This window comes from Callionymus lyra, chromosome 16 (genome assembly GCF_982586985.1).
Source record: "Callionymus lyra chromosome 16, fCalLyr1.hap1.1, whole genome shotgun sequence".
NCBI lineage: Eukaryota > Metazoa > Chordata > Actinopteri > Syngnathiformes > Callionymidae > Callionymus > Callionymus lyra.
In genome coordinates, this window is record NC_141833.1 from 1,835,202 (window position 1) to 1,907,290 (window position 72,089).

At 42.3% G+C, this 72,089-nt stretch overlaps 1 protein-coding gene and 2 long non-coding RNA genes across 3 annotated transcripts; 1 reads left to right on the forward strand and 2 right to left on the reverse strand.

Annotated features, from left to right (window-relative positions):
* Nucleotides 1-35,730: 35,730 nt before the first annotated feature.
* Nucleotides 35,731-37,064, forward strand: LOC148063175 (uncharacterized). Its single transcript, XM_087811857.1, has 8 exons — nucleotides 35,731-35,768; nucleotides 36,047-36,082; nucleotides 36,186-36,219; nucleotides 36,309-36,345; nucleotides 36,419-36,564; nucleotides 36,660-36,696; nucleotides 36,778-36,851; nucleotides 36,995-37,064. The coding sequence occupies exons 1-8, from the start codon at nucleotides 35,741-35,743 to the stop codon at nucleotides 37,044-37,046; spliced, it is 444 nt and encodes a 147-aa protein (XP_087667983.1). The 5' UTR covers nucleotides 35,731-35,740; the 3' UTR covers nucleotides 37,047-37,064.
* Nucleotides 37,065-67,345: 30,281 nt separating this feature from the next.
* Nucleotides 67,346-67,693, reverse strand: LOC148063176 (uncharacterized). The gene is made up of 3 exons (XR_015713520.1): nucleotides 67,602-67,693; nucleotides 67,473-67,509; nucleotides 67,346-67,392 (listed from the first exon to the last, which is right to left on the reverse strand). It is a non-coding gene; the product is annotated as an uncharacterized LOC148063176 (long non-coding RNA).
* Nucleotides 67,694-67,820: 127 nt separating this feature from the next.
* On the reverse strand, nucleotides 67,821-68,127 carry LOC148063177 (uncharacterized). The gene is made up of 3 exons (XR_015713521.1): nucleotides 68,086-68,127; nucleotides 67,947-67,980; nucleotides 67,821-67,857 (listed from the first exon to the last, which is right to left on the reverse strand). It is a non-coding gene; the product is annotated as an uncharacterized LOC148063177 (long non-coding RNA).
* Between the last annotated feature and the right edge of the window lie 3,962 nt (nucleotides 68,128-72,089).

Consider the following 72,089-nt stretch of genomic DNA (forward strand, 5'->3'; position numbering starts at 1 on the left):
AAAATGTAACTATTTTGAGGTATAAAAGATGTAACATGACAGAATGTGACAAGACCTGACTGTCAAAAACTGTGCCAAAAGCCCACCTCTCCCCAGTGCTCTGATAATCAACTTAAATCATACCAAGCTCCGCCTACTGGGAGCTACTCAACCGCTACCACTAAAAAATTTGGAAACCTTTTGACTTTATAATTAAACATCATTCAATATAATGTTTACTTTCTGTGTTTGCCTTCATGCTATGTTTAAACAAACTGTAAGTAAAACGTTAATTAGTAAATTCAAACTTCACTTATTTACTACTCACCCTCATGTTGATTTATGTAAGATTTTTTTAATCTTTTCCTATTTAGAGATATAGTCAAACATGTATGTTAAATTTAACATAGCGAAAAGGACTCGGATGTCTTAATTTTCGTCCAAAATGACACGCTTAAAAATATCTAATATGAGGAATTGTTCCTAAAAAACCTAAACAAGTCTATATTTTAGGCTTGTTTTTAGTGAATGACACTAGCCTATCAGCCTAAATCTCTAATGACGATGCTTCAACACAAGATGGACGTTACAGACGAGCACCATGAAGGTATATGGATGATTTGAAGTGTCTTTTCTGGATGAAGATGAAGCTCCAGTCGCGTCGTTTTTCCCTATAACTCTAAAAAGACAAACTCATCTGAAAATAACCCAACCCTGAGTCAACATGAGGGTGAGTAGAAAATGAGTCAAATTAGAATTTTGGGTGAACCATCCCTTTGAGCATTGATAATTATCATAACAATGTGTTGTATTGTATATTTACTGCAGTTTGTCCTGTTTAACTGCTCATGAATGTTATTAACTCTTTTCTTATGTAAAGCACTATGTGACTCTGAAGGGTTATTTATATATACATTAATATACAACATAATTATTGAATTATTATTTTTATTATTACTATCATTTCAAAAATGCCTCGTTGCTGTGGCTGATGCAAACACTCTCAGTGTCGCCAAAGTCCGTCCGCTATCCAGCAAAAGTTGCAGGAAAGACAGGACAGCAGAGACCAAACAGGAGCTGGGTTCCAAGGACCTGTCTGCACACCAGCGGGAAAAAATCCCCCACTTCGAGGCATAAAGCCTGCATGTCGACGGGGCCCGGGCGTTCTCCAGCGTATGGAGAACGCCCGGGTCCAAAGTCCCGCTCAGCTTGTCCCGTGCAGGAGGCACACTTTGAGGCAACGGGGGCCCAAGGGATGGCAAGGAGAGATACCTTGAAAGACAAGATATCCAGTGGGAGCTGGTCAAGAGGCTTGAAGGTCGGGCCTGTGAGAGAGTCCAGTACAAACTGGAGATCCCACTGAGGGCTGGAAGGCCTTGCAGGAGGTCGAAGCCTGCAGGCACCCCGTAAGAAAAACGCGCCACCAGAGGGTGGGCGCGAGCCTAAGCACCCTCAACCCGACATGCCTCGTTGCTATGGCTGATGCGAACACTCTCAGTGTTGCCAAAGTCCGTCCGCTATCCAGCAAAAGTTGCAGGAAAGACAGGACAGCAGAGACCAAACAGGAGCTGGGGTCCAAGGACCTGTCTGCACACCAGCGTGTGGAGAATGCCCGGGTCCAAAGCCTGACCGTCATGCGCACCAGGGAGTCTGGTGCTACCAGTATTAACCTCAGCCCCTCCCGCCTCGTCCTCCGAACTAAGGGGAGGAGGAGCCGCGGAGGAGGGAAGGCGAACAGTAGTCCGGCCGGCCAACTCAAGTGGGCTAAAGCGTCCACGCCTAGTGGGGGCAATCCGATGCCCTGAGGGAGAACCAGAGAGGACATCTGAAGTTCTCCTTGCTGGCAAAGAGGTCTGCCACCGGGTGACCGAACCGAGACCATATCTCGGCTCTCCACTGCCTCGGACAGACCCAATTCGTTGTGGACGGCCCCCACCCGACAGTCTGTCCGCTACTGCGTTCAGCTCGCCAGGTACATGCTGAGCTCTGAGAGAAAGCAAGTGACGGTCTGTCCACAGCCAAAACTTCTTTGCCACACTCAGAAGGGCTGGGGATCTGGCTCCACCTTGGCGATTAATGTACGCCACGGCGGTGGAGCTGTCGGATAGCACTAGGACTTTGGACCGTGACAGTTGGGGGAGAGGTGAAGCAGGACGTTGTAAATTGCCTTTAGCTCTAGCCAGATTATGCGACTGTACACTGGTCTACCCCACTGGCGTAGGCCTGACCCGAGGTGCCTCCCCAACCTGTCAGAGAAGCGTCTGTGAACACCTGAGTGTAAAGAAGGACGCAACCCAATGGAACTCTCTGTCTGTGGTTGACTAGAGAGTCCCAAAAACTGGATGTCCTGCAAAACCCGAGCGGGAAGGCGCACTTTTCGACCATGTTCCCGCTTGAGGTCTAGCTTGAAATGACCAAACCATCTCTGAAGCTCCCTCATATGCAGCAAGCACAGGAGGGACATAACAGTGCCTGCTGTCGTCACATGACGCCGAGCTTCCAGCAACTGTGTTGTCAGTCGGAGTATGGGCTGGATATGCACGTCCGGGAGGCGCGCGTATCCCTCCTCCGTGTTCAACAGTACCCCCTGGTAAACTAACTGTTGAAATGGAGTCAGAGCGCTCTTGCTGAGGTTCACCGTGAACACTAGGGTGGCAATATGGCTCAACACCTTCTGTGTGTGAGTGTAACTTTCTGCCTCTGACCGGGCAAGGATCAACCAGTCGTCCAGATAGGTCAAGATCCTCATCCCACTCACTCTTAATGGCTCCAGTGCCGCCTCCACACACTTGGTGAAGGTCCTGGGTGCCAGAGCGTAGTCGAACGGGAGCCGAGTGTATTGAAACACACGATTCTCGAGGGCAAAAAGCCAGTACTTTCGATGTGAAAGTACACGTCGGTCAGGTCGATATCCTGTGAGCAGTTTCTTGACCGTCAACATGCGAAACGGGCGGGTAGCTATGAATTTGTTCAAATAGCTGAGGTCCAGTATGGGTCTCCAACCCCCGGACTTCATTGGCACAAGGAAGTACCGGGAGTAAGACCCTGTCATCATCTCTGCTGAAGGAAGCAGCTCTACTGCAGCAGAGTTCTTAGACAGGAAAATGTTTTCCTGCTCCGCCACGCGTGTCCAGAGAATCCCTGAAAAACGTGGGGGTTGACGGGCAAATTGGAGCGCATAGCCCCGCCTGATTACTTCCCTCTGAGATCTGAAATGAAGTAAAACCAGGCGACTCCAAGCCGAATAATGTTCTGTCAGAACCACAGCCCTGACGAACTTTGGGTTGTCCTCCGGCCCGCCCCCGCGAACGTGCCAGAGCTGGCCGTAGACGAAAGGGCATCACACAAGCCGCTTCTCTATCTCTTGAATCAACAGAGCATGTACTCGAGCTATATTCACTAGAACCCCCAGCTTCATACATAAAATCCGGCTCTGTGGGAGAAACGCGCAAGTGCGCGTGAGAAACCTCAGATGCGTCTTGCAAGACCCTTTCCCCCCCGGAAGTCTCCCCAGCTCCCCGAGCACTCCTTAGTGTCACAGGAGCTGACAAAACCCGAGATGTGGAGGAATGTGCTGGAGAATTTAACCGGAGCTGATGTGAGTTCAGAACAGGTCGCGCGCGCGTCGTCACCGCATCATTCACCGCGTCCAGTACATTCTCAAGCTACGCTGGCGGTCCTGACCTGCTCATCACTCGTGAGATCCGACCGCCCCGCACCTCTCCAGATGATCGACCAGAAGGGGCGAAAGCTCCTTGCCCTCGCCTGGTCTCAGAACGGCGAGAAAACTCGCGCGTAAAAGGGCCGTGTTGCGTCAGTTCCATTGCATTGCATTGCATTGCATTTTCTCTTTTCCACCGCCTTACGTGACGTCCTCCACGGTGCCAGTGCTTGTTGACAGCGCTGTGGGGGAAGAAACAACCTCCAGTCAACATAGACATGTCCGGACTAGTTCTACTCACCTCAGCTGTCAAGCTCTGTCGGGCACGACCGCTGGTCGACGCGGAAGTAAACACCGCTGAAGCCGGTCTTGCGGACCTCTGCTCGCCTGTAAATAAAACACATGTGGTTGAGTCTGCCCCTCATTCGTGTGGACAGACTCCGTTATTCCAGTCTCGGCATGACCCGGACGAAGGGGTTTAACACCTCCTTCGAACTGTCTTCTGAGAGGAAACTACTAACAGAACGAACCACAGAAATGTCATACGTTCTCTTGTTTTATTTCCTATACATGCCCGTGAATGAATAGGGGGGAGGAGGGCTCCGCCGAAAAGGTGCCTGGCCGCCCCTGCGTCGTCGCCGCTGCGGCTGCTGGCTCCCCGGCTCACGCTGCGGATCTTGGCGACGCTCACTCGTCGCCCGCCGCTGTTGCCGATGTTGTTGGTGCTGCTGGGGTGGCTGGCTCTGGTGACGCTTCCCCCAGCAACAGATGATGAGGTCGACGAACAGGATCTCCGTCTCCAAGCGGCGTATCCCTGTCGCGCCTCGTCATCACGCCCGTGCAGGTGATGGCGGAGCTGCGCTGACTCCTGCTGCGCCGCCTCCTGCCGGGCCATTCCTCTCCATAGTGCGTCTGTTCCATGGCGTTTCTCTGCCGCCAAACGTGACGCCATCCATGGCGCAGAGATTTTTTGACAACGCTCATCAGCGCTCAAACCCCGTCAGCGCATGTCAACACGGAAGTGAAGTAAACACAGCTGATTAAGCCGGTCTCGTGGACATTTGCTTATCTGGAAACAAACACACATGGTTGAGTCTGCCCTTCATTCGTGTGGACAGACTCCGTTATTACAGTCTCGGCATGACCCGGACGAAGGGGTTTAAAACCTCCTCCGAACTGTGTTCTGAGAGGAAACTCTCGCCGTCTATGAACGGCGGAGCATGTTAGCTTAGCATTAGCGGCGAAAGTTTCTAATGACGCCTGTGAATATGTCACACTCACAGGCGGAAACATGTGCACACTACCAACATCTCTCTCAGGTGAACCCGTCGAGTGCGCTGCAGGAGGGCCATGTGGCCTGTAAGAGATACTTACCTGGATCGCTCTCGCATACCTCATGGCCGACTCCATGCAGCGAGCCAGTCGTCCTCCTCGTCGCGGTCTGTTCACGGTAGAGGGACGACTCAGCTCGACTCATCAGGGTCCAACAACCTTCTTCTTCTCATCACGTTGGAACGTGAGCTTGTCAAGTGCACCGCACAGGACTGCCATGTTGTTTGTTTTTCTTAAACAACACTGCATTAACCTGTCTTGATCATAATAATGATCGCTGAGGCGGCGTGGGTCGACAAGCCTCGAACGCTTCCCGTCACTGTCAAAAGCCGTGGGAAGCGCTCGGCAGGCCACATAATCATCATGTGTGATTTGGGCCTAGGCAAACGAAGCAGACATGTGTGTCTCCCCTCTTCAGGGAGGCTTCATGCACACACATTGTTCACTTCAATATTCATTCGCCATCATTACATTCCACTGTCAGGAGCTTTCTCACTGAGTTGTAAGGGGGGAAGTGCAGCGGGTGTTTCCCGCCTTTATAGGAAGTGGACTGCCCCCTGCTGGGTGGCGAGTTCATTAAGCTTTCTCAGAGACAAGGCGGTGCCTCGGGGTAAACCAATACCGAAGCCGTTAGAGGGCGGAGCACCAATATGAAGTAGAACTCACACAGACACAGAAGGAAGCAGGTTTCAAAATAAAAAACAGGAAACACCGGTGCTGTGTCTCAAATCGCATACTAGCGTACTCAAAGTTAGTATTTTTAGTGCGTTAGTGCGTCTCAATTCTTAGTATGCGAAATTTAGTGTGCCATGCACACTAAATTGCCGTACTAATACGCCCACAAAACTGAGCATGGTTCAATGGACACTAACCACCCTAAACAGCCGCCATCTTAGTAACGTTTTAAACGGAAGTTACGTCATATATAAATGCATATATATGAATATACTTACAGGTGTATTTTCCGCAGCAGTAGGAGGATGACACGTCTTCGGTGCGGATACCAGCCTAAATATCTCGCGAATATTTCGATTCTCATATTTTTTCTTTATTTCTTTTTCCAAAGTTGCAAAACATGCTGCCAGCAGGTGTCGGCGATAGCGTTCAAACAGCTGGTTGCAACATCGTTAAATAGAAGTAGAAGAAGAAGCTCTCATGTGATTTCCGGTTAGTGTGTAGCAGCAGTGTTTGATTTGAGACATACTATCTGTGGAGAATTTATGTCATTATTACATATCAGATGTGTAGTTCTTTTTGCCTACAACACAAACGCTTTCCTATATCGCTCACTCCATTCATGTCAGGTACTGACCACAATTCTAAAATTCTATCGTAAAGCTTGTATTTTGTTTGACTTGAATCGGCGAATAAACGACCCGTGACACACTCTGATTGTTCATCTCTCTCCACGAAGTATAAGACCCGGAACGGAAAGGACTCCGTGTTTTGATCGTTTTAGTTACCATACCCAAAACTTGATAATTAACAAAGAAAGCGATTTTTAAAGAAATAATTCCATCCGTGCTGTTTGGGTTCAGGCGATCTCTAAAGTGGAGAAATAGTAAGTCATGGTCTTATACTTCGCTCCCAGGAGAAAGATCAACAATCCAGAATGTGTAACGGGTTGTTTAGTCGCCGCTCAAGTCAAAGAAAATACAAGCTTTCAATAACGATTGACCGGACCCAAATCTCCTGGCGACTTTACAGATTGATGGCTCCGGGCAGAAAGGTGTTTTGCTCTAGAAACATCGCTCTATTTAAGTCAAATTTCCCATCTGGGAGGTCGTCTTTTTCCGGCCAAATTGTTCTTTCAAGTTGCCTGTGGCACCAATCACCCGCTGAGAGACATCCTAATTTGTCTTCCTGTAATCAAATTATTCAAATGTTTTCGGGCGGGGGTCCCTTTCTCTTCCGTCTTTCGCTCCCCCTTTCCTGGGTGTATTTTGCTTCATTCTTTGTTATACAATTTAAGGTGTGATTTGCAGATAAACAGATGTTTGAATTTTCCGGTGTGGTAACTCTAATTCTGTTCCAAGCTTGTCTTGAAACAGTGTGAGTCTGAATCAATCTGGAGTGGAATGTTGATTTTGTAAACTTTCCCGTTCTTAGATCAAGCGAGTAATTTATACTTCATATTTTGATTATCTTTTAGCATTAATTTAAGTATGGCGTATACATATATAATAATTTTAATCTAACAATATACAAATTAAGGTGTGATTGATACATGAAACTTTGTTTATAAATACTTCAAAACCTGCTTAACATACAAATAAATATCAGCTATTTGTCAACTATTATGGTTTATCTTTTGTAATAAAATACATTGTGCACAAATAGCTTTTTAAGCAAAAAGAACATCACAAGTCAGTACTTAAATTATTTCAACAACCGTGAATTAATTATTTTGCAAGAAAATAAAAGAATAAATGGGAAATAACAGATCAGCAGAAATGTTTTCTCTTGTCTCATCGCGCAAGTGTCGCTTCAAACGTAGAACAGAAGTGTCTCTGGAATCTATTGAGAGAATCGACCATATTTTTAGTGATTAGTTATAAAAGCTTTCAGTGCTCATGTTGCTCACGTTCCAGCTATGAAACACCGTCTTAATCAGAAAGAACAGACGAAATTGCCTGTTGGTTCAAGCTACTAGTGTCGGCCATGTTGATGATGAAGTGAAGCACTGACGATGGGGTGAAGATAGCAGGTACCAATCAGCGCCTTTGTCCAGATTTTGGACGAATATTCGAATTCCAAATGAAAGCTGGTGAAGCGATCCCAGATCCTTTTCTCAGGGTAGCGAGAGCAACTGGTTGAAATAGGATGGCACCCAGGCTACACTTGAGCGCCATGGTAAGATAACTCTCTGCAGTAGCATAGCATGCACCGATTGACCTGGCAATCATAGCAAGACATTTTTACCCATTTCCAAAATTTCCAAACTTTTTTTTTTTGACAGTCTAGGCAGCTAGTTTCCTGCAGGTCATTTTTTAACACCCATTTCACTTTTGAAATATTTTCTTTTTCTAAAGCAATGAATTATGAAACAAAGCTTAGACCAGGCTCTGTTTAGAAAGAACTGCAGCCATGAGAACAATTATTAAGGTCACAGAACCCTGGTGCTAGTATCACTATCTAACATCAGCTAATAAACTGCTGGATATAATGGTGTTCTACTGGAGCCACACACCACTTAGAGAATGTTAAAGGAAAATACAGTTTTCTGATTCAACTTAAGGTGAGTTCTAACAGCGTTAGCTCTGGTTCCTAACAAGAACAGAACATAAAATAGCACTAGCATTAAGGTTCATTGCTATCACATAAATCAAAGTATCACCAATCAGTCATATTGAACTAACTGAATAAATAAACTATTGTAGAACTAAAATCATCACAATAACACAATGCAGATTTACTAACCTTAATGTTGGTTCATGAAACACATGACATCCGGCTGGAGCCAAGGACAAGAGAATGAAGATCGACAGCGGCTGCCATTTTAAAGAGGTTCCCCAGGAAGTGGGTGTAGTCCCTGGATGCTGATGCTGCAGATCAATTAGTGCAGTGTTTCCTTCTGGACAGAAGGGTTAGTGCAGAGCTAGTGAAGCAACCATTTATTCTGTTTAAACCTGGATCCAAAAAACAATTTAGATGTTATAAAGAGAAAAAAAAACATTTGCAATTGCAAGCTACAATAGTTTGATAAAATGTGCATTAAATGTAAGTGATTTATCAATTATATTTTTTTTATCAGGAAACTGAAGCCTTTCCATTTACAATAAAATTAAATAAAGTGATTTTACTGATCTCAATGTTACGTACATATAAAGTCTATTTACTTGAAAATATTAGCACGGAAGAAAAGGATTATTATTGATTTGGTTTTGATGTAAAATGTAAAGTTCAGACAAATTATTTTATTTAATGACTCGTAACTAAAACCTGTAAATGTGATTTTTTTTTTTGTTCTTTTATCAACCATAAGAGTAACTCAAATGATGCAAATATGTCTTTAAATGAGCAGCTTTCTATAACTAACACAGTGGCGGGCCGTCAGGACCAGCAAGGCCTTCTCTGCTGGCATAAACATAATCAGAAAATAAATTACATTTTGTAATTAAATTGTAATATTGTATAAATACATAACTAAATTAATAAATACATTTCAAAATAATATAACTTTATAATCTATATATATATATATATATATATATATATGTATATATATACAGACCAAAAGTTTGGACACACCTTCTCTCTCTTTCCTTTCTTTTCATGACTATTGACATTGTAGAATCACATTGAAGGCATCAAAACTATGAATTAGAATATGTGGAAGTATATACTTAACAAAAAAGTGTAAATCAACTGAAAATACGTCTTATATTCTAGTTTCTTCAAAGTAGCCACCCTTTGCTCTGATTCCTGCTTTGCACAGACTCTGCATTATCTTGGTTCCAACTACCGTGTCTTTGTGCGACACAGAAAAGGTGAACGGATAGACTCTACATGCCTGGTTCTCACCGTGAAGCATGGAGGAGGAGGTGTGATGGTGTGGGGGTGCTTTGCTGGTGACACTGATTTTTTTCAAAATTGAAGTCATACTGAACCAGCATGGCTACCACAGCATCTTGCAGCGGCATGCTATTCCACCTGGTTTGGGTTTATTTGGACCATCATTTATTTTTCAACAGGACAATGACCCCAAACACACCTCCAGGCTGTTTAAGGGCTTTTTGACAAAGAAGAAGAGTGACCTGGCCTCCACAGTCACTGGACCTGAACCCAATCGAGATGGTTTGGGGTGAGCTGGACCACAGAGTGAAGGAAAAAGGACCAACAAGTGCTAAGCATCTCTGGGAACTCCTTCAAGACTGTTGGAAGACCATTTCAGGTGACTACCTCTTGAAGCTCATCAAAAGAATGCCAAGAGTGTACGCTTCTGGTTTAACGTGAAAATGTTGGTCAATTGAACATTCAATAGTTCACTCTTTTACTATAAGGTTAGTAGTACAATGTTTTAGGGCACTGTTCACATGAAAAATACATCCATCAAAGTACATAGTTCTCATAATATTTGTCCACTGCTAATAGAATTGCAGTTAATAGTTTGTTGCACATAGTTAATCATTCAACTGTGATGATCTTTTGTCAGGGGTCACTCCACAACTTTCCTCAAACTGATCCAAGTGAGTTCTGTTTCTCTGCCCATCAGCAAACCTCTGGTGAATGTTGCAACACAGAATGTCGCCGTTGTGAGCGAGTAGACAGGTGTTGAATGGACAGATGACGAGAGACTCACATCATCAACCAAAAGTACCACAGCTTTTATTTACAGAAACTCACCTGATCTCTAATGCTTCTGCTCCGGCATAATCTTACAGTATTTTATCATTTATGAATTCTTCCCTGTATTTGTGAGGAGTAGAAGTTATTTCCACTATTTATACCTGTAGGAATAACATGTGCAAATTGTGTCAATGGATAAAAAGTAATGCAAGAGAAACACAATCCATCCTCACTAGAATTAAAGGCACTCTATAAACATCACACAACGTGATATAATGCGAGTTCTAATGTTAAATTAGATGAATATAAGAACATGTACAATAACAAAACTATGAATATGAAATACAATGTACAATAGACTCCAACACGTCCTCACACTCAGCCTCTTGAAGTTAGAGAATGAACTATTTAATGTAGCACAGGCCACTATAAACAAAGAAATCATTTCATGAACCAGGTTAGTCGTTTGGTATTTGTTGTTGTTGGTATGTGTAGTTTTCTGATAGCTGTCCTGAGTCACATATCAATAACATAAATATGTATATTTTAAATTTCAAAGATGTACTGTGGGTCTCACAAAGCCTTTAGACGTGCTGTCTTTTAATTCATAGTTTGAGTCTAATTTACAAAATGGCTCTTCAGTTGCTATTTTAAACACTGATGATGGTTCGGTTTTAAAAAAACAAAACATGTTCATCAATCATAGATTACTGATTATTAAACCAATATTACTGACTGCTTGCCCATATCACGGGGGGAATGGCGCCTTAAATAATGAAAGTTATAAGACTATTTTGTTATTTGTGTGTGTATAAGTGTGGTTATTTCAAGAAAGCATCTCTACTTACAGTATATCTTAACTATATCCACCGTGTTTTGCTGAATGTTTGTTTATGTTTGTATTTTGTTGATGGTTAATAATTGAGTAGTGGAGAAGGGGTAGGTTTAAACGAGCTTATGCTTCATCCTACTTACTTTTTGGACATGTTGGATAAATATAGTTTTGACTATCATAATTGTTTGTCTTGTCATTGGTTTTGTTAGTTTGTCTTAAGTTTTATTTCTTATGTAACATGTTCGAAATAAAGCATTCATTCATGGTTCATTAACATATGGTGTCTGCTTTACCTGAATATTGTTCATGTTGAACTCTATGTGGATCTCAAACTAGGGTAAACGGAGACCTTCTATATAGCCAATAGTCATTTTCACAACACATTGCTTTGTGACCCTGGTCTAGAAAGGCGCTATATAAATAGAGATTATTATTATTATTATTATTACCTGCACTGAGGATGAATACTATGGGACCATTATTCAAAATGGCATACATCAAATTGTGCTTTATTTTATATCAAACAATTGTTCAAACATCATCACAAATGTCACTCTCCGACTAACCATCAAAGTCAATCTGCACCACGTTGATGGTCTCATCCTCAGACCAGCTGAAACCCAGGTTAAAGTCAAATCATCAGTAGAATAAACTTTTTTGTCATTTCTGTCTGTCTGGAACTACACCTGAAGATGTTAACAAAAGACAAATAGATCCGGCGAGACCCTAGGGGGGAAGCTGAAGAGAGGAACCAACGCCATTAACGATTGTGAGGATTAGTGAAGGAAAATATTTTTTAGAGCGCTCTGCTCCATATCACGTGATCAGATGCTGCATTCTGGTTAATAAGGTTATTTTATCTAAATGATGGGATTAGTCTGCAGACGAAGTGAGTATGAAACTGGATACCGAAATCAGCCATAATAATGTATTGAAGAATAACAGAATCTCTGGTAAAACATTTGAAGCTTCGGACAGTACAATGAGTAACACACACCAAGTACCCTTCTCATCAAACTGCTGCAGTGCGTTGTTTCCCCCTTAGTTCTATCCTCTTCTGAGGTCATCTCCCCTCCCAGATTATACACAATCTTTCTCATCATCTTCACCCGGATGTGTTTACACCCAAATATGGAAAAGCGAGCACAAGAATACTTAACAACTTTAAGGGATGCTTCATTTTTGCAGACTCATCACTTCTTTAAGGTCGTTTATATCTGTGTTCTTAAGAATGTGCTTGCGATTAATGCAGTTGCACTCCCTATGAGTCCTCAACTTACCACAAAGTTATCTTCAAACTTTTTGCAGAGTAAAAAAAGAATATATAATAATGTTGAATTCGAATTTTCATTCACTATATGAATTACTATACTTTAGATAGAACATAAATAGTAAAATAAAATACCTTATTTGTGGAAACAAGATCAAAACAATCAACACCACAGATATTTTATTTCTCTTTGCTGATTCCATTCTTTCTTCCTTCCTGTCTAATAGCAACAACTTTGTTTTGACAGAGCCGCATAATTTCAGACCTGCTTCAACAGTTTGTTGTGCTCGGTGCTGAGCGATGCAACGCCACGGAGGGGTGTGCCAATTCTCTGTTGGATGAAAGGGAAGGGATAGGATGAAGAGCCAGCTACCCCTCAAAAACGAGCGTGTGACGGAAGCGAAAAAATAATATTGTCAGTCGAAGAACTTTTGTTTGAGAGTTCTCAAAAAAATAAATAAAGAACTACATGACATGGAGACAAGATCAAGGCACAACAATTTAAGATTTGAAAATCTACCAGAAGGAGCAGAGGGTGAGGATGCTTGTGTTTTTTTGGAGAACTGGCTAACAGAGGTGCTGGAGTTACCACTGGAACGCAAAGGTTTATCAGTGGAGAGAGCACACAGAATCGGACCAAAGTCATCCAGGAAATCAACCTGTGGAATGCTCATAAAGTTTTTGAACAGCAGGGATAAAGAATTGGTGATGTGGGCTGTCAGGTCAAAACGAGAGGTGAGATACAAGAACCAGCCAGTGAGATTCAACCAGGACGTACTGGCAGGTGTGGACAAGAAGCAGAAGCACTTTAACAAAGATAAATGTAGATATGAAAAAAATGAGTTCTGGCAAGCAGAATTGAAAAAAATCTTACCAAATATAATTGATAAATATCAGATTTTTTTTTTTTCGAGGCTGACAAGGATTTCAAAAAGTCCAAAGGATTTTTAATATTCTTTATGACCAAGAAGAGGCAACAGACACAGCTCTTCCATCAATTGATGATGAGTAAGCATTTAACAGAATGGAGTTGTCGTATTTGTATCACGATGTGGAAAGGAGAAACCCAGGCGCAGAGGTATTTGCATAGACTTGGTTTATTCCGTGGGGAAGGCAGAGGCGTAGTCAACAGTCCAGTAATCGGCAACAAAAGGCAATAGCAAGGGTAAGGCAAACTCGGCGTCAAGGGGCAGAAAAAGACCGAATACAAAACAGGCAGGAAAAAGTCTTGGTTGGGACAAGGTACGGGACAGGGTAAGAGCAGGAATACTTAAAGGATACAGCTTCTAGAAAATGGTGACGACAAGACAAGGACGTGACAGAGAGTGGGGGCTTAAGAAGACAGGGGAGCAATCAGCAGCAGATGGGGGCGGGACTAACAAGACACGGCTGGGAACAATTACTATTCAGACAGGGGGGAAGTAAGACTAGCACAGACACAGAAAGGAGAGGATTTCACAATTACAACCGGAAACACAAGGAGGAACATGTAGACTCATGACAATTTGTTTGAGGATTTGACTCCCTTTGGATTGGTAGAGAATTGTTGTAATTGCTTGAGATTAATATATGAGGAGCCATATGCGCAAACAGTAATATCTCAAAAACTATGCATACAACCAGAGAATGTAGACAGCGTGATCCTTTGTACCACTTGCTGTTTATTATGGCAGTTGAGCCTTTAGCATGGTAGATGTCTAGTGTCCTGGCGGATCTCCATTCTCTCTCTCCAACTTCCTCTTAAGCTCTAATAAATGTTTATAAGATCTAACATCTAGTTCAGTATAAGGGTTTCTTTCTTTGTCCATAAATTAAATCGAGTGTTGAAAATGCCAGAGGAAATGGTGGCCAATTCCTCCATCAAACTGAAAAAAAGAACAATGATAAATCAAACATAGATGTTTATTTTTCAACCACATGGTTTTGGACCACATGCACATTGGAATCTTGTTAGTGGTCATTATAGAGCCACCAGCGAGACTCTTGGATCTGCCTGTGACCTCCTTACGTCTTAATCTTTTCCATGGCCACCTTGGACTTGGATTGCTGCACCTTCACCCCTTCAACACTGAAGTCTGACAGCTGTAGAAACAAAAGCAGGAAAGTGAGCAGATTATTAATGTAAAGACTTTACACTTGACACTTAAGGAACTCACTTTCTTCTCCAGAGCAGCTAATTCCTTAGGAGTGGGTCTAAAACACGAAATAGACCATCAGATTCAGCAGGACATGAAAAGCTTAGGTCTTACATGAAAGAGTTTAGCTGGAGTCTGATAAGTGTCACTTACTCCTTGGCCAGCTCTACAAGTGCCTTGTCTACAAACTCATCAACTTTCTGCCTCAGGGGTTCCCGGTTTTCGTTTAACCATTTGATACTGTCTGCCTTCTGTTTCTTGAGATATTTCTCGATGTCCTCTGTAGTCATTGCTTCTAACTGTAGGGACAAAACCATAAAGGTGAGAGCCGCAATACACAAGATCTCTGCAGCTTAATGATCTGGTGCTTACCTTCTTGTCCAGCTCAGCCAATTCTGCATCTGTCATTCTAGAATATAAGACAAGAGGGACTGGATCAATATCAGACCAGAACTGCCACTTATATCTGGTTCTATGACAACAAGACGTAAATCTCACTCTTTAGGTGTCGTGTTGACCCCAGGTGCAGCCCCTGAACACACAAGCAGAGGTTGATGTCAGCAGCAGGTATCAGTGGTTCTCACCAGGACTGAGAAGAAACTTTTTATGCATTGAAACATGAGGGATTTTCTTACTCATTCCATGGAGGAGCAGGAATCCAACTGCCAGAGCTGAGAAACACACATTTTATTTAAAGAATCTGCAGTGTGTTTGCAATATTTGATTTTTAACAGAATATGTGGATCTGAATGAAAACATATGCTTTCCTGGTGTCTTGCTCCATAAAGAGATTTAAAGAACAATAAAGTAAAGACCTAGACCCGCACCCACAAAAACAAAACGACAAGTCATAGATTGGATTTGACAAACAAAACAAAACTTTGGAAAGAATTCTGGAAGAATAAGAAGATGGAGGATGAGTAGAAGAAGTGGACTCACCTGTGATCAGGAAGGACTTGGGAGTCATGGTTTCTGCAGTTGAGTGGTGCACCTGAATACTGAACCACAGAGCTGCTTACTTTTATTCTCTCCTTTTGCTTCACAGCTGTTTGCTTCTCATTAGTGAGTCTATGTTTCTGTTGTCTTCCCTGAGGAGAAAATGTTCTAGTTACTGTCCTCTGGCTGCAGTGAAGATCCCTGGACCTTTTCTCTGGCCACATGTGTCCTAGAGCTCTGTGAAAGATCTTCAAAATGACCACACAGTGCTTCCATAGTTTGCAACTGCAAGCACTGCTTAACGACCTCGAACCACTGTGAGGTCATACACGACGACCATAAATTGGTAAAAAATGTTTAATTTTAATTTTTTGAAGCTTTCATTGTTCACGCATCGCGGAAGTCAAGAGGCTCTCGCGGATTAATACATGCTTAAAAGGTCCTGTAAAAGTGACTATATTGTATATTTTTAGGTGTTTCAACTCCATAATGTTGACATTGAATGAGTAAAATAAAGTCTGGAGGTGCTATTTCGCTTGATCCTCTTTATAATCCGCTGCGCTTTTCTATGAAAATAGAACCTTTCATTGAGATTGCGTTTATGGACATATTTTTTCTTTTTATTTAGCTGCAATTATGAGCGTCTACGTGACGTTTGTCAACAGTAATCGCAATCCTGCAGAGGAGACATCACACGCGCTAATAAACTGATCGTGCAGGAATGTAGAGCCGTCACACCACAGGAATAAAATGAGATATTGTGCTTGTTTGTTTAAAAGCGTCATGGAATACAATTGTAGATGTGATTGTATAAAGACCGAGTTAAGTTCTGAAGTTTCAGCGTCAGCTAAAAAGTTTTAAAACTGCCGCACAAGCAACTTCCGCCAAACCTCCGGACGTTGACGTCACACTTGTTGACAAAGATCTATAGCATTTTGTCCTCACGTTTGTGCAGTAACTTGACGGAACCAGGTGCGCGTCACTCGTCTATTGAGGTAAGATATAATTATTGCTTTAAGTCGACTAGGAAATAATGTTTCATTGCGTGTAATGTAACTTTCTGTGGTGCGTTAACACGAGAGCTAGTTCGCTAAAACTTAGCTTTTTTAATTATAATGTAACTCAAACACGTATTTTGTTTGTTATTTTGAAAGGACGAAAATATGTTTATATTCCAATAAAAAGTTTGCTATATTGGTAGGTCATGGTAGGCGATTTGTTTTATTTATATTCAAGATATTGATTTCATTTATCACTTCCGCATATTAATACAGATAACATATTTAACGTATTTAATTATATAAGTATACGTTTATTCTAACCCTTTTGGATGAGGGATTTGATCTGTTGTAGTTTTCTTTAAATGAAAGAATATACAGTATATAAAATAATAATGAAAAGTATTTTAAATTCCAGCATAAAGTGGTAAACCAGATGGAAACAATGGATGAAGGAAACATGGAGAGCTTATCTCTGAATGATCAAGTATACTTGCTTGTATTTATTGATTTATTATATTTAAAAGGGAGCACTTGTATGTTTTTGTTTTGTTTTTGCATGAAAGTGACCTGCAAGAACTGCCCAGAACTCCAGACCTGCTTGACATGAAACCTTTCTCTCTGTGGTTCCTGACAAATGATTTCAAATGTGAAGTAAGTGACTAATATTTGTTAGCATAGTGAACACAAACTTGTAAACCAACAGCACATCCCATCATGGAAATAATCTAAAATGCACGATCAGTTTATTAGCGTGTGTGACGTCACCTCTACAGGATCGCGATTACTGTTGACAAACGTCACGTAGACGCTCACAATTGCAGCTAAATAAAAATAAAACATATGTCCATGAACGCAATCTCAATGAAAGATTCTATTTTTATAGAAAAGCGCAGCGGATTATAAAGAGGATCAAGCGAAATAGCACATCCAGACTTTATTTTACTCATTCATAAAACAATGTCAACATTATGGAGTTGAAACACCTAAAAATATACAATATAGTCACTTTTACAGGACCTTTTAAGCATGTATTAATCCGCGAGAGCCTCTTGACTTCCGCGATGCGTGAACAATCAAAGCTTAAGAAAAAAAAAATGAAGCATTTTTTACCAATTTATGGTCGTCGTGTATGACCTCAAAGTGGTTCTAGGTTGTTAAGCACAATCAGGGGTAGAATCGCAGTGTTGACATTAAACATTTCAAGTGCGCTTCATAGTTTTAGAATTACGGTAGCCAAATGACAACAGCGACACGTCACGTTACCATGGCAACGACGAGTTAGGCGACGCGTCAAATGTAACCCAGGTCGTTTAAATCCGACGTCAGGGAGTGCTCTGTATATTACTTGGTGACCCAGGTAGGCTAAAACCGACGTTTTGTCCCCCCTGTAACGTCACCTTAGGGATGCCAGGGGGAAATTGCACGGCGTAGGACTGTATGATGCCTCGGGTGCGAGGACGTGTTGGTTTATAGGCTCTACAAGTCAGACAAACAGCTTCCAGTTTAAGTAGATTATTTTTAAACACATTATGTAAAAGCTTGATGAGGCTTCTGTACAAACAAATCATCCAGCGATGCCCTCATTTCAGATGTTTCTCTGGTTAGTGTTCCTGTCAAAATTGAGTCCACCTGTCAAAAGTCTAATAGCTAGCTAACTGTTGCAAACTATGGAAGCACTGTGTGGTCATTTTGAAGATCTTTCACAGAGCTCTAGGACACATGTGGCCAGAGAAAAGGTCCAGGGATCTTCACTACAACCAGAGGACAGTATCTAGAACATTTTCTCCTCAGGGAAGACAACAGAAACATAGACTCACTAATGAGAAGCAAACAGCTGTGAGGCAAAAGGAGAGAATAAAAGTGAGCAGCTCTGTGGTTCAGTATTCAGGTGCACCACTCAACTGCAGAAACTATGACTCCCAAGTCCTTCCTGATCACAGGTGAGTCCACTCTTCTACTCATCCTCCATCTTCTTATTCTTATCCAGAATTCTTTCCAACGTTTTGTTTTGTTTGTCAAATCCAATCTATGACTTGATAAACAGAAGTCCTTTTGTTTTTATGGGTGTGGGTCTAGGTCTTAGCTTTATTGTTCTTTAAATCTCTTTATGGAGCAAGACACCAGGAAAGCATATGTTTTCATTCAGATCCACATATTCTGTTAAAAATCAAATATTGCAAACATACTGCAGATTCTTTAAATAAAATGTGTGTTTCTCAGCTCTGGCAGTTGGATTCCTGCTCCTCCATGGAACGAGTAAGAAAATCCCTCATGTTTCAATGCATAAAAAGTTTCTTCTCAGTCCTGGTGAGAACCACTGATACCTGCTGCTGACATCAACCTCTGCTTGTGTGTTCAGGGGCTGCACCTGGGGTCAACAGGACACCTAAAGAGTGAGATTTACGTCTTGTTGTCATAGAACCAGATATAAGTGGCAGTTCTGGTCTGATATTGATCCAGTCCCTCTTGTCTTATCTTCTAGAATGACAGATGCAGAAATGGCTGAGCTGGACAAGAAGGTAAGCACCAGATCATTAAGCTGCAGAGATCTTGTGTATTGCGGCTCTCACCTTTATGGTTTTATCCCTGCAGTTAGAAGCAATGACTACAGAGGACATCGAGAAATATCTCAAGAAACAGAAGGCAGACAGTATCAAATGGTTAAACGAAAACCGGGAACCCCTGAAGCAGAAAGTTGATGAATTTGTAGACAAGGCACTTGTAGAGCTGGCCAAGGAGTAAGTGACACTTATCAGACTCCAGCTAAACTCTTTCATGTAAGACCTAAGCTTTTCATGTCCTGCTGAATCTGATTGTCTATTTCGTGTTTTAGACCCACTCCTGAGGACTTAGCTGCTCTGGAGAAGAAAGTGGGTTCCTCTCCTCTTAAGTGTCAAGTGTAAAGTCTTTTCATTAATAATCTGCTCACTTTCCTGCTTTTGTTTCTACAGCTGTCAGACTTCAGTGTTGAAGGGGTGAAGGTGCAGCAATCCAAGTCCAAGGTGGCCATGGAAAAGATTAAGACGTAAGGAGGTCACAGGCAGATCCAAGAGTCTCACTGGTGGCTCTATAATGACCACTAACAAGATTCCAATGTGCATGTGGTCCAAAACCATGTGGTTGAAAAATTCACATCTATGTTTGATTTATCATTGTTCTTTTTTTCAGTTTGATGGAGGAATTGGCCACCATATTCCCTACTCCACCAGCACCTCAATAGAAAATGGTTTATATATGGCTACAAATTCTTCTGTTTGTCGTGAGCAGAAGTTCCTGGACTAGATTCCTTCTAAAAATCTTTTAGTGACGGTTTTCTATGAAGCTTCCCGTTCCAGATTTGACAGTTGATATTATTTCCTGTGTTTAGCTGCTGAAATGTCTCTGTCTGCTGATCTGGCTTCTTCTGATAATTAAACACTTCAACCATCGACATGATCACGTCTTTGACTCTTTCATCAAACATACTCCAGAACACTCGATTTAATTTATGGACAAAGAAAGAAACCCTTATACTGAACTCGATTTTACATCTTATAAACATTTATTAGAGCTTAAGAGGAAGTTGGAGAGAGAGAATGGAGATCCATCATGACATTAGACATCTTCCATGCTAAAGGCTCAACTGCCATATAAAACAGAAAGTGGTACAAAGGATCACGCTGTCTACATTCTCTGGTTGTATGCATAGTTTTTGAGATATTACTGTTTGCGCATATGGCTCCTCATATATTAATCTCAAGCAATTATAACAATTCTCTACCAATGAATATTGTTCATGTTGAACTCTATGTCCATCTCCAACTGGGGTAAACAGAGATCTTTTTACAACTTTTAAATCACCAATAGTCATTTTCACAACACATTACCTGCACTGATGATGAATACTATGGGAGCATTATTCAAAATGATATCAAATTGTGCTTTATTACAGGTTTCATATCAAACAATTGTTCTCAGATCATCACAAATGTCACGAGTAACCATCAGAGTCAATCTACACGACGTTGATGGTCACATCCTCAGCGAAGACTTGTGTGTAGTAGTTTCTGGTCCGAGTCATGGTTCGAGTGACGTCATGCTGACTTGCTCCTGCTCCTAAAATGCCTGAAGATCCTTCAAAGCCTCACCAGTCAAGCCCATGGTGCATCTTAAAAGAATAAGACAATAAGAATGAGCAGCTGTTCTTGTACTAGTCCTGTTCTTCACTTGCTAAAAAAAACACTTACCTTGCTGTGACGCTGCCATGCGAGACAACTCTTTCAGGGAATCACAACGACTCGACAGAGACTTCCACAGGTGGTTCATCTCTTTCTCAAGAATCTTTCACTTCCTACCGTCTCCTTACTGCCATAACAATGTCGAATCCTCTTTGTCCGAAAGTCAACAGAACCTGGAAAACATTGTATTAATGAAGTCGTATGATTCCGATCATTTGAAGTGTAAAATCTATTGAAAAAGACTCTTCAGTCTGGTACCTACCACCTTGACCGGCACGACCAAGTGTTTCCAACAACAGAAGCCAGAAAACCTTGGCCAGAAGCGTCAGCATGTCAGTGCAGCCTGCCACAGAAATGTATTTATCATTATTACCAAACATGACTATTTTAATGACCAAAGTGTGTATGATGTAACCATCTCACCTGCTTTTGACATGTGTTGACCCCTTCCACCTCCGATGATTAGTCTAGCACCTGATATGCAGCAATCCATCTCACCTAGAAAATAACATAGAATTTCATTTTAGATTATTTCCATGATGGGATGTGCTGTAGGTTTACAAGTTTGTGTTCACTATGTTTACAAATATTACTCACTTACTTCACATTTGAAATCATTTGGCAGGAACCACAGAGAGAAAGGTTTCATGTCAAGCAGGTCTGGAGTTCTGGGCAGTTCTTGCAGGTCACTTCCATGCAAAAACAAAACAAAAACATACTAGTGCTCCCTTTTAAATATAATAAATCAATAAATACAAGCAAGTATACTTGATCATTCAGAGATAAGCTCTCCATGTTTCCTTCATCCATTGTTTTCATCTGGTTTACCACTTTATGCTGGAATTTAAAATACTTTTCATTATATTTTATATATATTAATTCATTTAAAGGAAACTACAACAGATCAGATCCCTCATCCAAAAGGGTTAAAATAAACGTATACTTATATAATTAAATACGATAAATATGTTATCTGTATTATTTTGCGGAAGTGATAAATGAAATCAATATCTTGAATATTAATCAAATAAATCGGCTACCATGACCTACCAATATAGCAAACTTTTTATTGGAATATAAATATATTTTCGTCATTTCAAAATAACAAACAAAATACGTCACGTTACCATGGCAACGACGAGTTAGGCGACGCGTCAAATGTAACCCAGGTCGTTTAAATCCGACGTCGGGGAGTGCTCTGTATATTACTTGGTGTCCCAGGTAGACTAAAACCGACGTTTTGTCCCCCCTGTAACGTCACCTTAGGGATGCCAGGGGGAAATCGCACGGCGTAGGACGGTATGATGCCTCGGGTGCGAGGACGTGTTGGTTTATAGGCTCTACAAGTCAATTGTCAGTCAAACAGCTTCCAGTTTAAGTGGATTATTTTTAAACAGATTATGTAAAAGCTTGATGAGGCTTCTGTACAAACAAATCATCCAGCGATGCCCTCATTTCAGATGTTTCTCTGGTTAGTGTTCCTGTCAAAATTGGGTCCACCTGTCAAAAGTCTAATAGCTAGCTAACTGTTGCAAACTATGGAAGCACTGTGTGGTCATTTTGAAGATCTTTCACAGAGCTCTAGGACACATGTGGCCAGAGAAAAGGTCCAGGGATCTTCACTACAGCCAGAGGACAGTATCTAGAACATTTTCTCCTCAGGGAAGACAACAGAAACATAGACTCACTAATGAGAAGCAAACAGCTGTGAGGCAAAAGGAGAGAATAAAAGTGAGCAGCTCTGTGGTTCAGTATTCAGGTGCACCACTCAACTGCAGAAACCATGACTCCCAAGTCCTTCCTGATCACAGGTGAGTCCACTCTTCTACTCATCCTCCATCTTCTTATTCCTCCAGAATTCTTTCCAAAGTTTTGTTTTGTTTGTCAAATCCAATCTATGACTTGATAAACAGAAGTCCTTTTGTTTTTGTGGGTGTGGGTCTAGGTCTTAGCTTTATTGTTCTTTAAATCTCTTTATGGAGCAAGACACCAGGAAAGCATATGTTTTCATTCAGATCCACATATTCTGTTAAAAATCAAATATTGCAAACACACTGCAGATTCTTTAAATAAAATGTGTGTTTCTCAGCTCTGGCAGTTGGATTCCTGATCCTCCATGGAACGAGTAAGAAAATCCCTCATGTTTCAATGCATAAAAAGTTTCTTCTCAGTCCTGGTGAGAACCACTGATACCTGCTGCTGACATCAACCTCTGCTTGTGTGTTCAGGGGCTGCACCTGGGGTCAACAGGACACCTAAAGAGTGAGATTTACGTCTTGTTGTCATAGAACCAGATATAAGTGGCAGTTCTGGTCTGATATTGATCCAGTCCCTCTTGTCTTATCTTCTAGAATGACAGATGCAGAAATGGCCGAGCTGGACAAGAAGGTAAGCACCAGATCATTAAGCTGCAGAGATCTTGTGTATTGCGGCTCTCACCTTTATGGTTTTATCCCTGCAGTTAGAAGCAATGACTACAGAGGACATCGAGAAATATCTCAAGAAACAGAAGGCAGACAGTATCAAATGGTTAAACGAAAACCGGGAACCCCTGAAGCAGAAAGTTGATGAATTTGTAGACAAGGCACTTGTAGAGCTGGCCAAGGAGTAAGTGACACTTATCAGACTCCAGCTAAACTCTTTCATGTAAGACCTAAGCTTTTCATGTCCTGCTGAATCTGATTGTCTATTTCGTGTTTTAGACCCACTCCTGAGGACTTAGCTGCTCTGGAGAAGAAAGTGGGTTCCTCTCCTCTTAAGTGTCAAGTGTAAAGTCTTTTCATTAATAATCTGCTCACTTTCCTGCTTTTGTTTCTACAGCTGTCAGACTTCAGTGTTGAAGGGGTGAAGGTGCAGCAATCCAAGTCCAAGGTGGCCATGGAAAAGATTAAGACGTAAGGAGGTCACAGGCAGATCCAAGAGTCTCACTGGTGGCTCTATAATGACCACTAACAAGATTCCAATGTGCATGTGGTCCAAAACCATGTGGTTGAAAAATTCACATCTATGTTTGATTTATCATTGTTCTTTTTTTCAGTTTGATGGAGGAATTGGCCACCATATTCCCTACTCCACCAGCACCTCAATAGAAAATGGTTTATATATGGCTACAAATTCTTCTGTTTGTCGTGAGCAGAAGTTCCTGGACTAGATTCCTTCTAAAAATCTTTTAGTGACGGTTTTCTATGAAGCTTCCCGTTCCAGATTTGACAGTTGATATTATTTCCTGTGTTTAGCTGCTGAAATGTCTCTGTCTGCTGATCTGGCTTCTTCTGATAATTAAACACTTCAACCATCGACATGATCACGTCTTTGACTCTTTCATCAAACATACTCCAGAACACTCGATTTAATTTATGGACAAAGAAAGAAACCCTTATACTGAACTCGATTTTACATCTTATAAACATTTATTAGAGCTTAAGAGGAAGTTGGAGAGAGAGAATGGAGATCCATCATGACATTAGACATCTTCCATGCTAAAGGCTCAACTGCCATATAAAACAGAAAGTGGTACAAAGGATCACGCTGTCTACATTCTCTGGTTGTATGCATAGTTTTTGAGATATTACTGTTTGCGCATATGGCTCCTCATATATTAATCTCAAGCAATTATAACAATTCTCTACCAATGAATATTGTTCATGTTGAACTCTATGTCCATCTCCAACTGGGGTAAACAGAGATCTTTTTACAACTTTTAAATCACCAATAGTCATTTTCACAACACATTACCTGCACTGATGATGAATACTATGGGAGCATTATTCAAAATGATATCAAATTGTGCTTTATTACAGGTTTCATATCAAACAATTGTTCTCAGATCATCACAAATGTCACGAGTAACCATCAGAGTCAATCTACACGACGTTGATGGTCACATCCTCAGCGAAGACTTGTGTGTAGTAGTTTCTGGTCCGAGTCATGGTTCGAGTGACGTCATGCTGACTTGCTCCTGCTCCTAAAATGCTCTGAAGATCCTTCAAAGCCTCACCAGTCAAGCCCATGGTGCATCTTAAAAGAATAAGACAATAAGAATGAGCAGCTGTTCTTGTACTAGTCCTGTTCTTCACTTGCTAAAAAAAACACTTACCTTGCTGTGACGCTGCCATGCGAGACAACTCTTTCAGGGAATCACAACGACTCGACAGAGACTTCCACAGGTGGTTCATCTCTTTCTCAAGAATCTTTCACTTCCTACCGTCTCCTTACTGCCATAACAATGTCGAATCCTCTTTGTCCGAAAGTCAACAGAACCTGGAAAACATTGTATTAATGAAGTCGTATGATTCCGATCATTTGAAGTGTAAAATCTATTGAAAAAGACTCTTCAGTCTGGTACCTACCACCTTGACCGGCACGACCAAGTGTTTCCAACAACAGAAGCCAGAAAACCTTGGCCAGAAGCGTCAGCATGTCAGTGCAGCCTGCCACAGAAATGTATTTATCATTATTACCAAACATGACTATTTTAATGACCAAAGTGTGTATGATGTAACCATCTCACCTGCTTTTGACATGTGTTGACCCCTTCCACCTCCGATGATTAGTCTAGCACCTGATATGCAGCAATCCATCTCACCTAGAAAATAACATAGAATTTCATTTTAGATTATTTCCATGATGGGATGTGCTGTAGGTTTACAAGTTTGTGTTCACTATGTTTACAAATATTACTCACTTACTTCACATTTGAAATCATTTGGCAGGAACCACAGAGAGAAAGGTTTCATGTCAAGCAGGTCTGGAGTTCTGGGCAGTTCTTGCAGGTCACTTCCATGCAAAAACAAAACAAAAACATACTAGTGCTCCCTTTTAAATATAATAAATCAATAAATACAAGCAAGTATACTTGATCATTCAGAGATAAGCTCTCCATGTTTCCTTCATCCATTGTTTTCATCTGGTTTACCACTTTATGCTGGAATTTAAAATACTTTTCATTATATTTTATATATATTAATTCATTTAAAGGAAACTACAACAGATCAGATCCCTCATCCAAAAGGGTTAAAATAAACGTATACTTATATAATTAAATACGATAAATATGTTATCTGTATTATTTTGCGGAAGTGATAAATGAAATCAATATCTTGAATATTAATCAAATAAATCGGCTACCATGACCTACCAATATAGCAAACTTTTTATTGGAATATAAATATATTTTCGTCATTTCAAAATAACAAACAAAATACGTCACGTTACCATGGCAACGACGAGTTAGGCGACGCGTCAAATGTAACCCAGGTCGTTTAAATCCGACGTCGGGGAGTGCTCTGTATATTACTTGGTGTCCCAGGTAGGCTAAAACCGACGTTTTGTCCCCCCTGTAACGTCACCTTAGGGATGCCAGGGGGAAATTGCACGGCGTAGGACGGTATGATGCCTCGGGTGCGAGGACGTGTTGGTTTATAGGCTCTACAAGTCAGTTGTCAGTCAAACAGCTTCCAGTTTAAGTGGATTATTTTTAAACAGATTATGTAAAAGCTTGATGAGGCTTCTGTACAAACAAATCATCCAGCGATGCCCTCATTTCAGATGTTTCTCTGGTTAGTGTTCCTGTCAAAATTGAGTCCACCTGTCAAAAGTCTAATAGCTAGCTAACTGTTGCAAACTATGGAAGCACTGTGTGGTCATTTTGAAGATCTTTCACAGAGCTCTAGGACACATGTGGCCAGAGAAAAGGTCCAGGGATCTTCACTACAGCCAGAGGACAGTATCTAGAACATTTTCTCCTCAGGGAAGACAACAGAAACATAGACTCACTAATGAGAAGCAAACAGCTGTGAGGCAAAAGGAGAGAATAAAAGTGAGCAGCTCTGTGGTTCAGTATTCAGGTGCACCACTCAACTGCAGAAACCATGACTCCCAAGTCCTTCCTGATCACAGGTGAGTCCACTCTTCTACTCATCCTCCATCTTCTTATTCCTCCAGAATTCTTTCCAAAGTTTTGTTTTGTTTGTCAAATCCAATCTATGACTTGATAAACAGAAGTCCTTTTGTTTTTGTGGGTGTGGGTCTAGGTCTTAGCTTTATTGTTCTTTAAATCTCTTTATGGAGCAAGACACCAGGAAAGCATATGTTTTCATTCAGATCCACATATTCTGTTAAAAATCAAATATTGCAAACACACTGCAGATTCTTTAAATAAAATGTGTGTTTCTCAGCTCTGGCAGTTGGATTCCTGATCCTCCATGGAACGAGTAAGAAAATCCCTCATGTTTCAATGCATAAAAAGTTTCTTCTCAGTCCTGGTGAGAACCACTGATACCTGCTGCTGACATCAACCTCTGCTTGTGTGTTCAGGGGCTGCACCTGGGGTCAACAGGACACCTAAAGAGTGAGATTTACGTCTTGTTGTCATAGAACCAGATATAAGTGGCAGTTCTGGTCTGATATTGATCCAGTCCCTCTTGTCTTATCTTCTAGAATGACAGATGCAGAAATGGCCGAGCTGGACAAGAAGGTAAGCACCAGATCATTAAGCTGCAGAGATCTTGTGTATTGCGGCTCTCACCTTTATGGTTTTATCCCTGCAGTTAGAAGCAATGACTACAGAGGACATCGAGAAATATCTCAAGAAACAGAAGGCAGACAGTATCAAATGGTTAAACGAAAACCGGGAACCCCTGAAGCAGAAAGTTGATGAATTTGTAGACAAGGCACTTGTAGAGCTGGCCAAGGAGTAAGTGACACTTATCAGACTCCAGCTAAACTCTTTCATGTAAGACCTAAGCTTTTCATGTCCTGCTGAATCTGATTGTCTATTTCGTGTTTTAGACCCACTCCTGAGGACTTAGCTGCTCTGGAGAAGAAAGTGGGTTCCTCTCCTCTTAAGTGTCAAGTGTAAAGTCTTTTCATTAATAATCTGCTCACTTTCCTGCTTTTGTTTCTACAGCTGTCAGACTTCAGTGTTGAAGGGGTGAAGGTGCAGCAATCCAAGTCCAAGGTGGCCATGGAAAAGATTAAGACGTAAGGAGGTCACAGGCAGATCCAAGAGTCTCACTGGTGGCTCTATAATGACCACTAACAAGATTCCAATGTGCATGTGGTCCAAAACCATGTGGTTGAAAAATTCACATCTATGTTTGATTTATCATTGTTCTTTTTTTCAGTTTGATGGAGGAATTGGCCACCATATTCCCTACTCCACCAGCACCTCAATAGAAAATGGTTTATATATGGCTACAAATTCTTCTGTTTGTCGTGAGCAGAAGTTCCTGGACTAGATTCCTTCTAAAAATCTTTTAGTGACGGTTTTCTATGAAGCTTCCCGTTCCAGATTTGACAGTTGATATTATTTCCTGTGTTTAGCTGCTGAAATGTCTCTGTCTGCTGATCTGGCTTCTTCTGATAATTAAACACTTCAACCATCGACATGATCACGTCTTTGACTCTTTCATCAAACATACTCCAGAACACTCGATTTAATTTATGGACAAAGAAAGAAACCCTTATACTGAACTCGATTTTACATCTTATAAACATTTATTAGAGCTTAAGAGGAAGTTGGAGAGAGAGAATGGAGATCCATCATGACATTAGACATCTTCCATGCTAAAGGCTCAACTGCCATATAAAACAGAAAGTGGTACAAAGGATCACGCTGTCTACATTCTCTGGTTGTATGCATAGTTTTTGAGATATTACTGTTTGCGCATATGGCTCCTCATATATTAATCTCAAGCAATTATAACAATTCTCTACCAATGAATATTGTTCATGTTGAACTCTATGTCCATCTCCAACTGGGGTAAACAGAGATCTTTTTACAACTTTTAAATCACCAATAGTCATTTTCACAACACATTACCTGCACTGATGATGAATACTATGGGAGCATTATTCAAAATGATATCAAATTGTGCTTTATTACAGGTTTCATATCAAACAATTGTTCTCAGATCATCACAAATGTCACGAGTAACCATCAGAGTCAATCTACACGACGTTGATGGTCACATCCTCAGCGAAGACTTGTGTGTAGTAGTTTCTGGTCCGAGTCATGGTTCGAGTGACGTCATGCTGACTTGCTCCTGCTCCTAAAATGCTCTGAAGATCCTTCAAAGCCTCACCAGTCAAGCCCATGGTGCATCTTAAAAGAATAAGACAATAAGAATGAGCAGCTGTTCTTGTACTAGTCCTGTTCTTCACTTGCTAAAAAAAACACTTACCTTGCTGTGACGCTGCCATGCGAGACAACTCTTTCAGGGAATCACAACGACTCGACAGAGACTTCCACAGGTGGTTCATCTCTTTCTCAAGAATCTTTCACTTCCTACCGTCTCCTTACTGCCATAACAATGTCGAATCCTCTTTGTCCGAAAGTCAACAGAACCTGGAAAACATTGTATTAATGAAGTCGTATGATTCCGATCATTTGAAGTGTAAAATCTATTGAAAAAGACTCTTCAGTCTGGTACCTACCACCTTGACCGGCACGACCAAGTGTTTCCAACAACAGAAGCCAGAAAACCTTGGCCAGAAGCGTCAGCATGTCAGTGCAGCCTGCCACAGAAATGTATTTATCATTATTACCAAACATGACTATTTTAATGACCAAAGTGTGTATGATGTAACCATCTCACCTGCTTTTGACATGTGTTGACCCCTTCCACCTCCGATGATTAGTCTAGCACCTGATATGCAGCAATCCATCTCACCTAGAAAATAACATAGAATTTCATTTTAGATTATTTCCATGATGGGATGTGCTGTAGGTTTACAAGTTTGTGTTCACTATGTTTACAAATATTACTCACTTACTTCACATTTGAAATCATTTGGCAGGAACCACAGAGAGAAAGGTTTCATGTCAAGCAGGTCTGGAGTTCTGGGCAGTTCTTGCAGGTCACTTCCATGCAAAAACAAAACAAAAACATACTAGTGCTCCCTTTTAAATATAATAAATCAATAAATACAAGCAAGTATACTTGATCATTCAGAGATAAGCTCTCCATGTTTCCTTCATCCATTGTTTTCATCTGGTTTACCACTTTATGCTGGAATTTAAAATACTTTTCATTATATTTTATATATATTAATTCATTTAAAGGAAACTACAACAGATCAGATCCCTCATCCAAAAGGGTTAAAATAAACGTATACTTATATAATTAAATACGATAAATATGTTATCTGTATTATTTTGCGGAAGTGATAAATGAAATCAATATCTTGAATATTAATCAAATAAATCGCCTACCATGACCTACCAATATAGCAAACTTTTTATTGGAATATAAATATATTTTCGTCATTTCAAAATAACAAACAAAATACGTCACGTTACCATGGCAACGACGAGTTAGGCTCGATTCCAATTCTCAGTTTGACCACTACAACTACACCCTACCACTAGGTTTGCGCGTGCCTGCGAAGTGTAGTGGAGTCCCAATTCTACTTTCGGCGTAGTGATAGTGTTCAAGGTAGTGCCAGGTCTCCCTACTAGAGGTAGTGATGTCGGAGGCACACTTCGCAACCGAGTGCTGACGGAGAAGGAACCATGGCGAGCAACCTTGTGCATAAATGTGAGTATTCTTGCTTTAAAACTAGTGTTTCTCATAAAATTCATGTGAAAGCATTGTTTTTGCTGATATTCCATGTTGCTAAAATATAAACACACGGTGAAGATGCTAACGTTAGCAATTGTTTGTTCGTAAACTTGAGTATGCATTATTTCGACGATATTCCATGCTAATAAACGTTTAAAAGTTGTTAACTTTTAACAGTGAAGACGTTAGTTGTTTGTGTATTTCATGTGAAAAGTATTGTTGTTTTTTACACGTAAAAACGATGTTTACTCGACGCTACTTTTAAGCATTCTTTCGATGATATTCCATGCTAAAATACACGTTTAAAAGTTGTTAACTTTTAACAGTGAAGACGTTAGTTGTTTGTGTATTTCATGTGAAAAGTATTGTTGTTTTTTACACGTAAAAACGATGTTTACTCGACGCTACTTTTAAGCATTCTTTCGATGATATTCCATGCTAAAATACACGTTTAAAAGTTGTTAACTTTTAACAGTGAAGACGTTAGTTGTTTGTGTATTTCATGTGAAAAGTATTGTTGTTTTTTACACGTAAAAACGATGTTTACTCGACGCTACTTTTAAGCATTCTTTCGACGATATTCCATGCTAAAATACACGTTTAAAAGTTGTTAACTTTTAACAGTGAAGACGTTAGTTGTTTGTGTATTTCATGTGAAAAGTATTGTTGTTTTTTACACGTAAAAACGATGTTTACTCGACGCTACTTTTAAGCATTCTTTCGATGATATTCCATGCTAAAATACACGTTTAAAAGTTGTTAACTTTTAACAGTGAAGACGTTAGTTGTTTGTGTATTTCATGTGAAAAGTATTGTTGTTTTTTACATGTAAAAACGATGTTTACTCGACGCTACTTTTAAGCATTCTTTCGACGATATTCCATGCTAAAATACACGTTTAAAAGTTGTTAACTTTTAACAGTGAAGACGTTACTTGTTTGTGTATTTCATGTGAAAAGTATTGTTGTTTTTTACACATAAAAACGATGTTTACTCGACGCTACTTTTAAGCATTCTTTCGACGATATTCCATGCTAAAATACACGTTTAAAAGTTGTTAACTTTTAACAGTGAAGACGTTACTTGTTTGTGTATTTCATGTGAAAAGTATTGTTGTTTTTTACACGTAAAAACGATGTTTTTCGACGCTACTTTAAGCATTCTTTCGATGATATTCCATGCTAAAATACACGTTTAAAAGTTGTTAACTTTTAACAGTGAAGACGTTAGTTGTTTGTGTATTTCATGTGAAAAGTATTGTTGTTTTTTACACGTAAAAACTATGTTTTTTGACGCTACTTTAAGCATTCTTTCGACGATATTCCATGCTAATAAACTTTTAAGAGATAACAGTGAAGTTGCTATTTCTTTTTGTATTTAATTAAAGCAAAGTATTTGTGTATGTATTATGTGTATTTTTGTATGTATTATGTGTACTTTTTGTACACTCTTTACTATACACTCTATACTTGGCCATTAAAAATATTTTAAAAAAAAAACATATCCGATATTACACAGGGACGCCAGAGGAAACCAGGAGGCTAATAAATTTCCGCACGGAAAATGAGGACCGGTTCAAGAAGTCCAAGTACACCTCTAAGGCACTATGGATGTGAGTTATGAGTTTAATAATTCATTAGCATGTTCTTTTATTCTGTTGAATCTGTAAGTTTACATTGCTGGTTGTGTCTATTTCAGGGAACTGTTGCGAGAGTTGGGCCTGGAGGAGAAGGTCACGGCCCAACAGGTTTCCAAAAAATGGGAAAACCTGAAAAGAAAATACAAGGTAGTAGTTTCATTCATGACTACTTATAAATACAATAAAAACAAAACTCATGATCGTTATTAGTTCTATATTAATAAAAATGTGTTTGTCCTTTCTCCCTGTGTCTCCATTTCTTTGCATTTGCGGCAGGAACTACGGACACCGAAGACGGGGAGTGGCACGGACAGGGGCGAGACGACTGCTGCCAACTGGCAGTATTTCGACCTAATGCACGAAGTGCTAGGTGGCAGGCCGTCGGTCGACCCCCCCCCGCCTGATAGCCTCGGTCGTTTGTCCCACGGTAATGCTGCTCACTCATAAAAGCAACACTATTGATCATTTTCATTATTTGAATGTCTGGATTATAATTTGTGTTGCCATGTTCTACAGGATGCTGCTGAATCCTCCGAAGCGGGTCCGAGCACCTCCGTAGCTTGCCCCGACACACAACAACGCTCCCCAAGTCACAGCACATCGGGAGTTCGGACACCTCGCCCACACTCCCCAGGTCTGACATCTGGCGCCGGTCCAGCAAGGAGCCCAGCAAGGAGCCCAGGAACACCCATGAGGAAAAGAAAAAGAAATCCTGTTCTGGAATACCTAAAAGAAGCAAACCTGCGCGAGGAACGGCGGTTCTATGAGCAGGCCGCAAAGGAGGACGCACATAATGAAAGAACAGAGGCCCACAATGTCCGATTTGGTAACCTTTTAGAAAGGCTTGTGGACCACATAGTGTCCTGAGTGTTGTGTGGTCGTTGTGTGTTGTTTTTTTATATATTTAATTTGAACACTTTTTGATTTTGCTTGTTTGCTGTGATGTAATGAAGATTTTTTTTTACAATTTCTAGTTCTGTCATTCTTAAATACATATGTACATTCTATTAAATGTTAATATTTATATATTAGTACAATAAATGCAAATACAAATGTTAATATAAACATTTTAATGAGAAACACTTGAAAACTCACAACATTTTAAACTCAAGGAAATTTTGCACAAAAGGGCACAATTTTACTCAGGAACATCTTCAAACATTTGGGCAGCCAGTCTGTCTCTGGCAGCTGACCCAGATGTTTCTTGGCGTGCTTCAGGTTGAGGTTCGGGGAGGACATCTACAATCTCAACCTCTGGCTCAAGTGTGTCCCCATTGTCCAGGCAGATGTTGTGCAAAAAGGCACATGATGCAATTACATCGCAAGCAAATGTAGATTTTACCTCCAGTGCCCTAAACAGAGTTGATCGCCACCTTGTCTTCATCATACCAAAGGCCCTCTCTATAATGCTTCGGCCCCTGACATGATGAAAGTTGAACCGCCGCTGGACTGGCCCATTCACCGGCTCCTTGTAGGGTGGAAGCAGACAGAAGGGGCTCTCCAAACAAGGATACCCACCATCACCCAGAATGATGTAGCCAGGTGGGGGATAGCATCTCGTCCTATAAAATGGGCTGTTTTTCAAGATTCTAGCATCATGAACAGACCCAGGGTAACCAACAAAAATGTCCAGAAACCTGCCACGAGAATCACAAATTGCCTGCATGTTCAGGGAATAAAACCCTTTATAGTTCAGGTAGTCCAATCGGTGCTTCTCTGGTGGTTTGATCCGTATGTGGCTACAATCAATTGCTCCAACCACATTGTTGAATGCAGGACATCTGGACAAATCAGCAAAACCCTGACCAACTGATTGCAGCTCTTCCGGTAATGGAAAGGAAATTATTCTGGTTAAGTTTTCCAAGATGTCCTGTGCCACTCTGTGGATGATTCGATGGACGGTCGTTTTCGGAATACCAAAGATCCTGCACACCACTTTATAGGACAGTCCATGAGCCAGCCAGTAGACGTATACGAGAACCTCTAGATCTTTTCCCCAGCCATGTGACTGATCTTTTCGTAGAAGCCTCTGCAGACTGGTCAGTGCCCTTCTGGTAAGGCGGAAATCATTCCGTAGGTCAGCTTCCACGTTGAACCATAACCGTAGTATGGGCAAGTTGAAGTTGGTTCTGCAGTACACTGAGAGAGAACCAGTCTGAGGAGGAAAATTACACAACATTAGAAATGTGCATCCAAATAAAATAGTTTGAGTAAAAGCTGCTCAAAATATGTTCAAATAACTTCAGGTTTATGTAAGCGAGATGGTAAACCTATTAACGACTGATAAATACAGCTACAATACGCTCTAAACATGGTTTACTACCGTTTGCATACTTGTATTAAAACAACAACAAAGAAGCACGTAAATAGATCGCTTGTATTGACCATTGCTAGCACGTTTAGCATTCCGCATACAATTGTGGTCGTAAAAAGTTCATTAAACTCAACATACACCGATCAACACAGCTACAATACGCTCTAAACATGGTTTACTACCGTTTGCATACTTGTATTAAAACAACAACAAAGAAGCACGTAAATAGATCGCTTGTATTGACCATTGCTAGCACGTTTAGCATTCCGCTTACAATTGTGGTCGTAAAAAGTTCATTAAACTCAACATACACCGATCAACACAGCTACAATACGCTCTAAACATGGTTTACTACCGTTTGCATACTTGTATTAAAACAACAACAAAGAAGCACGTAAATAGATCGCTTGTATTGACCATTGCTAGCACGTTTAGCATTCCGCTTACAATTGTGGTCGTAAAAAGTTCATTAAACTCAACATACACCGATCAATACAGCTACAATACGCTCTAAACATGGTTTACTACCGTTTGCATACTTGTATTAAAACAACAACAAAGAAGCACATAAATAGATCAACCAAATACATACCGTGAAAATTTGAAAAAGCGCTTCGAGGTCTCGATGATATCTACCTCTTTGAAAAGGTCGGCGTCGTCGTCTTGTTGAACTAAAACGTAGACATACAGTCATGAGCAAAGCCAGTGTTGCTGTTGCTGTTAAAGGCATGTTCTCATTCTATTCAGCTCTCAGTCGCTTCTGCTGACGTTTTATTCAGTCAGCGGCAACGATTGATGACGTAACGTAGGGTAGGGTGGGCCCAAATCTGAAGAGTGATGCGAAGGGCCTACCGGGTGGCGAAGTGGTAGTGGTAGTGGTAGTGGTAGTGGTAGTGGTAGTAGTCAAACTGAGAATTGGAATCGAGCCTTAGGCGACGCGTCAAATGTAACCCAGGTCGTTTAAATCCGACGTCGGGGAGTGCTCTGTATATTACTTGGTGTCCCAGGTAGGCTAAAACCGACGTTTTGTCCCCCCTGTAACGTCACCTTAGGGATGCCAGGGGGAAATTGCACGGCGTAGGACGGTATGATGCCTCGGGTGCGAGGACGTATTGGTTTATAGGCTCTACAAGTCAGTTGTCAGTCAAACAGCTTCCAGTTTAAGTGGATTATTTTTAAACAGATTATGTAAAAGCTTGATGAGGCTTCTGTACAAACAAATCATCCAGCGATGCCCTCATTTCAGATGTTTCTCTGGTTAGTGTTCCTGTCAAAATTGAGTCCACCTGTCAAAAGTCTAATAGCTAGCTAACTGTTGCAAACTATGGAAGCACTGTGTGGTCATTTTGAAGATCTTTCACAGAGCTCTAGGACACATGTGGCCAGAGAAAAGGTCCAGGGATCTTCACTACAGCCAGAGGACAGTATCTAGAACATTTTCTCCTCAGGGAAGACAACAGAAACATAGACTCACTAATGAGAAGCAAACAGCTGTGAGGCAAAAGGAGAGAATAAAAGTGAGCAGCTCTGTGGTTCAGTATTCAGGTGCACCACTCAACTGCAGAAACCATGACTCCCAAGTCCTTCCTGATCACAGGTGAGTCCACTCTTCTACTCATCCTCCATCTTCTTATTCCTCCAGAATTCTTTCCAAAGTTTTGTTTTGTTTGTCAAATCCAATCTATGACTTGATAAACAGAAGTCCTTTTGTTTTTGTGGGTGTGGGTCTAGGTCTTAGCTTTATTGTTCTTTAAATCTCTTTATGGAGCAAGACACCAGGAAAGCATATGTTTTCATTCAGATCCACATATTCTGTTAAAAATCAAATATTGCAAACACACTGCAGATTCTTTAAATAAAATGTGTGTTTCTCAGCTCTGGCAGTTGGATTCCTGATCCTCCATGGAACGAGTAAGAAAATCCCTCATGTTTCAATGCATAAAAAGTTTCTTCTCAGTCCTGGTGAGAACCACTGATACCTGCTGCTGACATCAACCTCTGCTTGTGTGTTCAGGGGCTGCACCTGGGGTCAACAGGACACCTAAAGAGTGAGATTTACGTCTTGTTGTCATAGAACCAGATATAAGTGGCAGTTCTGGTCTGATATTGATCCAGTCCCTCTTGTCTTATCTTCTAGAATGACAGATGCAGAAATGGCCGGGCTGGACAAGAAGGTAAGCACCAGATCATTAAGCTGCAGAGATCTTGTGTATTGCGGCTCTCACCTTTATGGTTTTATCCCTGCAGTTAGAAGCAATGACTACAGAGGACATCGAGAAATATCTCAAGAAACAGAAGGCAGACAGTATCAAATGGTTAAACGAAAACCGGGAACCCCTGAAGCAGAAAGTTGATGAATTTGTAGACAAGGCACTTGTAGAGCTGGCCAAGGAGTAAGTGACACTTATCAGACTTCAGCTAAACTCTTTCATGTAAGACCTAAGCTTTTCATGTCCTGCTGAATCTGATTGTCTATTTCGTGTTTTAGACCCACTCCTGAGGACTTAGCTGCTCTGGAGAAGAAAGTGGGTTCCTCTCCTCTTAAGTGTCAAGTGTAAAGTCTTTTCATTAATAATCTGCTCACTTTCCTGCTTTTGTTTCTACAGCTGTCAGACTTCAGTGTTGAAGGGGTGAAGGTGCAGCAGTCCAAGTCCAAGGTGGCCATGGAAAAGATTAAGACGTAAGGAGGTCACAGGCAGATCCAAGAGTCTCACTGGTGGCTCTATAATGACCACTAACAAGATTCCAATGTGCATGTGGTCCAAAACCATGTGGTTGAAAAATTCACATCTATGTTTGATTTATCATTGTTCTTTTTTTCAGTTTGATGGAGGAATTGGCCACCATATTCCCTACTCCACCAGCACCTCAATAGAAAATGGTTTATATATGGCTACAAATCCTTCTGTTTGTCGTGAGCAGAAGTTCCTGGACTAGATTCCTTCTAAAAATCTTTTAGTGACGGTTTTCTATGAAGCTTCCCGTTCCAGATTTGACAGTTGATATTATTTCCTGTGTTTAGCTGCTGAAATGTCTCTGTCTGCTGATCTGGCTTCTTCTGATAATTAAACACTTCAACCATCGACATGATCACGTCTTTGACTCTTTCATCAAACATACTCCAGAACACTCGATTTAATTTATGGACAAAGAAAGAAACCCTTATACTGAACTCGATTTTACATCTTATAAACATTTATTAGAGCTTAAGAGGAAGTTGGAGAGAGAGAATGGAGATCCATCATGACATTAGACATCTTCCATGCTAAAGGCTCAACTGCCATATAAAACAGAAAGTGGTACAAAGGATCACGCTGTCTACATTCTCTGGTTGTATGCATAGTTTTTGAGATATTACTGTTTGCGCATATGGCTCCTCATATATTAATCTCAAGCAATTATAACAATTCTCTACCAATGAATATTGTTCATGTTGAACTCTATGTCCATCTCCAACTGGGGTAAACAGAGATCTTTTTACAACTTTTAAATCACCAATAGTCATTTTCACAACACATTACCTGCACTGATGATGAATACTATGGGAGCATTATTCAAAATGATATCAAATTGTGCTTTATTACAGGTTTCATATCAAACAATTGTTCTCAGATCGTCACAAATGTCACGAGTAACCATCAGAGTCAATCTACACGACGTTGATGGTCACATCCTCAGCGAAGACTTGTGTGTAGTAGTTTCTGGTCCGAGTCATGGTTCGAGTGACGTCATGCTGACTTGCTCCTGCTCCTAAAATGCTCTGAAGATCCTTCAAAGCCTCACCAGTCAAGCCCATGGTGCATCTTAAAAGAATAAGACAATAAGAATGAGCAGCTGTTCTTGTACTAGTCCTGTTCTTCACTTGCTAAAAAAAACACTTACCTTGCTGTGACGCTGCCATGCGAGACAACTCTTTCAGGGAATCACAACGACTCGACAGAGACTTCCACAGGTGGTTCATCTCTTTCTCAAGAATCTTTCACTTCCTACCGTCTCCTTACTGCCATAACAATGTCGAATCCAGAACCTGGAAAACATTGTATTAATGAAGTCGTATGATTCCGATCATTTGAAGTGTAAAATCTATTGAAAAAGACTCTTCAGTCTGGTACCTACCACCTTGACCGGCACGACCAAGTGTTTCCAACAACAGAAGCCAGAAAACCTTGGCCAGAAGCGTCAGCATGTCAGTGCGTCCTGCCACAGAAATGTATTTATCATTATTACCAAACATGACTATTTTAATGACCAAAGTGTGTATGATGTAACCATCTCACCTGCTTTTGACATGTGTTGACCCCTTCCACCTCCGATGATTAGTCTAGCACCTGATATGCAGCAATCCATCTCACCTAGAAAATAACATAGAATTTCATTTTAGATTATTTCCATGATGGGATGTGCTGTAGGTTTACAAGTTTGTGTTCACTATGTTTACAAATATTACTCACTTACTTCACATTTGAAATCATTTGGCAGGAACCACAGAGAGAAAGGTTTCATGTCAAGCAGGTCTGGAGTTCTGGGCAGTTCTTGCAGGTCACTTCCATGCAAAAACAAAACAAAAACATACTAGTGCTCCCTTTTAAATATAATAAATCAATAAATACAAGCAAGTATACTTGATCATTCAGAGATAAGCTCTCCATGTTTCCTTCATCCATTGTTTTCATCTGGTTTACCACTTTATGCTGGAATTTAAAATACTTTTCATTATATTTTATATATATTAATTCATTTAAAGGAAACTACAACAGATCAGATCCCTCATCCAAAAGGGTTAAAATAAACGTATACTTATATAATTAAATACGATAAATATGTTATCTGTATTATTTTTCGGAAGTGATAAATGAAATCAATATCTTGAATATTAATCAAATAAATCGCATACCATGACCTACCAATATAGCAAACTTTTTATTGGAATATAAATATATTTTCGTCATTTCAAAATAACAAACAAAATACGTCACGTTACCATGGCAACGACGAGTTAGGCGACGCGTCAAATGTAACCCAGGTCGTTTAAATCCGACGTCGGGGAGTGCTCTGTATATTACTTGGTGTCCCAGGTAGACTAAAACCGACGTTTTGTCCCCCCTGTAACGTCACCTTAGGGATGCCAGGGGGAAATCGCACGGCGTAGGACGGTATGATGCCTCGGGTGCGAGGACGTGTTGGTTTATAGGCTCTACAAGTCAATTGTCAGTCAAACAGCTTCCAGTTTAAGTGGATTATTTTTAAACAGATTATGTAAAAGCTTGATGAGGCTTCTGTACAAACAAATCATCCAAGTTTTAGCGAACTAGCTCTCTTGTTAACGCACCACAGAAAGTTACATTACACCAGTGCTTCTCAATTATTTGCTGTTAGGCCCCCCCTAAGAAGAAGTAAAAATTCCGCGCCCCCAATTTAACAAATAATTACTTTATTAACACAGTAGAAAAAAATTAAAGAGCATAAATTTAGTGCAAACTGTGAAAGAAAACTTATCAATAAATAATAATTAAATGAAATTGACCAGCAACATTAACTCAGAAGAACAATATATAAAACAATTTGAACTAGCTGATACTGAAAAATAAAGACTATAATCAATAAATAATACATTCAAATTGCTCAGAAAAATCAACTCAGGAGCACAATATATAAAACTATTTGAACCAGAAATATATAAAAAAAACGAAAATGAATAAGACAATGTGCGCTGATTTGTTTCTTGTATCAAAATGAGGAAGTGAGGAAGCTTAATGGCTACAATGAGCACGTTTCGCAGAGCACGGCTTTTCGAAGCGGGGTTTGAAGCATGACACTGCAACTCTCAGCTCGTGCTCAATGTTTAGCTGGGACCTGTACTTGGTCTTCAGTGCAGCAACAGCAGAGAAGCCAGTCTCACAAAGATAGGATGTTGCAAAAGGAAGAAGAATGCTCATAGCCCTCTGCCCTAAGAGTGGATACTGCCTCTCTACACTCAGCCAGAATTCACTCAGTGTCTGTGATGTGAACCTCAGTCTCAATGTGGAGTCAGATGTCATATCAATGAACTGGTCCTCCTCTGCAGAGCTGAAACCAGTTGGAGCTGGCACATTGAAAGGATTGATCACCCAGTCATACTGAGAACTGTTTTCAGGGAAGTACTTTTTAAAGAATCCCATCAGTGATGAAATATGCTCCCTAATACATGGAATCACAGAGGTGGCATCATTGTCACTTGTGTCAACAAAGTCATGCAGATTCTCGAACGAATCAGTGTTTCCTTCATCAAGTCGCCTCCCCCACATTGTAAGCTTTCGAGTGAAAGAGCTGATCTTGTCTGTGACCTGAGGGAGGTGTTTATCTTTCCCTTGAAGCTTTAAATTGAGTTCATTTAGCTTTCCAAATATGTCACTCAGGTAGGCCAGTTTTGCCAGGAATTTCTCATCACCAAATTTTACTGCGAGGTCATACTTGTGCTCCTGCTCCAAAAACATTTGTATCTGCTCCCTGAGCTCAAAAACTCTGGACAAGACCTTTCCTCTTGACAGCCACCTTGCTTCACTATGAAACAGCACAGCTTGGTGTTCAGCTCTCATTTCCTCACAGATAGCAGAGAAGACTCTCGTTTTTAATGGTCTGGTCTTTATAAAATTGATAACACCAACAATATCAGTCATAACCTCACTTAAACCAGAGGGAAGGTGTCTTGGTGCCAGTGCCTCTCTGTGCAAACACAGTGTGTCCACTCAACATTAGGTGAGACCTTCTTGATGAGTGCCCTGAGTCCCTTTCTCATCCCTGCCATGGTCTGTGCACCATCACTGCAAATACTAATGCAGTTCTCCCACTTAAGCCCATTCTCAGTCAGGAAGCAGTCCAGTATTTTGAATGGCTCTTCAGCTGTGGCTCTGTCTCTGACATATTTACAAAAAAGTAGATCCTCACACAGGGAGTTTGACATGTCAAAACGAACATAAGCAATAAACAAACAGTCTTTGTTGCTGTCAGTTGCTTCATCAAACTGTAATGCAAAACGTTTGTCTTTTAGTTGATATACCAGCTGTTCTTTCAGGTCATCAGAAATGTCATGTATACGTCTGGCGACAGTGTCGTTGGACAGAGGGATTGTCTTTAATTTTGCAGCACTTTTGTCATCCAGCATGACAGAGACCATGTCTAATGCTGCAGGCAGTATCAGCTCCTCTGCTATGGTGTGGGGTTTTTTGCATTGAGCAACTTGGTACGCCACCTTGTATGACGCTAACAGTGCTCGCTGGTTTACTGAGGTAGCGCTCAAAAAACGGGACGACTGTTGATGATACTCTGCACGTTTTCGCTGGAAAAACTCAAGCGGCTTATCAGCGTGATTGGGGTGTGTAGTGTGAAGGTGGCGCCTTAGTTTACATGGCTTCATGCTGTCCGCTGCCAATGTTTTCAGACACAGCAAACAGACCGGTCTTTCCTCTTCTCCCACCGTATTAACGGTGAAGCCAAGCGCTACATACGCCTCGTCATACTTCCTCGTCTTGGCTTTCGGGACACATGCCTCGGTATCTCCGTCTTTGTCCGCTACTCTTTTCCTCCCTGTTAGATACTTATCCATTCTATTCTATTCACTGCACTTCCACGGTTTGTTTACTCCACACACTCCTGCTCTGCTCTGTGCTACGGGCTCTTCTTCGGTGCAAAAAGACCCACTCCTCACTGACAACGAGAGCGCCACTGCCACCTACCTTGGTGGATGCGCAATTACACTTTATTCTTATAACGACACGTAAAAAAAAGCATGTTCCCCAGGGTCACTCGCGCCCCCCCTGGCATCGCTCCGCGCCCCCCCAGGTGGGCGCGCCCCCCTATTTGAGAAACACTGCATTACACGCAATGAAACATTATTTCTGAGTCGACTTAAAGCAATAATTACATCTTACCTCAATAGACGAGTGACGCGCACCTGGTTCCGTCAAGTTACTGCACAAACGTGAGGACAAAATGCTATAGATCTTTGTCAACAAGTGTGACGTCAACATCCGGAGGTTTAGCGGAAGTTGCGTGTGCGGCAGTTTTAAAACTTTTTAGCTGACGCTGAAACTTCAGAACTTAACTCGGTCTTTATACAATCACATCTACAATTGTATTCCATGACGCTTTTAAACAAACAAGCACAATATCTCATTTTATTCCTGTGGTGTGACGGCTCTACATTCCTGCACCATCAGTTTATTAGCGTGTGTGACGTCACCTCTACAGGATCGCGATTACTGTTGACAAACGTCACGTAGACGCTCATAATTGCAGCTAAATAAAAATAAAACATATGTCCATAAACGCAATCTCAATGAAAGATTCTATTTTTATAGAAAAGCGCACCGGATTATAAAGAGGATCAAGCGAAATAGCACATCCAGACTTTATTTTACTCATTCATAAAACAATGTCAACAATATGGAGTTGAAACACCTAAAAATATACAATATAGTCACTTTTACAGGACCTTTTAAGCATGTATTAATCCGCGAGAGCCTCTTGACTTCCGCGATGCGTGAACAATCAAAGCTTAAGAAAAAAAAATGAAGCATTTTTTACCAATTTATGGTCGTCGTGTATGACCTCAAAGTGGTTCGAGGTTGTTAAGCACAATCGGGGGTAGAATCGCAGTGTTGACATTAAACATTTCAAGTGCGCTTCATAGTTTTAGAAATACGGTAGCCAAATGACAACAGCGACACGTCACGTCACGTTACCATGGCAACGACGAGTTAGGCGACGCGTCAAATGTAACCCAGGTCGTTTAAATCCGACGTCGGGGAGTGCTCTGTATATTACTTGGTGACCCAGGTAGGCTAAAACCGACGTTTTGTCCCCCCTGTAACGTCACCTTAGGGATGCCAGGGGGAAATTGCACGGCGTAGGACGGTATGATGCCTCGGCTTCTGTACAAACAAATCATCCAGCGATGCCCTCATTTCAGATGTTTCTCTGGTTAGTGTTCCTGTCAAAATTGAGTCCACCTGTCAAAAGTCTAATAGCTGGCTAACTGTTACAAACTATGGAAGCACTGTGTGGTCATTTTGAAGATCTTTCACAGAGCTCTAGGACACATGTGGCCAGAGAAAAGGTCCAGGGATCTTCACTACAGCCAGAGGACAGTATCTAGAACATTTTCTCCTCAGGGAAGACAACAGAAACATAGACTCACTAATGAGAAGCAAACAGCTGTGAGGCAAAAGGAGAGAATAAAAGTGAGCAGCTCTGTGGTTCAGTATTCAGGTGCACCACTCAACTGCAGAAACCATGACTCCCAAGTCCTTCCTGATCACAGGTGAGTCCACTCTTCTACTCATCCTCCATCTTCTTATTCTTCCAGAATTCTTTCCAAAGTTTTGTTTTGTTTGTCAAATCCAATCTATGACTTGATAAACAGAAGTCCTTTTGTTTTTGTGGGTGTGGGTCTAGGTCTTAGCTTTATTGTTCTTTAAATCTCTTTATGGAGCAAGACACCAGGAAAGCATATGTTTTCATTCAGATCCACATATTCTGTTAAAAATCAAATATTGCAAACACACTGTAGATTCTTTAAATAAAATGTGTGTTTCTCAGCTCTGGCAGTTGGATTCCTGCTCCTCCATGGAACGAGTAAGAAAATCCCTCATGTTTCAATGCATAAAAAGTTTCTTCTCAGTCCTGGTGAGAACTAATGATACCTGCTGCTGACATCAACCTCTGCTTGTGTGTTCAGGGGCTGCACCTGGGGTCAACAGGACACCTAAAGAGTGAGATTTACGTCTTGTTGTCATAGAACCAGATATAAGTGGCAGTTCTGGTCTGATATTGATCCAGTCCCTCTTGTCTTATCTTCTAGAATGACAGATGCAGAAATGGCCGAGCTGGACAAGAAGGTAAGCACCAGATCATTAAGCTGCAGAGATCTTGTGTATTGCGGCTCTCACCTTTATGGTTTTATCCCTGCAGTTAGAAGCAATGACTACAGAGGACATCGAGAAATATCTCAAGAAACAGAAGGCAGACAGTATCAAATGGTTAAACGAAAACCGGGAACCCCTGAAGCAGAAAGTTGATGAATTTGTAGACAAGGCACTTGTAGAGCTGGCCAAGGAGTAAGTGACACTTATCAGACTTCAGCTAAACTCTTTCATGTAAGACCTAAGCTTTTCATGTCCTGCTGAATCTGATTGTCTATTTCGTGTTTTAGACCCACTCCTGAGGAATTAGCTGCTCTGGAGAAGAAAGTGGGTTCCTCTCCTCTTAAGTGTCAAGTGTAAAGTCTTTTCATTAATAATCTGCTCACTTTCCTGCTTTTGTTTCTACAGCTGTCAGACTTCAGTGTTGAAGGGGTGAAGGTGCAGCAATCCAAGTCCAAGGTGGCCATGGAAAAGATTAAGACGTAAGGAGGTCACAGGCAGATCCAAGAGTCTCACTGGTGGCTCTATAATGACCACTAACAAGATTCCAATGTGCATGTGGTCCAAAACCATGTGGTTGAAAAATTAACATCTATGTTTGATTTATCATTGTTCTTTTTTTCAGTTTGATGGAGGAATTGGCCACCATTTTCCCTACTCCACCAGCACCTCAATAGAAAATGGTTTATATATGGCTACAAATTCTTCTGTTTGTCGTGAGCAGAAGTTCCTGGACTAGATTCCTTCTAAAAATCTTTTAGTGACGGTTTTCTATGACGCTTCCCGTTCCAGATTTGACAGTTGCTATTATTTGCTGTGTTTAGCTGCTGAAATGTCTCTGTCTGCTGATCTGGCTTCTTCTGATAATTAAACACTTCAACCATCGACATGATCACGTCTTTGACTCTTTCATCAAACATACTCCAGAACACTCGATTTAATTTATGGACAAAGAAAGAAACCCTTATACTGAACTAGATTTTACATCTTATAAACATTTATTAGAGCTTAAGAGGAAGTTGGAGAGAGAGAATGGAGATCCATCATGACACTAGTCATCTTCCATGCTAAAGGCTCAACTGCCATATTAAACAGCAAGTGGTACAAAGGATCACGCTGTCTACATTCTCTGGTTGTATGCATAGTTTTTGAGATATTACTGTTTGCGCATATGGCTCCTCATATATTAATCTCAAGCAATTATAACAATTCTCTACCAATGAATATTGTTCATGTTGAACTCTATGTCCATCTCCAACTGGGGTAAACAGAGATCTTTTTACAACTTATAAATCACCAATAGTCATTTTCACAACACATTACCTGCACTGATGATGAATACTATGGGAGCATTATTCAAAATGATATCAAATTGTGCTTTATTACAGGTTTCATATCAAACAATTGTTCTCAGATCGTCACAAATGTCACGAGTAACCATCAGAGTCAATCTACACGACGTTGTTGGTCACATCCTCAGCGAAGACTTGTGTGTAGTAGTTTCTGGTCCGAGTCATGGTTCGAGTGACGTCATGCTGACTTGCTCCTGCTCCTAAAATGATCTGAAGATCCTTCAAAGCCTCACCAGTCAAGCCCATGGTGCATCTTAAAAGAATAAGACAATAAGAATGAGCAGCTGTACTTGTACTAGTCCTGTTCTTCACTTGCTAAAAAAAACTCTTACCTTGCTGTGACGCTGCCATGCGAGACAACTCTTTCAGGGAATCACAACGACTCGACAGAGACTTCCACAGGTGGTTCATCTCTTTCTCAAGAATCTTTCACTTCCTGCCGTCTCCTTACTGCCATAACAATGTCGAATCCTCTTTGTCTGAAAGTCAACAGAACCTGGAAAACATTGTATTAATGAAGTCGTATGATTCCGATCATTTGAAGTGTAAAATCTATTGAAAAAGACTCTTCAGTCTGGTACCTACCACCTTGACCGGCACGACCAAGTGTTTCCAACAACAGAAGCCAGAAAACCTTGGCCAGAAGCGTCAGCATGTCAGTGCGTCCTGCCACAGAAATGTATTTATCATTATTACCAAACATGACTATTTTAGTAAGTAAGTAAGTAATATTTATTTATATAGCGCTCTTCGAGACCAGGGTCACAAAGCGCTTAAACAATCAAAACAATACTCAAAAAAGTACATACTTTAAAGATCAAGATAATACTGAGAACAACACAGGAGTTCCAGAAATTCAAGGAAAAGCCTGAACAAATAGAAACGTCTTAAGATGTTTCTTAAAGGACTCAGTAGACTCCATCAAGCGCAAAGAGAGAGGAAGATCGTTCCAAAGCTTAGGAGCAACAGCCTGAAAAGATTTCTCTCCTCTGGTCCTGAGCCGTGTGCGTGGAACATAAGTAGATTTTGATCCACAGACCTTAGAGCCCGAGCTGGGGTGTAAGGCTGGATCAGATCAGTGATGTAAGGAGGAGCCTGACCATGAATAGCTCTGAAAGTAAGAACCAGAATTTTAAAGTTGATCCTGAAAGAAACTGGAAGCCAGTGAAGAGTTTTAAGGACCGGAGAGATGTGAGTTCTTCTACTTGAGCGGGTCAGAATTCTCGCTGCAGAGTTCTGAATCAACTGCAGGCGAGACAGCTCCTTCTTGTTAAGACATGAAAACAAACTGTTGCAATAATCCAGACGAGAAGAAACAAACGCATGGATTACAAGCTCCAGATCATGTTCCGACAACATTTTCCTAAATTTAGAGATTTTTCTCAGTTGAAGGAAACAGTTTCTGGTCGGTCTTCTGCAATGTCGAACAAGAGACATGTCTTTATCAAATATAACACCCAGGTTTCTCTGGCTCAGTTTGACAGACTGACCTAAGTCACCCAAGTACTGACTCAACCCTGGAATCTTATCATCAGGAGCAATCACCAGTGTTTCAGTTTTGTCCACATTTAGCTGTAGAGTGTTTTCACTCAGCCATTGTTTGATTTCTAGCAAACAATTGACTAAGCTGTTCAGCCTCTGGGGCTCATTTGGATCAAAAGAGCAGTAGAGCTGGATGTCATCAGCAAAAATGTGATAAGAAACATCTGGAAATCTCTGAATGATTTTACCGAGGGGAATCAAGTACAGCAAAAACAATAAAGGACCCAGAACAGAACCTTGAGGGACTCCACACAACAGATCTGCCGATTCAGACCTCATTTGATTGGCAGATACACTAAAACTGCGCCCAGAAAGGTAAGATGAGAACCATTCTAACACAGACCCAGACAGTCCCACTTCATCCCTCAGTCTTCTCAGCAGGATCTGGTGATCAACTGTGTCAAAGGCTGAGGACAGATCCAAGAGAAACAGAACAGTGAATTTACCAGAGTCAGCCGACATCATGATGTCACTGGACACTTTCAATAAAGCTGTCTCCGTAGAGTGATGTTTACGGAAGCCAGACTGAAACTTCTCATGGATGTCGCTCTGATCCAGGAACAAAGACAGCTGCTCAGACACCACCTTCTCCAAGATCTTGGACAAGAAAGGGGGCTTAGAAATAGGCCTGAAATTACTGAGGTCAGTTGGGTCTAAGCCTGGTTTTTTGAGCAGAGGCTCCACAATGGCATGTTTAAATGCATTGGGAAAAACCCCTGTGGAAAGGGAGAGGTTCACCATATTGGTAACCCAGGGGCCAATTACATCAAATACTTTGATAAAAAGCCTACACAGAAGGACGTCATCTGAGCAAGAGGAGGGTTTCATCTTGTTCACTAGTGCTGAAATATCACCCAAAGATACAGCAGTGAAGGAGGACCAAGAGGAGGAGAGGGGCTCAGAGACAGTAGGGGTTCCAAACAAAGGGGGAGAGATTTTCTCTTTGATCAATTTAATTTTGTCAATGAAAAATCTCAACAATGCATTGCTGTCAGCTTCACAGAAGACAGGCGTGATTTGAGGAGCAGGAGACACGAGAGAATTAATCGTGTCAAACAAAACTTTGGGGTTTTTCCTATTTGCTGCTACCAGTTTTCTGATGTAATCAGATCTAGCAGTTTCTACCATCTCATTGTAAGAAGTCATCAGATCCCTGAGGTGAAGTCTATGCACCTCAAGTTTAGTGGACTTCCAGAGACGCTCAGTCTTTCGACAAAGTCTCTTCAGACTCAGGAGATCTTCATTTGTCCAAGGGCACCGTTTTTTCTGAATTTTCAAGTTCGATTTAACAGGTGCCACTTGATCCAGTATTTCAACACAATGATCAGTGAAACAGTGAATCAAACTGTCCACGTCTGGGCAGTCATCAAAGGAAAGACGGTCAAACATAGCAGAAAAACTGTCTGCACCTTTTTAAGCATGTATTAATCCGCGAGAGCCTCTTGACTTCCGCGATGCGTGAACAATCAAACTTAAGAAAAAAAAAATGAAGCATTTTTTACCAATTTATGGTCGTCGTGTATGACCTCAAAGTGGTTCGAGGTTGTTAAGCACAATCGGGGGTAGAATCGCAGTGTTGACATTAAACATTTCAAGTGCGCTTCATAGTTTTAGAATTACGGTAGCCAAATGACAACAGCGACACGTCACGTCACGTTACCATGGCAACGACGAGTTAGGCGACGCGTCAAATGTAACCCAGGTCGTTTAAATCCGACGTCGGGGAGTGCTCTGTATATTACTTGGTGACCCAGGTAGGCTAAAACCGACGTTTTGTCCCCCCTGTAACGTCACCTTAGGGATGCCAGGGGGAAATTGCACGGCGTAGGACGGTATGATGCCTCGGGTGCGAGGACGTGTTGGTTTATAGGCTCTACAAGTCAGTTGTCAGTCAAACAGCTTCCAGTTTAAGTGGATTATTTTTAAACAGATTATGTAAAAGCTTGATGAGGCTTCTGTACAAACAAATCATCCAGCGATGCCCTCATTTCAGATGTTTCTCTGGTTAGTGTTCCTGTCAAAATTGAGTCCACCTGTCAAAAGTCTAATAGCTAGCTAACTGTTGCAAACTATGGAAGCACTGTGTGGTCATTTTGAAGATCTTTCACAGAGCTCTAGGACACATGTGGCCAGAGAAAAGGTCCAGGGATCTTCACTACAGCCAGAGGACAGTATCTAGAACATTTTCTCCTCAGGGAAGACAACAGAAACATAGACTCACTAATGAGAAGCAAACAGCTGTGAGGCAAAAGGAGAGAATAAAAGTGAGCAGCTCTGTGGTTCAGTATTCAGGTGCACCACTCAACTGCAGAAACCATGACTCCCAAGTCCTTCCTGATCACAGGTGAGTCCACTCTTCTACTCATCCTCCATCTTCTTATTCCTCCAGAATTCTTTCCAAAGTTTTGTTTTGTTTGTCAAATCCAATCTATGACTTGATAAACAGAAGTCCTTTTGTTTTTGTGGGTGTGGGTCTAGGTCTTAGCTTTATTGTTCTTTACATCTCTTTATGGAGCAAGACACCAGGAAAGCATATGTTTTCATTCAGATCCACATATTCTGTTCAAAAACAAATATTGCAAACACACTGCAGATTCTTTAAATAAAATGTGTGTTTCTCAGCTCTGGCAGTTGGATTCCTGCTCCTCCATGGAACGAGTAAGAAAATCCCTCATGTTTCAATGCATAAAAAGTTTCTTCTCAGTCCTGGTGAGAACCACTGATACCTGCTGCTGACATCAACCTCTGCTTGTGTGTTCAGGGGCTGCACCTGGGGTCAACAGGACACCTAAAGAGTGAGATTTACGTCTTGTTGTCATAGAACCAGATATAAGTGGCAGTTCTGGTCTGATATTGATCCAGTCCCTCTTGTCTTATCTTCTAGAATGACAGATGCAGAAATGGCCGAGCTGGACAAGAAGGTAAGCACCAGATCATTAAGCTGCAGAGATCTTGTGTATTGCGGCTCTCACCTTTATGGTTTTATCCCTGCAGTTAGAAGCAATGACTACAGAGGACATCGAGAAATATCTCAAGAAACAGAAGGCAGACAGTATCAAATGGTTAAACGAAAACCGGGAACCCCTGAAGCAGAAAGTTGATGAATTTGTAGACAAGGCACTTTTAGAGCTGGCCAAGGAGTAAGTGACACTTATCAGACTTCAGCTAAACTCTTTCATGTAAGACCTAAGCTTTTCATGTCCTGCTGAATCTGATTGTCTATTTCGTGTTTTAGACCCACTCCTAAGGAATTAGCTGCTCTGGAGAAGAAAGTGGGTTCCTCTCCTCTTAAGTGTCAAGTGTAAAGTCTTTTCATTAATAATCTGCTCACTTTCCTGCTTTTGTTTCTACAGCTGTCAGACTTCAGTGTTGAAGGGGTGAAGGTGCAGCAATCCAAGTCCAAGGTGGCCATGGAAAAGATTAAGACGTAAGGAGGTCACAGGCAGATCCAAGAGTCTCACTGGTGGCTCTATAATGACCACTAACAAGATTCCAATGTGCATGTGGTCCAAAACCATGTGGTTGAAAAATTAACATCTATGTTTGATTTATCATTGTTCTTTTTTTCAGTTTGATGGAGGAATTGGCCACCATTTTCCCCACTCCACCAGCACCTCAATAGAAAATGGTTTATATATGGCTACAAATTCTTCTGTTTGTCGTGAGCAGAAGTTCCTGGACTAGATTCCTTCTAAAAATCTTTTAGTGACGGTTTTCTATGAAGCTTCCCGTTCCAGATTTGACAGTTGCTATTATTTGCTGTGTTTAGCTGCTGAAATGTCTGTCTGCTGATCTGGCTTCTTCTGATAATTAAACACTTCAACCATCGACATGATCACGTCTTTGACTCTTTCATCAAACATACTCCAGAACACTCGATTTAATTTATGGACAAAGTAAGAAACCCTTATACTGAACTAGATTTTACATCTTATAAACATTTATTAGAGCTTAAGAGGAAGTTGGAGAGAGAGAATGGAGATCCATCATGACACTAGACATCTTCCATGCTAAAGGCTCAACTGCCATATAAAACAGAAAGTGGTACAAAGGATCACGCTGTCTACATTCTCTGGTTGTATGCATAGTTTTTGAGATATTACCGTTTGCGCATATGGCTCCTCATATATTAATCTCAAGCAATTATAACAATTCTCTACCAATGAATATTGTTCATGTTGAACTCTATGTCCATCTCCAACTGGGGTAAACAGAGATCTTTTTACAACTTTTAAATCACCAATAGTCATTTTCACAACACATTACCTGCACTGATGATGAATACTATGGGAGCATTATTCAAAATGATATCAAATTGTGCTTTATTACAGGTTTCATATCAAACAATTGTTCTCAGATCGTCACAAATGTCACGAGTAACCATCAGAGTCAATCTACACGACGTTGATGGTCACATCCTCAGCGAAGACTTGTGTGTAGTAGTTTCTGGTCCGAGTGACGTCATGCTGACTTGCTCCTGCTCCTAAAATGCTCGTAAGATCCTTCAAAGCCTCACCAGTCAAGCCCATGGTGCATCTTAAAAGAATAAGACAATAAGAATGAGCAGCTGTACTTGTACTAGTCCTGTTCTTCACTTGCTAAAAAAAACTCTTACCTACCTGCCATGCGAGACAACTCTTTCAGGGAATCACAACGACTCGACAGACTTCCACAGGTGGTTCATCTCTTTCTCAAGAATCTTTCACTTCCTGCCGTCTCCTTACTGCCATAACAATGTTGAATCCTCTTTGTCCGAAAGTCAACAGAACCTGGAAAACATTGTATTAATGAAGTCGTATGATTCCGATCATTTGAAGTGTAAAATCTATTGAAAAAGACTCTTCAGTCTGGTACCTACCACCTTGACCGGCACGACCAAGTGTTTCCAACAACAGAAGCCAGAAAACCTTGGCCAGAAGCGTCAGCATGTCAGTGCGTCCTGCCACAGAAATGTATTTATCATCATTACCAAACATGACTATTTTAATGACCAAAGTGTGTATGATATAACCATCTCACCTGCTTTTGACATGTGTTGACCCCTTCCACCTCCGATGGTTAGTCTAGCACCTGATATGCAGCAATCCATCTCACCTAGAAAATAACATAGAATTTCATTTTAGATTATTTCCATGATGGGATGTGCTGTAGGTTTACAAGTTTGTGTTCACTATGTTACCAAATATTACTCACTTACTTCACATTTGAAATCATTTGGCAGGAACCACAGAGAAAAAGGTTTCATGTCAAGCAGGTCTGGAGTTCTGGGCAGTTCTTGCAGGTCACTTCCATGCAAAAACAAAAACATACTAGTGCTCCCTTTTAAATATAATAAATCAATAAATACAGGCAAGTATACTTGATCATTCAGAGATAAGCTCTCCATGTTTCCTTCATCCATTGTTTCCATCTTGTTTACCACTTTATGCTGGAATTTAAAATACTTTATTATATTTTATATATATTAATTCATTTAAAGGAAACTACAACAGATCAGATCCCTCATCCAAAAGGGTTAAAATAAACGTATACTTATATAATTAAATACGATAAATATGTCATCTGTATTATTTTGCGGAAGTGATAAATGAAATCAATATCTTGAATATTAATAAAATAAATCGCCTACCATGACCTACCAATATAGCAAACTTTTTATTGGAATATAAATATATTTTCGTCATTTCAAAATAACAAAATACGTGTTTGAGTTACATTATAATTTAAAAAGCTAAGTTTTAGCAAACTAGCTCTCTTGTTAACGCACCACAGAAAGTTACATTACACACTGTCAGGGTGCAGAAACCCAGGCGCAGAGTTCAATTGTGGAAACTTGCTTTTATTCCGAAGGGGAAGGCAAAGACGTAATCCAACAGATCACTATTCGGCAACAAGAGACAGGCAAGAGGTACGAGTACTTAGCGTGTTCATACGAGTCTGATACGACGATGACATCAAGATGAGGATGTGACAGAAAGTGGGGGTTTAAATAGACAGGGGAGCAATCAGCAACAGCTGGGGGCGGGACTAACAGGACACAGCTGGGAACAATTACAACTCAGACAGGGGGGAAGTAAGACTAGCACAGACACAGAAGGGAGCTGATTTCACAATAAAACCGGAAACACAAGGAGGAACATGTAGACTCATGACAGTACCCCCCTCTCAATGGGCCGCCCAAAGAGAGGGGGACACGGGGGGACAAGACAATAACAAGACAGACAAGAAAACAAAAGAAAACAAAAAACAAGAGAGAGTGTCGGAGCTAGCTCCCTTTACTCTTATCTTTGACCCTGGACTTATACTGCTCAATAAGTCCAGGGTCAAGGATGTCCCGACCTGGACCCCACGACCTCTCCTCCGGTCCATAACCCTCCCAGTCTACCAGGAATTGAAATCCTCGGCCCACGCGTCTGGAGTCAATTATCTTTTTCACGGTGTACACAGTCTCACCCTCAATAACACGGGGAGGAGGGGGAGGCTTGGAAGCCGGAACCAGAGGGGAGGTCTTAGCTGGTCTTAACTTGGACACATGAAACATAGGGTGGATCCGCATGGTCTTAGGTAGACGTAAGCGTACAGACACAGGGTTAACTGTCATGTTTTGACCACGTGATGCCTTTGTTTTGATTTTGTTCTGTGACAGGCGCAGGCAGGTGCGCATGATCTGCGGCTGATTGGTGGGCGGTTTCTTCCCGGTCTTAAGGAGCAGCTCGTCCCAGAAGAATCCGCCAGAGTTTTTCGTCTCCTGATCGAGGTTTGGCTTCCCCGTATGTCTCTGGACATTTATCCCGTGTTTTTGGACCTGTTCCTGTTTCCGACGTTGCCCGTACCTCTCGTTCTAACGTGAGTCTTTTTGTTCCTCCTGATTTAGTTATCGGCCAGCTGCGCCCCTGCCTGCGTCCTGGATTTTTGCCTGTGATCCTGATCCCCCTTTTTTGTGGATTCACCTTTGTTTATTGACACCCGTTCTGGGTTACGTTTTGGATTTTTACCTCTTTTATTAAACCCTGTTGGATTACCTCTTGGAACTTTGTTTTACTTCCGCACCTGGGTCTCAAGACTTTTTTGAACTGTAACATTAACAACCTTAACAATAGAAAAAGGACCAATGTAGCGGGGCGACAGTTTACGACACGGGTGATCGAGCTTAATGTCTTTAGTGCACAACCACACACGGTCTCCCTCTTTGTAGGGAGGAGTCTCTGAGCGCCGGCGGTCGGCTGCAGTCTTATAAGCCGAGGTAGCGTTCAGGAGCTTCAGGCGTGCTTTGGCCCAGGTGTCCCGACAACGCTGAACCAGTGCCGCTGCCGATGGCACCTGGACTTCCCCTTCCAGGTCCGGGAAGAGTGGGGGCTGATAGCCGTAGGCTCACTCGAACGGGCTAAGTCCGGTTGAAGAGCAGGTCAGCGAGTTGTGGGCGTACTCCACCCAGGGCAGGTGCTTGGCCCAGGTGGAGGGGGAACGGGAAACCAGGCAGCGCAGGGAGGTCTCTAGGTCCTGGTTTACCCGTTCGGTCTATCCATTGCTCTGGGGGTGGTACCCCGAGGACAGGCTGGGGCGAGCACCGATGAGGCGACAGAACTCTGCCCAGAACCGGGAAGAAAACTGGGGGCCCCGATCCGAGACAATGTCCCTTGGTAGGCCATCGGGCGGAAAACGTGGTTCAGGACCGCATCCGCAGTCTCTCTGGCGTAGGGAAGCTTGGGTAGGGGCACGAAGTGAGCCATCTTTGAAAAGCGGTCAACGATGGTGAGGACAGTAGTCATGCCCTCGGACAGCGGGAACCCGGTGACGAAGTCCATCGAGATGTGGGACCATGGTCGGTCGGGCACCGGCAGGGGCTGGAGCTTTCCCGTTGGTTGAGCAGTCGATGGCTTGTTGGCCGCACAGATGGGACACGCCGCCACATACTCGCACACGTCCCGCTGTAGACCAGGCCACCAGAACCGCCGCCGGATGAGCGTCAGGGTGCGTTGCTGCCCCGGGTGACAGGACCACCTGGCTGAATGGCACCAATGCAGTACCTGCTTACGGAGAGTTTCACGCACAAACAGGCGGTTAGTGGGGCAGGAGGCTGGAGGAGGAGTCTGCCGCAAGGCCCTCCTGACCCTCTCCTCGACCTCCCAGACCAGGGACCCGACCACCAAGTCGGAAGGCAGCACAGTCTCAGGGGCTTGATCAGAGTTCAGCGAGTCGTACATCCGAGATAGGGCGTCTGCCTTGATTTTCTTGGTACCAGGCCGGAAGGTCACAACAAAATTAAACCTAGCAAAAAACAAGGACCAGCGGGACTGGCGAGGTCTCAGGCGTCGTGCAGTGCGTATATATTCCAGGTTCTTATGATCTGTCCATACCACAAAGGAGTTTTCCGCTCCCTCCAGCCAGTGACGCCACCACGTGCATATTGCAAACACACTGCAGATTATTTAAATAAAATGTGTGTGAGGACGTGTTGTTTAAGTGTAGACGACATTATCTTGTCCTGTGTGATGGATAAAGTCTCATTGGTGATTAGTTTAGAGTTAGTTCGCGTATTGAGCGATCGAGAGGCTCGCTGATAGTGGCTTTTTGGCAGACGTTGTCTTTTCAGCCGCTGCAAGTTCGACTGAGCTCCGAAAAATAGTTGAGTTGTTAGTGGGTGTGGTTTCACTTAGAGGTTGGACTTTTAAGACTTCCCTCTTTTCCTCACGGACCCTCCCATGGTGTTCGTGTCTTCTCTAAACGCACACACATTCTTTCGTCATCTAGAATTATATTCACTAGACTGTTTGTGTATGAAAGAAAATAATAATTATTCAATTTAATGTGTAATCTAATTGTTGACTTATTAAGTTTTCTCTTACATTTGTCCATTGTTGTCATTTCTATATATTTTTTTTTTCTATTATTTCTTGTTATCAGTAATATTGTTTTAATTTTTCCTTAATTTTCTTCCCTTTATCGTTTTTCTTTTAAGTATTTGGGTTTGGTATAATTATCTTTTCTCTTTATTAAGGAACATTCTTTGTTGACAATGGTTCTACGTCATTGGTGCTCCGCCCTCCAACGGCTTCGCTATGGGTTTACCCCGAGGCACCGCCTCGTCTCTGAGAAAGCTTAATGAACTCGCCACCCAGCAGGGGGCAGTACCCTCCTATAAAGGCGGGCAGCACCCGCCGCACTTTCTCCATTTTCAACTCAGCGAGAAAGCTCCTGGATACAGCATGGCGGACATGAGCATGAGCGTGGACGTAGATGTGTCTTTGTGTTTAACGTGTGACACACCCTTGGGAAGGGGGGCAACACACGCTCTCTGCTTCGTCTGTCTAGGCCCAGATCACGCGTTTGCGGATTGTGGGGCCTGCCGTATGCTTCCAGAGGAGGTCCGGAAGAGACGGGGAGCATACGAGGCCCGTCGGCGCACGCCGCGTCCTCCAGCCAGGTCGTGGGCCGACTACGACGAGGAGGACGACCGGCGGTGTTATGAGGCGGATGCGAGCACCCTGTTCGGTTCCGAGCCGGGGGACGTCGAAGCGGTCGGTGGAGCCGGGCCGGCTCCTCGCTACCCGCTTGACGCCCTGCCGCGCATATTCACCGCCGCGGCGGACCGCATGGAGGTCGAGCTCCCCCCCGTGCCTCCACTCGCGCCACCACCGTTTACATGCGGAGTGAAGGTGGGGCGGAACGAAGCGCGCAGGCCTGCTGTTCCGGGGGTTATTTGTCCTAAGCTGGACGAAATCTGGGGCTACGCGCGGCGAGGGTCTGCCTCTCCCATGGCTTCAGGGCCTCCCGTAGGATCCTACGGACCCTATTGCCGTGTGGACGGGGTGGACTGGCGGCGCGGTGTCCCGGAGCCCTCGGATACGGTACGTGCCGCCCTCGACCCAGGGGCTCGACTGTGGCCAGGCCACCCTGTAGCTCTGCCTAGAGCTGAAGACAGGTTGACGGCAATGTTGTTCAACCGATCCTACAAGGGGGGGACGCAGGTGGTCTCCAGGTGAGGGCGAGGAACTTCCGTCCCGTCTGGTCGATCAACTGGAGAGGTGCATGGCGGTCGGATCTCACGAGTGACGAACAGGTCGGGACCGCCAGCGGGGCTGTAGAATGTACGGGACCGGGTGAGTGATGCGGTGCCGACGCGCGCGCGACCTAACTCACTTCAGCTCCGGGTTAATTCTCCAGCGCTTTCCTCCACATCGCGGGTTTTGTCAGCTCCGGTGACACTAATAAGTGCTCAGGGAGTTGGGAAGACTTCCGGGGGGGGAAGGGAACACACACAACACGCATCTGAGGTGTCTCACGCGCACTTGCGCGCTTCTCCCACAGAGCCGGCTTTTATGTATGAGAGGGGTTCTAGTGAATCCAACTCGAGTACATGCTCTGTGGATTCAAGAGATAGAGACGCGGCTTGTGTGATGCCCTTTCGTCTACGGCCCGTCCATGGGGGGCGGGCCGGAGGACTACCCAAGGTTCGCCAGGGCTGCGGTTCTGACAGAACATTATTCGGCTTGGAGTCGCCTGGTTTTACTTCTAGGACCCACTTGGCTGGGGGGAGTAATCAGGCGGGGCTATGCGCTACAGTTTGCCCGTCAACCCCCGCGTTTTTCAGGGATTCTCTGGACGCGTATGGTGGAGCAGGAGAAACTATCCTGTTTGAGAAACGAGGTGTCTACTCTGCTGCAGAGGGAGGTCGTAGAACTGGTCCCTGCAGCCGAGATGATGACAGGGTTTTACTCCCGGTACTTCCTCGTGGCGAAGAAGACCGGGGGTTGGAGGCCCATTTTGGACCTCAGCTATTTGAACAAGTTCATAGCTACCCGCCCGTTTCGCATGTTGACGGTCAAGAAACTGCTTTCAGGTGTATGTCCAGGAGATTGGATGACATCTATCGACCTGACCGACGCGTACTTTCACATACCGATAGTCAAGAGACATCGAAAGTACTTGCGTTTCGCCCTCGAGGGTCGGGTGTTTCAGTACACTCGACTTCCGTTCGGCTACTCTCTGGCACCCAGGACCTTCACCAAGTGTGTGGAAGCGGCAGTGGAGCCTTTGAGAGTGAGTGGGGTAAGGATCTTGACCTATCTGGACGACTGGTTGATCCTTGCCAGGTCAGAGGCAGAAAGTTACGCTCACACACAGAAGGTGTTGAGCCATATTGCCACCCTGGGGTTCACAGTGAACCTCAGCAAGAGCGCTCTGACTCCAGTTCAACAGTTAGTTTACCTGGGGGTACTGTTGAACTCGGAGGAAGGATACGCGCGCCTCCCGGACGTGCGTATCCAGCCCATTCTCCGACTGACAACACAGTTGCTGGAAGCTCGGTGTCACGTGACAACAGCAGGCACTGTTATGTCCCTCCTGGGGCTCATGGCGGCAGCCCACACGGTTGTTCGGCTGGGCTTGCTGCACATGAGGGAGCTTCAGAGATGGTTTGGTCGTCTCAAGCTAGACCTCAAGCGGGAAAGAGGTCGGAAAGTGCGCCTTCCCGCTCGGGTTTTGCAGGACATCCAGTTCTGGAACTCTCACGCCAACCTCAGGCGGAGAGTTCCATTGGGTTGCGTCCTTCGTTACACTCAAGTGTTCACAGACGCTTCCCTGACAGGTTGGGGAGGCACCTCGGGTCAGGCCTATGCCAGTGGGGTCTGGAGCAGTCCGGTGCTCAGACACATAAACTGGCTAGAGCTGAAGGCGATTCACAATGTCCTGCTTCACCTCTCTCCCCAACTGTCACAGTCCAACGTCCTAGTATTTTCAGACAGCTCCACCGCCGTGGCGTACGTAAATCGCCAAGGTGGAGTCAGATCCCCAGCCCTTCTGTGTGTGGCAAGGAAGATTTGGCTGTGGGCGGACTGTCACCTGCTTTCGCTCAGAGCCCAGCACGTCCCGGGCGAGCTGAATGCAGTAGCGGACAGACTGTCGAGGGGGGCCGTCCAGGACGAATGGGGTCTGTCCGAGGCAGTGGCAAGCGAGATCTGGTCTCGATTCGGTCACCCGGTTGCAGACCTCTTCGCCAGCAAGGAGAACTTCAAATGCCCTCTTTGGTTCTCCCTCAGGGCTTCGGACCGCCCCCCACTAGGCGTGGACGCTTTAGCCCATTCGAGGTGGCCGGTCGGTCTGCTGTTCGCCTTCCCTCCTCCGCGGCTCCTTCTCCCCTTGATTCGGAGGACGAGGCGGGGGGGGCTGAGGTTAATTCTAGTGGCACCAGACTCCCCGGGGGCGCTCTGGTTCCCAGAGCTGGTGCGCATGGCGGTCGGGGCCCCGTGGGCCATCCCTTGGGGCCCCGCTGCCCTGTGTCAGGCGGGGGGGACACTGACAGCGCCCCCGGTGCTGGGCCGGCCTCTCAATGTGTGGCTCCTGCACGGGACGAGCTGATCGGGACCTTGGACCCGGACGTTCTCCACACGCTGGAGAACGCCCGGGCCCCATCAACACGTAGGCTTTATGCCTCAAAGTGGGGGATATTCTCCCGCTGGTGTTCAGACAGGTCCTTGGACCCCAGCTCTTGTTTGGTCTCCGCTATCCTGTCTTTCCTGCAACATTTGCTGGATAACGGGCGGACTGTGGCGACACTGAGAGTGTTCGCATCAGCCATAGCGACGAGGCATGTCGGTTTTGAGGGTGCTTCGGTTCGCGCCCACCCCTTGGTGGCGCGTTTCCTGCGGGGTGCCTGCAGACTTCGACCTCCTGCAAGGCCTTCCAGCCCTCAGTGGGATCTCCAGTTGGTACTGGACTCTCTCACAGGCCCGACCTTCGAGCCTCTTGACCAAGTCCCACTGGATATCTTGTCTTTCAAGGTATCGCTCCTTCTGGCACTAACAACCACGAAGAGAGCAAGTGAGCTTTGTGCCCTCTCCATTAGCCCTGAGTGTCTTTCCTTTGGCGTCGAGGAGTCTTCGGTGTCTTTGCGTCCTAACCCAGCGTTCCGCCCGAAGATTCTGAGTTCCTTGTTCCGGGCGACGACCTTCACGCTGCGGGCCTTTCACCCGCCGCCTCACTCGGACCCGGGTCAGGAGCGGCTCCACCTGTTGTGTCCAGTGAGGGCGTTGGCCTGTTACTTGCGGCGGGTGGCCGAGTTTAGGCGCTCTGATGCCCTTTTTGTCTGCCACGGTAGATGCCGGCGGGGAGAGGCGGTCTCCCCCCAGAGGTTCTCTCATTGGGTGAGATCGGCCATTATCCGGGCCTACCGAGCAGCGGGTGGATCCGCTCCTAGCGGTCTGAGGGCACATTCCACCCGTGGCGTGGCAGCCTCAGTGGCTCTTTTGCGGGGTGTGGCAGCAGAGGATATCTGCTCTGCTGCCTCTTGGGCGTCCACGTCTACCTTCGCTAAGGCCTATCTCCTCGACGTAACGGCGGGATCAGTAGCTCATACTGTCTTGAGCGCTGTTGTGCCCCCCTCAGGGCCCACGGCTCAAGTGGGTTTGGACCCTGGGCCGGCGGGGCCCTAGTGATGCTGCTCCAGGAGCGGCGTCCAGCTGGGGGTACATTTATCCCGTCAGGCTTCGCCTTTTGGGTAAACCCATAGCGAAGCCGTTGGAGGGCGGAGCACCAATGACGTAGAACCCCTGAGTTATCTATTATAACCTCAGGTTCTACGAGTTGGTGCGAAGCCCTCCAACCTCGTCGCCCAGCGGCCGCCCTTCTCGCTGAGTTTTCAGTTGGAGAAAGTGCGGCGGGTGCTGCCCGCCTTTATAGGAGGGTACTGCCCCCTGCTGGGTGGCGAGTTCATTAAGCTTTCTCAGAGACGAGGCGGTGCCTCGGGGTAAACCCATAGCGAAGCCGTTGGAGGGCTTCGCACCAACTCGTAGAACCTGAGGTTATAATAGATAACTCAGGGGTTATTTTACTATTATTCCTGTTTCCTAACTAAGGTATATATTTATATGTACAGTTAATTAGTGGTATAATTTGATAAGGAAGAAAAACAATAACAACTCACATTTCAATTTCCTCTTTCTTCTGCAGTGTTCAATAACAATAACACAATTAACATTGATTGTTGGCAAACTGCTGTATGTATTGATGATCTTGACCATCCTCTTTTCCTATTTCACATTATCAATTGACCAACTAACAATTGGTCACATTGCGTGTAACTTTTGTCTAGCTAATACTGCTTATCTGAAACAGTTTGTCATTGACTGCTTGCACGTGTGTATGTTTGTTGATATCTAGTTACTGTTTTTATCTCTTCTACTCTCAATTTCTGATCTTTGGTGTTGTATTTGCTGTGCTGCCCCATGCTGGTTTTCTCTTTGCTTACTTCTTAATTGACTTTTGTTCTGACGCAATTGGTTTATTTATTTAATTAATTGAATCAATTACATTTATCTAGTTAGATCAGTATTCAATGTTTATTTTGTTTTCTTAATTTTTCAATTATCACATTTAAATTACATTTTATTATTTCAACAATTAGTCATACATTTACTATTGTTTTATTATTACGTAGTAGTAAAATAGAGATTTGATTTTTATCTTTTTAATTATTGGAGGAATATTAAGTTATGTGTTCTATTTGGTCTTTAGACAGTCACTCGTATTCCTCTTTGTCAATTGTGCTTTTAATTGTATTGTTGTTGTTTTTATTAATCTTAATTTACTATTTTGTTTTATTGATCTCGGATTTTATGATGGATTTTAATTAGTTAATTAAAGTTGTGGTTCTTAATTTAGATTTTTAGATTCTTCTTCTTTTACATTTAATTTTATTATTTATTTTGGTAATTGGTTCTTTACCCATTATTTTTAGCATTATTATTAATATTATTAATATTATTATTAATTTGTTCTATTCATTTATTGACCTCCTCTTTTTGAGAGAAAAGTAACTTTTACTTCAGGTGACAAGTTAAAGCTCCTGACAGGGAAGAAAATAAGAATCTTTACTCTGTTTTTTACTTAATGGTAAATCTTATTAAAAGTTACTCACATCAAGGATTTCTAAGAATTCTCAATAAATAGAACAGTTACACAAAGTGCTCTCATTGAGCTCCAGAGACAGCTAACTAAGATTCAACTTAAAGACTTGAAAGAGCTTCTCTAAAAATAGTGAGATGATGATAGTTTTCAGGGTCCTATCATCACCACTGGTTTTAGTGCATGGGTGTGGCATGAGAAGAGGACGAGGGGATGGAAACAAAGAAATTTGGTCGACAATGGCGCAGCTTTTGGTCAAGGCTTTTAGTCAAGAAACTTTGGTCCAGTTCCCTATTGATGACAACTACAATTGAAGCAATTTTTCTGAGCTGTACAAACAAGAACTCAACCTCGCCCAACTCTCCACCAAGTATGAACTTCTGCTCCAGAGAGGGAGGCAGCTGTGCTGGTTCAACGTGATTGAACATCTGATTTCTCTTTCTAGGATCCACCTTTGGTTCCCCCACACTGCACTATGAACTATGTCTGGGATAATGATGAACCTGTTTATGTTTTTGTGGGTCCTGATGGTGTGGCTGCTGAAGTTAAACTAACTACTGAACAAGGTGTTATCTATGCTCTCTCTGACACTTCTGTCCCTCCCTCGTGTTGCTCTTGCTGTGGAAGCTAGGGCCCTGAGACACATGATTAAGAAATGCAAAGTTTTTTGCGATTTGATGAAAAAGCAGACAAATCTAGCCTGTTAGAGACATGATATCTTTCTGAGTCTAAGATGTAACAGTAAACAGTTAATCCCAGAATAACATACTCTGGAGATCGAAGACGAAGGAGATCATAGTGGACATGAGGAAGAAGAGGAAGCCTCATCAGCAACTATATATCCGAGAGCTTGAAGTGGAGAGGGTGAGCAGCTTCAAATACCTGGGCGTCCACATCAGCGAGGATCTTACGTGGACATTTAATACCACACAGCTGGTCAAGAAGGCGCAACAGTGGCTGTATTTCCTGAGGAGGCTGAGAAAATTTGGGATGTCAACAAAGATCCTCAGGAACTTCTACAGCTGCATCGTTGAAAACATCTTGACCAGCTGCATCACTGTGTGGTATGGCAGCAGTACTGTGACAGACCGCAAACGCCTGCAGAGAGTGGTGAAGACAGCTGAGAGGATCACCGGAACTTCTCTGCCCTCCCTGCAGAGCACATACCATCGCAGGGTCCACAGTAGAGCTGCCTCCATCCTCAAGGATCCCACGCACTCCCAGCACGGACTGTTCACACTCCTGCCCTCAGGCCGTTTATTTTTTACTGTGCACTTTTGCTGGGGGTACAAAGAAATAATTTCATGTTACCTAGTACCTATGACAATAAACGCTTTGAATCTTGAATCGTGAATCTCTGATTGCTCCACTCAGAGCTATGATGAAAGCAGCTATAAGACACTAAACAAAAACTTTTGTGGACAACTGATGCAGAATTGTATTTTTAACTAATTAAAGTAACTCTGCCTAGAGCTGCTGACTTGTCACCTCCAGACTATACTATAGACTCTATAGTATAGAGACTAGACTATATAGACTATTCCAAAGCATTCCATCTTGATGTGAGTGAAATTGATGATATTTTTCTTTGGGAATCAGACTAAAATAATGAAAATGGTAAAAACAGAGACTGAAATACTGTAATAGGTAAGGTCAAAGAAAAGAGAATAGATTAAGAGATACATTGGAAGAAACACTCAGAAAAGAGTGAAAGAATAAAGAGGTCTGGATGACACCTGATCAAATTAACAATTACATTCATAAAACACATTTGAACACACACAACATCATCTACTGTTGAAAGAACACTCTCAGACATTCACAAAGATCTTACAAAAAAAACTTTTTAAACGTGTCACTGCCTCAACCATTTCCATGTGTGTGTGAGAGAGTGAAATAATTCCCCTGAATCCCCACCTGTGTTTCTCTCTTCTCCCTGAAGTCAAATCATACTGATATTTTGAACTCCCTTCTAACTTCAAGATTTATTCATATAAAACACATGGACAAAATAAACAGACCTACAAAGTTTGGAATACACAACTCATGACACACACACAACGTCCTCATCACCACCTGAATAGATTCATGACTGACCTTTTCATAACTTCTGATCATTCTCATCCTGTTAGAGGTGGTGTTGAGAAGCTCTCCAGAGAGAAATAAATAAGAAGCCACTGTCCACTGCAGACTTTTAAATATATCAAATGATCTCCTTGTTGGAACGTGAACAACAAACATAAGCCAACATGTGGAAAGCTAAAAACTTGACTAGCAGACTTTTAAATGTATATATGAACACATGTAGTTTTAGGGAAACTACTTTTTGGACATGTGGTGAAATAGTTAAGATGTGTAAATTACCAAACACAAGAAATTATGATTTGAGATAAATACAACTTTCTTCAAAATAATAAGACTTTACTTTGACGATAATAATAAGACAATTGAATGGGCTGGAAATTGTCTAAACATCGGGGAAGTTCCAAAGAACAGAAAATATCTTGTTATGATTAAAACATATTTTCAGAATTAATAGGGTTTTGTTTTGTTTTGTTTTGTTTTAAATAAATTAAAATAGAATACTTTTATCTACATCAGTGGCAGCCAATGATAAAATGCACAATACAAAAAGTAGGTGGTCCTTCTTGGTGCTTTTGTTTTATGAAAAGACGTAATCTCTCCATCCCCACACAAACTACCATCTCGCAGCAACTGCCAAAAGACTACCAAGAAAAGCTGGTCACTTTCCGCGCATACTGCAAAAAGAAGATCACTGAAAAGAAGATCTGGCCAGAGCACATCAAAAACATGGATGAGGTTCCACTCACTGATGCTTCCTCGCACAAGGATTCCTCGAGAGAAATCCTTCCAGGCTGTTGCTCCTTAACTTTGGAATGATCTTCCTCTCTCTCTGCACTTGATGGATCTACTGACTCCTTCAAGAAACATCTCAAGACATTTTTATTCGTGCAGGATTTTCCTTGATTTTCTGAGACTCCTGAGTTGTTCTCTGTGTTATCTTGACCTTTTAAGTATATATTGTATTGGGTATTGTTTTGATTGTATAAGCACTTTGTGACCCTGGTCTGGGAAAGCGCTCTATAAATACTAATTACTTACTTTCTTACTTTGATATTCCCGTAAACCGCACTGTGGAGAGAACGGGGACCAGTACGGTGTCTGTATGCACCACAGGCAGTGAGAAGTCATCCTTCAGTTCTCGCCAGTCAGGCTAATGGCCACAAACTCACCACCCATCGTTATTTTCAAGAGGAAGACCTTGCCAAAAGAAAACTTACAGCGGTCATCAAAGCTTACCCGAATGGATGGATGAGGAAAAGATGAGTGAGTGGCTGAGAGAAATTTACGGCAAGAGACCAATGTTTTTTTCCGCACAGCTCCCATGCGCGACAATATCACCGATGCTGTTGGAAAAGTGACAAAGTGAAGCAAACTTTCAAATAGTCACTTGATTAACTGATAATCTCTGAGATTTAATTCATATGAATTAGCAGAGCAATCAGTGGATGCTACATCTGTTACAGGAAAGGTCACATGGCTCGTGAATGTTACAAAAAACTGAAGAAAGCCGGGACGAGATGATGATGAGGAAGAAGCATGACTAGAGAAAGTAAATAGAGAAAAGACAAAAGAAAGTTCAGAAGAGACAGAAGAAATAAATTACTACGTTCCAGAAATTGAAAACAATAACTCAAACAAAGAAGATATTTATTTACTGTCAAATGAAACAGATTACAAACTTAAACAAGAAAATTGTTCTACTAATTAATGGTTGTCACATGCTATTTTTAGTAGATACTGGAGCAGAACGAACAGTTATAAGTGACATCAATTACATTACAGCAGGAAAAAAAAACATAAGAGTAATGTCAGCAAATGGAATTGTAAAAATCAGCCCAATCAGTGAAAGACTGACTGTTCAGTTAAAACAAGATAGTGATTTGATTACTGCAAAAGTCTGGTACAGAGTTGCAAACAGTTAATTCAGCAGTACAGCAGAGGGCGCCAAATGTATCAAATCACAAACGTTGCTCAAACTTGATAAAATCCAAAAAGGACAGTATTTTAAATTCAAATTTTGGTTTATGTAGATGACAGCTTATTGGTAAACGAAAATCAAGACATATGCAAGAAAGACATTCTCCAATACCTTTGCATAAAACAGGTAACAAAGTGAGTAAAACAAGTTACAACTTTGGAAAAAAAAACAAGTCAAATTTCCCGTCCGGGAGGTCGTCTCTTTCCGGCCAATTTGCCTCCTGTCTTTCCTTCCATTCCCATTCCGTCCTTGATACAGGAGGGTTAAAGAATGTCTAGTATAACTGAAGCACATACAGTTTATTTGCAAAGAACACAGTATATCAGGTTAAAAAAAAAAAAGCATAGACACACAGGTACATTTTCAGCCAGGAGGATGAGGATGACACGTTAATGTCTCGCAAATATATTTATTTTTTCATAGTTCCACAAAACTTGCAAAAAGCACTGCCAGCATGTGTTGGCGATAGTGTTCAAACAGCTGGTTGCAATCAGTGTTAAAAAAGTAGTAGAAGAGTAATTTTAAGTGCGTAGTGGCAATGTTTGATTTGAGACAATACTATCTGTCGAAAATTTGCGCACTGGCCAATATACGTAGACTATCTTAATGGGTACTATAAACCAGTGCAGTCGTAGAAGTATGCGATTTGGGACACAGCCCAACATAAAGCATACCACCATTTTCTTCTGCTCACCAAGGTTTTGGTTTGTGGGGGCAGCAGCTTTCCTCACCCAAGCTACATCATCTAGCCGTTCCCAGGAGACCACAATGTGTTCCCAGACAGTATCCTGGATCTACAGATGGCTGCATCCTATTGTGTTTCTGGTCATTGAGAAGTGGTCTGGGTGGATGTCTCGTGCCATGATGGATCTTTATTCTCACTCACTAGCTCCCTCTAAAGGTCTAATAAATGTTTATAAGGTCCAACATGATGGTCAACTACTTCAGTATGAGGGTTTCTTTCTTTGTCCAAAGAATAAATCAAGTGTTTTGGAGAGTGTTTGATGAAAGAATCAAAGACGTGACCATGTTGATGATTGAAGTGTTTAATGATCAGAAGAAGTCAGAGCAGCTAACAGAGACATTTCAGCAGCTAAACACAGGACATAATATCAAGTGTCACATCTGGAATGGAAAGCTTTATAGAAAACCGTCAACAAAAGATTTTAGAAGGAATCTAGTCCAAGAACTTCTGCTAATGAAAAACAGAAGAATTTGGAGCTACATATAAACCATTTTCTACTGAGGTGCTGTTTTTTTGGGGAACATGGCTTTCAATTCCGCCATCAAACTGTAAAAAAAACACACAATGATAAAATCAAACATAGAAGTTTCATTTTTAACCAGATGCAATCAGTGAGAATCTTGGACCTGTCTGTGAACTCCTTACCTCTTAACTTTTTCTACGACATCCTTCATCTTAACAATCTCCTTCTTTGCGTCTTCAACACTGAAGTCTGACAGCTGTAGAAACAAAGCAGCAAAGTAAGTGGAATGTTAATAAAGAGACTTCAGCTTTTTCACTTAAGAGGTGAGGAACTCACTTTCTTCTCCAGAGCAGCTAATTCCTCAGGAGTGGCTCTAAAGCACGGAAGATATAATAAGGTTCAACAGGACATTACATTTTTATGTGTTAAATAAAAGACTTTAGCTGAAGTCTGAGTGTAACTCACTCCTTGGAATTGGCTGCAATTGCCTTGTCTACAAATTCATCAATTTTCTTCTTCAGGGGTTCCCTGTTATCCTCCAACATTTTCCTAGTGTCTGCCTTCTGTTTCTGGAGATATTTCTGGACGTCCTCTACACTCACTGCTTCCAACTACAGGTCAAAAAACTGAAGGTGAGAGCAGCAATACACAAATTTCTTTGTAGCTTAATGATCTGGTGCTTACCTTCGTGTCCAGCTCAGCCAATTCTGCATCTGTCATTCTAGAACATAAGATAAGAGGGACTGGATCAATACCAGACCACAACAGCCACTTACACCTGGTTCTAAGTGAACAGGACTTTTAACTCACAATTTAGGTGTCATTTTGAACTGAGGTCGGGCACCTAGACACACAAGCAGAGGTTGATGTCAGCACCAGGTATCAGTCGTTCTCACCAGGATTGTGAGAAAAACATTTTTATGAATTGAAACATGAAGAAATTTCTTACCCGTTCCATGGAGGAGCAGGAATCCAACTGCCAGAGCTGAGAAACATATTTAATTTCAACAGATTACAATTTGCCAGCAAAATTTGATTTTGGAAATAAAAACACATCGATCTGAGTGATAGTGTCGGCTCTCTTGCAAAATATGCCATGCCATGTAAGAAGACCTGACTTTTTCCATTCCTCAAGTCAAAGACTACATTTTAAAAACAAAATAAATATTTGAGAAGTACATAACTTCAAATGCTCCGAACTCCTCAAATGGTTCCAGCTTATTGAGGAAGGAAAAGAAGCATGGTGGACTGACCTGTGATCAGGAGGGACTTAGGAGTCATGGTCGCTGTTGTGGAGTGTTGCACCTGAATACTGAGCTACACAGAGCTGCTCACTTTTATTCTCACTCTCTGCCTCAGATCTGTTTGCTTCTCATTAGTGAATCTATGTTTGTTGACTACCCTGAGGAGAACTTTAACTTTGAGTCTTTCCTTTGTCTGCAGTGCAGATTCCTTATTTTCTCTTACCAAATGTTCTAGAGTATCTTTAAAGATATAAATATCACACACAGTGCTTCCATAGTCAACAGTTCTTGGACTTCTGAAAAAATCTGGACAGTAACACTAATGAGAGCAATAGTTTTCACGGGGGGTTTTGTTTGCACAGAAGCCTCACCTAGCTTATACATATTCTGATTTAAAATAATCAATTTAAGCTTGAAGCTGTTTTGACTCACAACTGACCTGTATGTTTATGGTAATGTTTCTCTAATTACCACAAATTGTCCATTTTTGCTTGTTAATAACACCTCCCTTGGACTTCAGTCTGATAATTCAACCTCATTACTTTGGGAACTATTCATTTCCATATTGAAACCCAACTAAACATCAATTTCTTTAAAACTATATTTAGATAATGTTAAAACTGCGATCAAGTCACATGTAGAATGTAAACATAGTTATTGACTGTACATATTAATAAAAGCAGTACAATCGCCCTAGGCTATAAATACAAATTTTGTCCACCCTGCAGTATAGATTAGCTTTCTACTTTAATACTATTAGATATACACGTAATACATATTAAGCTATCGTAGTTAGGTATCTGTTTTATTGAAAAACACATTTTAACGCAAAATTATTTTAAAAAAAAAGACATGCAAAACTGTTAACGGACATTGAAACATAATACAATAGCCTAAAATGCTTGAGGGCTACCATGAGCAACAACAAGCAGTCACTGCAGCCCTGAGCCCTTCTTGCAAGATATATATATGGGTCATTTTGTGTTTGACCAAGTGCCTGGAAACACCGTGTCATATTGTGAGGCATCATCCGGTGATCATTAACACGGGGCAATCAGAGCCAGCCGCAACTGACACAAACTGCAGTGCTTTACTCAGCTCTATTCCTTCTCATTTCAAAAGAAAAACTTTTATTTTCATATTTGTATTGTGTTGATTTAGTGACTAAGAAAACATTAATTTTAAGAAACATTAATTTTATTTTGTGCACATATTTTTGTTACTGCAACCTTCCTGTAAAAAGAAAATGCCTCTTTTTCAACTTCAGCACTTTATTTTTTTTCTAACTTGTTTTATAGCTATTAGAGTAGCAATTGAGAACAATACATTGTTTTTTTGCGAAGGCACCTTCCTCAAACTTAGAAAGTAGCATGTTACATGAGTAAATGGTTAAAACTTAATGTGAAAAGACACTTTAATGTCTTCATTATAAATCTGTAATCTGTCTTGAAAGGCAGATGGAGGAAGTCCATGTTCAGAAATAATTTTAAATAAAATAGTTTCGTCGGGAAAATGAGGAAGGGGATTTTGAATTTAATTGTAGCCCCAATGGTGACAATGGACAATGTGAAACTAAATAAGTAAGTAAGTAATGGTTATTTGTAAATACACAGTTAAAGTGCATGTTTTAAAAGGCCAAGACACATAAAGAGAGGTCCCAGAAAAAACAGGGAAAAGCCTGCACAACTAAAAAGGTCTTAAGGAATATGGAATACTGCTGGCCCCCCAAACTTCCCTCATGGGGGAGGTGGGCTGCGGCTGTTGGGGACGGTCTACAGTTCAAAGACTGGGGGCCGTTCCCGGACGGCTGCAGCCCCATTGCCCCCGCCCTGCCCGCACAACCGTGGCCCCCCTGTGACCCGGGGGACCTGGGCCGGTGCCTGGCCATTGCTCCCCCGGGCTCATGCGGTGGCACTCGACCCGGCTACTGGTATTGGGGGGGGTTCCGCCGCCGCTGCTGTGGTAGATCCCTATCTCCTTGACTCGGTCCCCTGCTATGGACTTGGTGGCAGCCTGACGGTCTGGGGGTCCTCCGTCGCCCGGCCTGGCCCCGGGGCCCTATCCCCTGACTGGTTCTTCTGGCTGCCCCGGTGCCTGCGCCTGGTGCCTCCCCCTCTCTGCTTCCTCGGTCGTCCTCGCCTGTGCTCTCTCTCTCACGCCCCCGGTGGTAGTCCGCCTTCTCGCTGGTGTTTGGGGTCGGCTCTGGTGGTTATCTCGCCTGCCGGGTCCTGGTCTCCCGCGGGTTCCTGCCGCGGCTTGGGCCCCTGTGTCTGGATCTGCTGTGCTAGGTATGTGCCCTCTGGCCTGGCTATTTCCCCCCCCCCCCCCTCTCCCCTCTATATATCTTCACCCGTCACCGGAGTCTGTATACCTGTGTATTGTTGTAGGAAGTTTTTCCTCGCCATTGCTCACTGTACAGCTCACTGTACAGTGTTTTGTTTCTTGCTCTTTGTTGAATTGCTGGGATCTATTTTTCCTTAATCAACTGTAGTCTTATTTCAACTGTATAGTGTCTTGAGATAACTTTGTTATGATAAGACACTTTAAATAAAAATTGAATTGAAAATTGAATTAAGATGCCATTGTGGAGCCTTTGCTAAAACAGCCAGGCTTAGACCTGACTGACCTCAGTAATTTCAGGCCTACTTCTAAGCTCCCATTCTTCTGTAAACATCTCTATACGGAGACAGCCTTACTGAAAGTGTCCAGTGACATCATGATGTCGGCTGGTTCCTGTCAATACACTATTCTGGTTCTCTTGGATCTGTCCTCAGCCTTTGACACAGTTGATCACCAGATCATGCTGAGAAGACTGAGAGAAGTGGGACTGTCTGGGTCTGTGTTGTAGAGGTTCTCGTCATACCTTTCTGGGCGCAGTTTCAGTGTATCTGCCAATCAAATGAGGTCTGAATTTATTTAATTAATAAATTTGTATATGATCTATTGTGTGGAGTCCCTCAAGGTTCTGTTCTGGGTCCTATTGTTTTTGCTGTACTTGATTCCCCTGGGTAAAATCATTCAGAGATTTCCTGTTGTTTCTTACCAAATTTTTTGCTGATGACATCCAGCTCTACTGCTCATTTGATTTAACTGAGCCCCAGAGGCTGAACAGCATAATCAATTGTTTGCTAGAAATCAAACAATGGCTGAGTGAAAACACTTTGCAGTAAAACGATCAAAACACAGCGACACGTCTGTCGCTCCAACACGACATCACTTCCGTCCCGGGTCTTATACTTCGCGTCATGGAGAAAGATGAACAATCCAGAGTGTGTAACAGGTCGTTTATTCGCAGCTTTAAGTCAAAGAAAATACAAGCTTTCATTTACGATCAACCAGACCCACGATCTCCCAGCAACTGTACAGATCAATAGCCCTCGGCAGACTAGTCCCGAGCTGTCAAAACATCGCTATATTTAAGGCAAATTTTCCATCCGGGAGGTCATCTCTTTCCGGCCAAATAGTTCTTTCAAGTTCCCTGTGTCACGATCACCCGCAGAGAGACACCCTAATTTGTTTTCTTGTAATCTAATCATTCAAATGTTCTCGGGCGGGGGTTATCTTCTCTTCCGTCTTTTAGCCCCCCTTTCCCGTGTATGTCTTGCTTCGTTCTTTGATCTAAAATTTAAGGTGTGATTTGCAGATAAACAGATGTTTTAAACTACCGGTTTCGCATCTCTAATTCTGATCCAAGCTTGCCTCGAACCAG

What these genes read in the sequence shown, in the direction of transcription:
- LOC148063175 (XM_087811857.1), top strand. Translation starts at nt 35,741, where the DNA reads ATGACTCCCAAGTCCTTCCTGATCACAG. An exon ending in CAAGTCCTTCCTGATCACAG is followed by an intron (nt 35,769 to 36,046) that starts GTGAGTCCACTC and finishes TGTGTTTCTCAG; the next exon opens with CTCTGGCAGTTGGATTCCTG. An exon ending in TAGCTGCTCTGGAGAAGAAA is followed by an intron (nt 36,697 to 36,777) that starts GTGGGTTCCTCT and finishes TTGTTTCTACAG; the next exon opens with CTGTCAGACTTCAGTGTTGA.